The following is a 72089-nucleotide window of genomic DNA, read 5'->3' as shown; positions in this document are numbered from 1 at the left end:
CTAGTTAATATATCAAAAATCCGCAAAAAAATGTTGGAAACAGTTATTTTTCAAAATTTTTGATGATGATATTATTTGAACTAACAATCCGATTGCAATAATTCATATAGTGATCATCAAACACTGTGTAGTTAAAGGACCGGTATAAGTTTTGGAACATATGGGGGATTTTACGCATCACCCGAAAAAAATGAAGTAAATTGTTATTTTTTAAATTTTTCATCGCCGATATTCTTCGAACCAATTAACCGCTTTGATATTTGAAGCGGCATTTGACGCAGTTTTTCAGCCTTCAATGCTAAAACATTATAAAAATCAATCAATTTTCTGATTTTTTAATTCACTGGAAACAAAAAAACACATTTTTCAAATTCTTTCGCCAACGATAGCTCTTAAAAAATTAATTTGATTTTGATGGTTAAAGTGGCATCTAACGGGGCTTATAGAGCTTTAGAGGTAGATCGATTTTTAAATCAATCCATCAAATACACTGTTAGTTATCCAAGAAAAACACTTCAAAAATTTTTATTTTCAGAATACTCCGAAACGTACTATACCGATTAAGCTCAATTTCTCTCAGCGCCTAGATATTAATAAGCCGCTCCGAATGCTACCTTAAAGATCAAAATTTGTTCATCCGTTTATAAGTTATAGAACATTTACATACAAACGTATATATATATATATACACATACATACAATCGAGTATTCTCTTGAAAATAGTCAGGATAGCTTCCTTGGATCTTGAAACGTCATGATCTGTTCAAAACTCGATTTTCAAAAATCGTACCGAAACCAATAGTTTCCCACTTTTTTACAAATTCACAATTTCCTTAGCGGGAAGTTGAAAAAGAAAATACTAAAGTTAATAATCTACTCAATGATTTATAGAATAAATTATAATAATTTTAAGTTAAATATTGAAATTTAAAGTTTATACGTAAATATGTCTTGTTACAAGTAACAGAAATTACTGTTTAGTAGATAAAAAAATGAAATTATAATAATTTAACGTTTCAGCTTCAACATTCGATGTTTGGAACATTAAAGTTTATAGTGAAATAGTAAAAAAACATTCAGTATGGTAAATAAAATCTTCAATGTCGAACAATTGATTTTAGATACAACGTTATTTAATTATTACTTTCTTCGAATTGTCAAAAAGTATGTCTTAAGCGTATCAGTTTTTATAGTTTGAAACAATAAAATTTTACTTGTGTTTGTGGACTTCCAATGTTTGTAAAAGAATTTCCTAAAGTGGTACTGATGCGACTATATCTATATGGCAAGATGACGTATTTTATTATTTCAAACAATAAAATTTAAAGACCAAGAGTGTCTAATTTTTTTTTCATATCAATATATTTTAGAGAATACTCTTATATTTTTTCGCTTTTATTATTGTATTATTTATGAATTTCCTTCTTAGATGTAGGTTTATTGTTCAAACAACAAAAATGAATGAAAATCCGAATAAAATTAAATATTTATTTTGTTGCGTGCAATAAAAGAAATACTACCAATTTTTAACCACCAAAATAAAAAACAAATTTTAAGTACTGATAAAGTTTAAAGACGCCAGCTTGAGTGTGACCTGAATTATTCAACGAATACAAGTGAAGCGACTGAATTTCGGGAAGCGATTGGCACGATGATATAAAAAAATAAATAAAACTTTTTCTTATCCCTATACCAGACAAAAAAAAAATTCTACGACGAGATGATCCCGAGTGGATAAAATGACGATACCATATTCTATAGAGACTTATGCCCTGATCTAGATTCTGGTTTTACATCAGAACTGGATATGACATTGATATAACGTAAAATAAGCAAGTCATCGGGATCAAACGGAATGAAAAATGAGTTTTTCAAAGCACTACTTCAAAGTTAGAGGTTTTTCTTTCTTTATTTGCTTAACAAAGCATCAGAACGGACAGTTATGCCAGCAGATTGGTTTAATCCGATAATCTGTTTAATGCGTAAAAAAGAAAGCAAAGATGACCCACTGAATTATAGAGGGAGTGCCGTTGTGAATCACAAAGTAAAACTATTGACAAATGTAATATATAGACTACTGAAGAAGTGGGTTAAGGCTGCTAAAATTGTTACTGATGAATTAGATTTACGCAAATGATGGAATAGTCCTGATGGCCAATTCACCGTCAGACCTACTAAAAAATCTCAAAGCTACTTTATCAATACCGTTTTTTATAATAATAACAAAACTGTTACGTTTTGAATAATTCCCAATATTAATTTTTAATTATTTATCAATTATTTGTATTGTCTATAAACAATGGTCACTGATCCTGGTCACAGCACCATTGTTACGTTTTGAGAATTACCCCAAACTAATTAAAAATAAAAATAATTTTTAATTATTAAATTTTATTCAGGTTTGGCCTCATCGGAGTATCGATAGACCCCCGGTGGGCCCTGGTCGTCGATTATTTTATTGTAATTATTTATTTATTTAATTCTCGTGATTTAAAATGTATTTTCCGACCCGGTCTCCATTTTATTTATTATAGCAGCAGGTGAATGGATAGGTCATAGTGTAGGTGAAAATATTGGGGTGCCAATTGGCACCCCAAAATAAGGTTGATTTAATTTACGATAAATTGTAATTTATTAATTACATGGAGAACAGAGATTCGAGCTCTAAGAGCTCGCTCGTAAGACTAACTATTTAGTCATTATAAAAATATAATAAAGCCAACAGAGTTGACAAAATGTTGACGCTGCATCCCAGGTTCCCTGTGAGAGAATCGTCGTGGCCCGGGTCTCATGCATCGTCATCTGTTTTGACTACCCGCGAGCCACGGCGACTCTCTTATCGTAACCGATTTCCGTTACATTGCATAAAATTAATTTATCAAAAATAATTAATTTAATTTAATCAATAAAATATTACGGGAACGTAACATAAGCCGATAATTAACATAACAACGCCTGAGGATTTTATTATTGTGAACCAGAGGTACAGAGTACGTTAGAACATTACTACAGTGGTTTGATCGTCTCTTAGGGGTTTTATGGTATTACCAAACTTGATGCGATGAATAAAGCGTCAACTATGGTAGCTTCATTCGATTAATCTTACTTATTGCTAAATCAGATTGTCTTAGTTCCATTTCCAAATCATTCGATAGCATGTCAACGGCAGTTCTACTGAATAGTAGCTCCCATCTGAACAATTTACTTTCTAGACGAAATGGAAAAAGCTTATACTGATTTCTTAAGATGGTAGTCGGCTTACCGATATTAAACGCCGATGGATTCATTAGAAATGAGGTTAGAAGGCAACCCCTGCTCTACTGAGTGATGACCCTTTCAAAAAATCTCTATGGAAATCCAGCCAAGATTCCTGTGTGGGTTCCCACATGGCGTTTTCGGATGGATTACACATGGTTTCCTACATAGATTCCCATATGGAAACCCAGGTATCTAACAATTTCCTACTTGGATTTCCCATATGAGAATTCAGGTACTCGTGGTTTCCTACACGGAGAAATTATTCTTGTTTAGAATGCTACGGTATCATAGTAGTGCCGGACCACGTTAGCCACCTGTCGGAAATTGTAATAAACATATGCAGAAGTTGCTATGACCATAGTAATTTTTGCATGTGTTTATTTTAATATTCGACAGGTGGCTAACGTGGCCCGGCACTACTATGATACCGTAGCATTCCAAGCAAGAATAATTTCTCCGTGTAAATGGATTCTTATGTAAATCGATGCACTCCTTCATTCATTCACATCGATTCTTACATAAGTCCATACTTTTCTATACGCATTCCTATGTGTTCTCATGCAGTCTTACATGGATTTTATTGATAGGGGATAGCAGCTGGGTTAGGGAACATAAAAATCTTTTCGAATAACGAATGTATATTTTCGAATAATCGCTGAAGTCGAACATCTTGAAACGGGAACAGACAGACTGATGTTACATAAAAACTGGTTGCTGTATTCACTGAGTATAGTCCGAAAAATAGTACAGAATTATTAACTTCCCTGTAACACTCGATTTAAATTAATGTAACAGAGTCGACGGTTTTGAAGCGGGTTCTTTTCAATGCTGACGTCTTGTAGAGCGGTTTTCTCACCCACTTCGGGGATACACGCGACGCCCAATTTAAATACGTGAAAAGTCTACCGACCACACTTTCTACCGAAGTACAAAGCGGTCTTAATAAAGTAGGATCTCAAAAAAGCTTTTAACGTAGGCCATTTGTATCTTTAACTACCTAAGCCTGGCAGTAGTTCAAGAAACCTCTACTTGAACAAACGCGTCGACTTTGATGCAATAAAAGTTTTAAATAATTCAGACTCGCGAATAAATTTTACTTCTGTATACTAGTGAGTGGTGTAAATTCAAATTTAATCACGTCAACAAATTCTCTGACTGTAAAACCAATAAAAGCGATGCAGTTGTCCCACTGCTCGTGGAGTGTCCTGCATGTAATCATTTACATGATCACTATCTAGCGTCAGTGTTCAACCGACCATTATCACTATAGGATTTAATTAATTTTTCTAACCGAAAGTTGATTACAAATATATTTGACGTGCCTATAGAAACAATTTGAGGCATGCGCGCATTTAAAAAAAAACTTTTATAATTAATTTAGTAGCATTGTATGGAAAATTTATCGTCAGTGAGCGTCCTCAGCTTGTCATGACGTTTCGTTCCGTCGGATGGCAGAAGCTACAAAGATTTATATATTTAATATACTTCATAGTTTCATTTCTGTACAGTACCAAATTGCTGAAATCTCTGATTAAGACTCGACGATTGCACTCCCGGCACGAATTATAACCGTTACAAAGTGTCTGTAGAACTCGAGAGTTTTTAATCTACTGCATCTGGGAAAAAATAATTGAGATCTGTGAAGATCTACTACTCAAAATTAAGGTAGATCTAAAATCTAAGATAGATCTCAGAAGATCTTGGATAATTCTGGCGGATCGTCAATGATTTTAGACTTATGGTGATTTTTAAAGATCTCCAATAATCTCGTATCTTGGGAGATTTTAGATTTATGGTGTTCTCAACAGATTTTTACTGAGCTCAGCAGATCAACGAAGATTGGATAATAATGTTAATACTTATCTATTTAGATAAATTCAGATCACAGATTTAGGAACATCAATTTTTCTTATTAGGGCTGCTATTAAGAAATTTACGGTAATAAACAATATCCGTGAATTTCCACAAAGCTTTGCACATTTCCAGAAAAAAGCACTGACAACTAAGAGATCTACTTTAATCTCTGTAGTTTTCTAGATATCTTTCATACATCTCCGTAGATCGTTGATCTACTATCGATTTGTGTCGATTTCTCCAGGTTTACTAAATATGTTCCTAGATCTACTGTGAATTACCGTAGGTCTATTGTAGATCACCACAGATCTAAATTTGGGGTAGATCTCAGAAAATCGTTGATGTTTTTATCAGATCATTAATGATTTTATACTTATGGTGATCTCTACAGGTATATAATGATCTTGACTTTTGATGATTTTAGATCTATCATAATCTCAAAAAATTTTTTCTCATCTTAGCAGATTTTCGATAATTTCACGATGATATTAATGAAGATCTATTAAGATCTATGTAGATCTACGTAGACTGACAATTTACAATAATCAATTTTCCTTATCAGGGTTACAGCGGTCACCGGAGATCCCCAATGATTTCCGTGAATTTCCACAAATCTTCGCAGATCTCTTGATGTAAGAATTCCTGGAAACTATAAGATCTACCTTGATCTCCGCAGATCTGTTTAATGTATTGTAAATCTAATTTTCAGAAAATCTGATCTCTGTAGCCCTACCGTAGATCTGAATTATTCTTTCCCTGGCAGTAATAAATCAATCAATATTTGAACTTTAAATTTGTCTGTGGTCTTCAGGACCTCGTGAGATCATTGGTGGTTAAAATTTCCGGTTGAATAGCAAAGTGAACTATTCGCTGGGTGCGTGACCCCAGCGCCACCTAACGATACAACTTACGGTGGCTCTTTTGACAAAATTAACACGTATTAGATGCTAAGTAGTAATTGAAAAAATTAAATAAACTTAAAAAAAATATTTTTTCAATTTAAAATGTGACATATTACACAAAGTGTACATTAAATTAAATATTTTTCCTTGGGTCAGCTAAAAACAGTAAGTAAAATAAACACAATAACTAAAATAAGTTCCAAGTGAATTAGAGGTTAAGCAGTGTTAAAATCTGTCAAGATGTTTATTGTTAAATTAATATTAAATGAAAAATCAGTATTAATATTAAATATATCATAATCTAAAATTAGATAAAAAATAAGAAGTAGCTCTATTTAACATAATTATATATTTATGAATGTATCTTAAATTTGTAAATTCTTTATTCAATTTTTTAGATAAAAAATGGAATTCGTCTTAAGAACTGGCTTTCAATCGATTACTCATAATATAAATTTTCAACCACAAACATTAATAAAGGGTAAAAATTTAGTCGCTGCTGAACATGTGAGAGATGTTGAAGAACACCGAAAATTAAATCTAAGTAATTAATTAAATCGCGCGTCATTCGACAAGCATCGGTCAATTCAACGCCTTACACAACATCATTGAATGTAATAACAATTTTTATAATATTTACATACAACAATTATCATTGCTTATATTTTTATAAACTTTATTTTAATTGTTTTAAAATTTCAGATTAATGAGACACGACTTGTGACAGATGTCAAGTGTGATTGTGTTTACAATCAGAGCAAGAAATGTAAACACATCGCAGCATTAATTTATTACATTAATAATGAGGAGAGTGCATCAAAAACAAGTCATGAACAAAATTTATACTTGCTATTTCTACTGGTATTTTTGCAATTGACTACACAACAACTTTGATGACCCATTTTATTTTATTTATTTAATTAAACTGACACACGTGTTATTTTAATAGCTTTAAGTAATAAAGAGCCACCCTTAGTTCTGTATTGTCCGCAGTGCGCGCTGACATCAGTTTTATGTCCCCCACTATGCCTTACGCTCCCAGCGAATAGATTCGAAACAAATATTAGTAAGTCCTTTTAATTCTACTGTTCTCTACATGATTCAATTGTTCACTCTAATAACAAGTGTGCTCTTCAAAATACCAACTGTTATTTAAATTCCATGGGTTAAATGATTATGACTTGGCTTATTCGGAGCCAGAATTTAAACCTATACATTATGAAAAGTATTAACACGCTAATTTTTCCCAACAATACTTTCGAACCAAAGATATCTATGACCTTACCATAATTATACTCGGATTATTAACTTCCCGCTAAGAAAATTGCAAATTTTCAAAAAAGGGAAGTTATTGGTTTCGGTCCGATTTTCGAAAATCGAGTTTTCATCAGATGTCGACGTTTCGAGGTCCTAGGAAGCTATCCTGACTATTCCCGGGTGGACGTCCGTGTGTGTGTGTGTGTGTGTGAACTTTTTTTTGTCCGACGATATCTTTGGAACGGATGAACCGATTTGAACGTACTTGGTGGCGATCGAAAGAGCTCACCAAAACTTAGTCTTGATTAGATTTTGGGGTAAATCGGTCATGTAGTTTACAAGTTATACAAAGAATAAGAATTAAAAATTTTTTTTTATTTTAGTTTTTTATTGATTTCTCAGAAACGACTTATACGATCAGCTTCAAAATCTAATCAGCTCTAGAACTCAATAAAACACGTCGATTGCCGCCTCAATCATCAAAATCAGATAATTCGTTCGAGAGTTATCGCGGGAGAAAGAAATGGTAAAAAACAATTTTTTGCGAATATCTTCAAAACAACTGAACCAAACAATTTCAAAATTTTATCAGCTCTAGAATTCAATAAAATACGCCGATTGCCGCCGCAACCCTTAAAATCGGTCAATTCATTCCTGAGATATCGTGGGAGAAAGAAATGCTAAAATCGGTTTTTTTTTAAAACAATGGCACACTAATGTATTTTCAAGCTCGAAGAGCTCGAAAATGTATCCACAACAATGTTTTCGAGCTCGAGGAGCTCGAAAACAGCGGGAAGTTTTGGGGCTGGCCCGCAGGGTCAACCGATAGACAGATTTTTTTTTATTGCAACTCGTTAAAAACGCAATATATGAAGTTGTCTACAGACATATATCTGGACATTTTCAGCGAAACCGTATTTTTACAGGCTTAAATAGATATAGAGCCCCCGCTATGCGCTCTAACAAAACGTGAATACACAGACGAAGATTGTAAAATAAGCATTCATCTTTTATATAAATGTACAAAATTGCGAACAAAGGGTGAAATGAAAGACAAAGAATAATAAGAAACGGAGAGGATGTAAAACTAGTGGATGCAATTTAAACACCATGGTGATAAATGCATTCATTAAAATACTGAAATTGAGTCAACATACAGTAGAAATGTATATATAACAGTAAAGAGAGAAGATGGCATTGTCAGTCATCAGTCTACTGCATTATGCATCTACTGTGCAAAGAGCTAGTAACATTTAACCATCAGGAATATTCACAGAACTTACTTTGTTTCCTTTTTTCTGAACCCTTATTTGATTTACTTCCACCACAAACTTTTTATTATTGTTATTATTATTATTTTCTTTTGATTAACTCAGTATTTTTGATTGTAATTTGCGGCAATGATAATTCAAAAAGACGTGGAAAATGTATGCATAAAAGGAAAATAATAGTTTTCAAAAAACATGAAAAGAATCAACATTTGTTACAAAGGACGTGAGATAAAATACAAGTACACGTGAAAGAGCGTAAAAGTGCACGTAATACAAGGTTTGATACGATATTCTACGGTCCGCATATGAAAGTATGTATGTAAATAGATAGTACAGTGTGTGTATATGGGTGTATGCGCCTGTGGAATGTAACTACTGTTGTGTTATCCTTGATATTATTCTACCATCAGAGAGGATTTACGAGAAAACTTTGTGGTATCTGCATGACTGTCTCAATACTTTCTGGAAATATAAATATATATATATATATATAAATATTATCTTTCTATTCGGTTTTGCAACTCAGCTAATGTACCTCATACGTGATCACCCACAATACACGTTCTATGCCACGCATTTATTTACGTCAATATTTTTAAAATTAATATCTTGAAGCATAATGAAAAATAGTACCTATAATATATGACTACAAAAATATAAACGGTGGGGGAAATCAATAAGCACTAAGACTATCAGATAAGCCAGATGAGACTCGATCAGAGCTTTTAGGAAAAATCCATTGGAATCCATAAGAACATATCGAAACTCTTAGGGATCCATAGAAATCCATAGGAGTTTATAGAAATCCATGAAGATATTTTCCATAAGGTGGACAAAGACCACAAATTTATATGGACTTTTTAATGAATGGGACCCCATAGGAGTTTTTAGAAAAAATTCATTAGAATCGATAAAAATATTGGAAAATTTTGGAATCCATAGAAATCCGTAGGAGTCTATAGAAAATGATGAAGATATTTCCCATAAGGTGGGCAAACACTAGTATTTTTTATCTCAAGAACCTTTTTGAAACTTACTACTGAAACCCTGTTTGTTTATTTGTAATCAATAAAACACTTAAAACTGGGGGTGTGCGGATACTTGAAATTTCGAATTATGCGAGGCGAATCGAATCGAACAATTTGATTCGAGATTCACCTCAAAGATTCGGGAGATCCGAATCTCTGATTGAACAACTGAATTCGACCGAATTAAAAATTTTAATTCTGTTATATTCTGTCGAATTCTGCAAAACAGAATTCAACTGAATTGAAAATTTGAATTTGAACTAAACAGAATAAAACCGATTTAAAAATTTCAAATTCGTTTTAATTCAGTTCAATTCGGATTCAGAACCACAAATTGGAGAATTATTTTCGAATTAATCAGAATAGAATTATTTAAATTCGTTTTAATTTGGACAAATTCTTGTTTTCCTGCTGAATTAGACAGAATTCATTTTTAAGTTAGGTACCGAGTTAACAAAATTTATCTGAATTAAATAGAATTAAAAATTTAATTCTGTTTAATTCGATCGAATTCAGTTGTTTAATCAGGGATAGTTCAGACTACTTGAATATTTTGAACTTTTTTAAATCTTTATTCATTGAGTCTATGATCATATGGGCTATTTCCAGGTACAAATTGAATAAACTATCTGAGTGGTAGTGTTTACCATCTATATGGTAAAGTTTACAATTATTTATGATAACCAGAAATTATAACTGTTATTATCTTAAATAATTCCTACTATTATAAAAAATCGTAATTCTTAATAACCTGGTGGTAATGGTTACCATCAGCCAAAATAATAATGACCATCTAAGCTAATAAAAAATTAAAATATAAACGTTATAGTCAGACGCTTGTCTATGTGTAATTTGATTAACTGGGGAAGTGATTAATTTCGAACACACACACACACACACACACACACACACACACACACACACACACACACACACACACACTCACACACACACACACACACACACACACACACACACACACACACACACACACACACGCACACACACACACACACACACACACACACACACACACACACACACACACACACACACACACACATGCATATATATATCTACGCACGTGCACATGCACGCACACACATGCACACACACGCGCAAGCGCACTCATGCACACACTCACGCGAGCGCACACACATTTTTATTTAAGAATTTTTACAACTTTAAATGGTAAGAGTCACCATCTTCTATTGTTACAATTAGCATCTTCGATAGTAACCGTTACCATCATTAATTGTAACTGTTATCATTTTCAATTGTAATACTGAACATTATAACCACTGAAAAATTTTAATAACATTTTAGATGGTTAAAACTACAATTTTTGTATAGTAGAAACAATAATTAATTTCCCTCCGTGCAGTAAATATATACTCCAAACTAGTAATATTTTCTTGATTTTAGAATTTCTATACGTATTTTAATAAAATATACTTGGTTAAAGTATATTTGACTAACATTAAACAAACAGTTTTCTTAGGGGGAGGGGCTACACAAAATAAAAAAATTCTCGACTGAAGGTAAATATTCTTGATTCAAGAAAATTTTTTTGGAGACCTAAATTTTCTCAGATAAAGTAGAAATCTTCTCCAACCAAGACGAATTCTCTTAGCTCAAGAAAATCTTGACTTGGTTCCCGAAAACGTTTGTCTTCAAAAATATTTTCTTGACTCAAGATATCTGTTTTTTCTGTGTACAAACACGCAGATAGTTAAAAAGTTTTTTTTTTCAGTGTGTGTGTTAGCAACACTCAGGTACAATATCGATTCCGATTGATGTATAAGATACTATTAAACTCATAATATAAGAAATCTATTTGACTGAGGTTCAAATTGTTCCTAAAGAATTATCTACATGCTAGTTTACATTTTTACCTATTTTATTATAATTAAGACAGTGTAGAAGTATTTTTTTAGGAATCAAACAGTCGAAAAAAAACCGTTTATAAAGCACCCTCAGTGCTCTTGCGCTTAAAGTGTGAAAAAATTACAAAATTAGTGTTTCCACGATGTTTTATTTTCATTTTGAATAGTTAACATTACAATAATGATTAACTATTAAAGTTGATGAGTCTCATCTGTACACTCAGTTGAATCCTTTTCAATGTTCCATTTTAGATGAACCCTCAGTACAGGTTTATCCTCCGGTGACTTTAAAAGAAGATCAAACAAATATTTACCGCACGGTATTGGTTCATTGAACGAAAGTTCTACTGATGACATCTTAATAGGAAGAGTATAATTTGTCCCCTAAAGAATACATGGAAATTATTGACTACCTATAGTTTTAATGTTCCGCAAAAAAGTATTGCTCATAATCATTTAAATACTTCTGGTATTGGGCAGTCTTGGCCGTCCATAACAAGCAAATTTATAATTTTCCAAATATTGGCTTCAGGAGTTTCCTCAGGATATGAATGATCGCACGCAGGTTTCATTTTATCACCATTCGTTGATTCGTAAACAATATCATCATTCACGAATATCTTGGCAAAGTTCTATTGTTTACAGATAAATAGTTATAATAACGGTCACAACATGCTATCTTGGTGTTAAGGTTATCGGTGTCAAAATTCCTTCCGGTGTTAATTAGTGTTGAAAAAATTAGCTTTATTTCGAAGTATCAAAAGTCGAATTGTGTTTCAAAGAATAATCGACCACACTGAAACGTTAATGTTATAGAGGGGGCAACAGGATTTGCTAATATAACACCGGTTGAAAAACACCACTACACCATTTTGTATATTTTAACACCGCAACGGTATTAAAATAGGTCGATTTTGATACCGTTGATTTTTACAGTAGAAAGTTATTTAAACAAAATTATTACTATTTTAAGGTCATTTCCTGTCTCCATCGTATCCCAATATTTACCATATGAATCGTTATCTTTATTATAATGCGTGTATAAATAGATGTTAGCAGGCGTGACTAAAGCAGTTCGGTCAATGTCTACAATATATTTATATCCTTTGTCTGTTCCATCTTCGGAAGTCTCTGTTTCCATGCAGTTAACCCCGGGGATCTAAAAAAATTATTCGCTGTGAATTGAACTTTGAATTAGCCGCCTATATTTAAAGAACTCATCATGACAACACCGACAGAAAACATCAACAGGAAAGAAAAAATAAGATATATATCCCAGGAATGAAAAGTTTATGTGATCATATATAATGTTACATGGTTACATACACTGTAAAAAATCCGGAGTGAATTGGGAGTGAAATAAAATCCGAATTCACTCCGCCACTCGGAGTTCCGGAGTTTTAAAAAAATCACTCCGCATGCGGAGTGAATTAGGAGTTTTTTTTTAGCGGAGTGATCTCGGAGTGACGCGGATTTTATTTCACTCCCAATTCACTCCGGTCCAGAGTTTTAATACTTAAATAAATTTATATTAATTTATATGAAACTGCTAAACAATGTGTGTGTGTGTGTGTGCGAGTGTGTGTTTGCGTGCATGTGTGTGTTTGGGTGTGTGCAGGTGTTTGTATGAGTGTGTGCAAATGTGAGCATAAGTGAAAATTTGTGCGTGTGTGCAAATGTGTATGTTTGTTCGAATGTGTGCGTGTGTGCAAATGTATGCGTGCGTGTATGTGCGAGTGCGCGTGTGTGCCTAAATATGTATGTGTGTATGTGTGTGCATGTCAGCTGATCAATAATGTAATACGCCAATTTTTACTTCGATTTTATTATGTGGAGTTATATTTTATTAATAATATATTCAAAACTCCGCTCCGGAGTGAATTTCACTCCGGAGGGATTAAATTGATAAAAAATTATCTACTTCGCGAAAACTCCCCTGTGGAGTGAATTTCACTCCGAGGGGAGTGAATAATTTAAAATTCATTCACTCCGCATTCACTCTGGATTTAATCCGCATTCACTCTGTGAATTTTTTACAGTGTATATACTAGGATTACCCAAAAAATCGATGATTTTTTTTGAGCCTCTAATACACATTTGTTGGTTTAAGATCCCGCATGGAGAAGCTATATATTATTACAAATATATATGGTGGATATGTGATAAATATATGGCCGCAAGAATATATAGTTACGAATATAAGTTTTTTACATATAGATGATTATATATTTTTAATAATACATTTCTTTTTATATAATGTTTTATATTTTTCTATCTATTTTATCTCATATAATGCTCGATATATATTTTTCTTATATATGGATGGTATGTATGTAATTTATAAAGTATAATATAATAAAATTTACATATATTTTGACTCATATAATAAGTTAAATTACTTACGTACGGATGTAAATAGCTGTAACTTTTGAACGGATAAACCGATTTCGATCGTCAAGGTAGCATTCGACGCGGCTTGTTAAATGCTACCATCTGAGAAAATTTAAGCTTAATCAGTGAGGTGCGTTCGGAGATATTTCAAGAATAATATTTTTTCAAAAATGTTTTTTTTGGATAACTTTTAATTTGCTCAATGGATTTACTTCAAAATCTAGTCAGCTCTAAAACTTCAGAAGCCGCGTCGAATGCCACCAAAAAAATAAAAATCGGTTCATTCGTTAAAGAGAAACCGTTAACGAAAGAATTGAAAAAAAATAATTTTTTTTAGTTTTTTTGAAATTTCTCAAAAACGACTCGGTAAATCAATTTAAAAATTTGATCAGCTTTAGAACGCAATAAATCACGTCGATTACCACGACAACCGTGTCAATCAGTGAATCCGTTTCAGGGATATTGTTGGAGAAAACATAGTAAAAAACGTTTTTTGTTTCGAAAATAACGGCATACAAAAGTATTTTCGAGCTCGAGGAGCTCGAAAATGCATTCTCAACAATATTTTCGAGCTCAAGGAGCTCGAAAACAGCGAGAAGATTTGGGGCTGGCCCGCAGGGTCAACCGATAGACCGATTTTTTTCTAAATATTTACACCATACATTATTTCATGAAGTCATAAAAATTATACGTAACAATATCGTGCGAAAACCGGCGATTGATTATCGATAACTATTTAGGTAGAATTAGACGTGATGATATTTTTTTTTTTTTTTCGGGTAAGTGCAGCATAATAGTTATAAAAGTGTGCAAAACAATGAGATTTATTGCTAAATTGACAATCAAGTATTTATTGACTTACAATAACCGAACCAGATTGAGAGACGCCCCCCTTTGCATTTATACCGTTTGTAGAAACGCTAACAGAGCCTTGGATATCTAGACGCTTCAGACATTCGCATGAAGGTAAATTTGCCTGTCCTTCAACTTCTACATTCGCTCCCTCATTAGATGCACTTGCCCCCATAGAGGCTGCTGTCTGAAGGTCGCAATCCTCATTTAGATTGAGTTGAGTACTCAATTGTGCACTCAATAGACAAATCTAATCCGCACGTAAATAGAAAAAATCATTTATAGATAATGTATTTTAATATTAAAAAATTTTGTTACCTCTAAATTTACTATTGTGATTATTGTTAAAGTTTTCATTTTTTTATTTATTGTCAGAAGTAATGATAAGAAATATTGACACAAAAAAATTATTTTATACTTTGATAGTACTGAAACTCACTTCCTTATTTATTGGTATTATTCGCGATAAACTACAATAATTATCTATAAATAACAGTAATTATCTTTATCGATAATTGATCTTAGCGAGGTTAACGCATACTGATATATTATCCAAGGATAAGCATAAAGAAAATTGATATTTTAAAAATATTTAAACTTCTCGAGCTACTTTTGATCTCGCATAGTTCCAAAACATCATTATTCGTTTTTGAGCCCTTTAAAATCCGATGGAATCTCGACTCTCTTAAATTGTTTCCAAATCAATAACTTCTCTTTTTTTTTATAACTATAGAAGGCTTTTGCGCGCTAAACGCGCACATATTTTTTTACCTCTAGTAATGTTTTGATAACTACTTTCCGAGAGTTATTAATTAATGATAATTTTCTCTGTAAAATGAATTGCTGAATCATGGATCGTATTGAATATTGTACAATATTTGTCTGACAAGTGACATATTTGGCATGGGTCCTTCCTAGAATTCGCCTCAGGTGCTAAGATTCTCACTCGTTCTCTTGTGACATAGCGCAACCTGTTGGCTCATTCTAAAACTACCCATGCTATAATCTGTTACTTATCTGTCATCATTCCTGCCCGACTAATTTTTTCACATAATGATTCCAAATATGCTAAAAGTACAAAAACCGAAAAAATCCAACAAAAAAGTTTATTGCAAATATATTCCTTAATAAAATTGAAAGAAAAAAAAAATAATGAACAAAATGAACCTATATTTGAGTTCCTCCGAGCTCTTATTTGTAAATTATTTAAATGTTAATTAATTTTCGCGTCACTTCAATGTTATTTTTTATACATCAACTGTTCCGACGCCGAAACTGGCCGAAGCATGACGAAGCTGCGCACGCGCTCGTTCGGGAAATTCAAAATTTAAAAAATTATTTTTTATTTTCTTGCTGAAAGATATTTATATTTTATTTAACGAAAAAATTAAATAGTATTTTAATTTTTATACCTATAAAAAATAATTAAATGGATCAATTCTTACCTTAATTATTTTTTAACAATATTAACAATTAAACAAATGTTCTTTTCCGTAATTTATTTTATTTTTTATTAAAATTGACTGTCTAGTTATTTTAATATTTTAAAATTGAAAAGAAAAGTTAATTGATAATTAAATATATACTAGGGTGTTAAAAAATAAAACAAATCTTGTTTTATGGTTTTAAAAAATTAAATGTAAACTTGTAAATAAAAATTTTGGTACCAATTTGAGCTCTTAATAATAATATTAAGGTTTGCCTCAATCCTCTTTTCTATTTCCCATTTAAATAACACGGGAAAAATTTTGCACGACTCGTTCGTGCTTTACGATCAAAAAATTTTTTTTTGCCTCACTTCGGTAACTAATCAATTATTGTACCCTTGTTAGTTTACGGAATTAAGATGGTTTGCATACTATTTTGAAGAAAATTTAATGGAGATTAATTCCATACTTTTCAAAAATTTATTTAGTTGAATAAAAACGGAAAAAACATCAAAAATAGTTTTAAAAAATTTCCTGTCCGTCAAGTACGAATCCCGTATACACGATAACTTGCGAAAAAATGCAGTAATTGAATCAAATTTTTTTTAAAAAAATTCTTTGAAATAATTGTAGGTCTCCTATTGCAAATGGCTAGGTAACTCAGTGTCGTTTAATTACAATTAATACAAGAATAAAAAAAGCTGTATAACTATATATCTATATATCTATGTAAAATTAACATGGATGGTGATATATCTATACATTGTACGTACATTTGTTCCACCAGGGGCGCTTGCGCATTACCGTCCTAAAACAGCTGTTTTTTTTTGCTAATTGGTAGGCCTGAATTTTTTCAATTCAATTTTTTTTTATTTTTTTATTTTTATTTACATATATTTTTTTTTTTATATTAATCGAGATATTTTGAATAAGTTATTTTATAATTATAAAAAAATACTAATATAATGAAAAAAAAAAAAAAAAAACATAACAAGTTTTAATGAAAGAGAATTGTATACATTTTAAATTTATTTGCACTTCCCGCCATTTTTTTTTATTGTTATTTATTATTTCATAATAAATAAGCATTACGAGTCGTGCACTTTTGGATTTGCCAAATTTTTTTTTTTTTTTAATTCTTGCTCACAAACCAATCAACGGATATCTATGCACGATGATCGTTTTTGTAAGAATTTGAACGCTCTACAAAAGAAGTTTTTTATCATTTTTTGATAAATTTAACTGTTCAAAAGTTATTTCAGCTTAAAGTCTAATTTATACCCGGGAAAAACGGATTAGATCTGACCAGATATAATTATATCTGGTCAGATTTCATTATATCTGATCAGATCTATTTATATCTGGTTAGATATGGGATTTGAGATATAATCAGATCTAGTTATATCTAATCAGACCTAAACAGATATAACTATATCTGAATTGAAAAATACATCAGACCTGATCAGATCTAGTCATATCTGATCAGATCTAAACAGATATAACTATATCTGGGTTGAAAAATTCATCAGACATGAACAGATCTAGTCATATCTGATCAGATCTAAACAGATACAACTATATCTGGATTGCAAAATATATTAGACATGAAAAGGTCTTATCATATCTGGCCAGATCTAAACAGATATAATTATATCTGGATTGCAAAATACATTAGAATTGTTTTTTTAAATATAGTGGAAACCTAAACATGCAAACCTCTCAATAAGACAATTTATAGATAAATTGAGAAAAATATAGATAGCTCGAACTGGGAATCGAACCCAGACCAATTCGGTATTGCGCCGAGTGCTCTACCAGTTGAGCTATCCGGCACTATACTAAATTCCGTTCAATTTGATCTATAACTTATTGAGCCACCCGTCCATCGTACGGTAATACACCATTTAAATATAGTGGAAACCTAAACATGCAAACCTTCTCAATAAGACTCGTTTTAAACTTTGAAAATTTGTAGATTGAGTACTGACTCGAACATTTTGTACCAGTCAAATTTGATGACGTGCAAACAAATTTAGCTTTTATTATTTTCATTAATACGTTTTAAGTTTAGCAAATTTTGTGATTGAGTACTGACTCAACGATCTAGTACTGGGCAAGTTTGTTTACGCATAAAGAATTTTTTTTTATTATTTTTATTTAAACATTCTGAGATTAAAAAGTTTCTAAACTGAGTAGTGACTCAAAGTCTCGCACTGGTCAAATTTGTTGACGCGTAAACAATTTTTTTTACTACCTTTATTCATATGTTTAAAACAGTTATTTTGAACGTAATTATTAAATTTACTTAAATTATTAAATTGAAGCCTAAAAACATTGCTGACTAATTATTGTCTATTACTACAATACAAATTATATTTTAATATATATGTTAATTTTTATATTGACCTATGATAAATGTGTAAAATGTTTAATGATTGAATTAAATAATTTAAGTAAATTTAATAATAAAGTTATTTATTTAAGTTTAAAATATTTTGAGATTGAGCTATTACTCAAAGATCTCACATTGGTCAAATTTATTGACGTGTAAACAAGTTTAGCTCGTATTACTTTCATTAATACAATTTAAGTTTAGGAATTTTTAATATAAGTGTATGTTTAAAAATGTTATCTCAAGCGTAGAATGAGAATAAAAGACATATCTAATTATCAATAATTATCTTTCCTATTCCATAATAGCATCTGGATTTTATACATAAACATTTAAAATTTATCTAGGATAATAATAAAAAAAATAGCAACTGAAAGATCTAGGTAGAGAGATCTGTTTGAATACATCTGTTCAGATCTAGTTATATCTGGCCATGTCTTGCCAGATAGAAACAATTTAAAAATATAACCAGATCTGGTCAGATCTAATAAGATTGTTTTTTAGTTATATCTGGTCAGATCTGATTATATTTGGCCAGATCTCGTCAGATAGAGACAATTTAAAGATCTGGCCAGATCTAATCCGCTTTTCCCGGGTAGTAAATATTGAAATCTTTTTACTTTTCCAGCAAAACTATCAGTCTTATCACAAAATGTCATAGGTTTTTTTTTGTTGACAATTTTGTTCTCTACTAATTATTATCAGAAAAATTTATTTCAAATTCCGCATTGTTTTCTAGTTCTTTTCATTTCAATGTCAAGCTTTTAGAATCAATCAGAAAACTATTTTTTTGAAAACTTGACATTAAAATCCGAATCCCAAAAAATCCGTTAATAAAGCACCCTCAGTGCTCTTGCGCTTAAGGTATGAAAAAAATTACGAAATTAGTGTTTCCACGATGTTTTATTTTCATTGTGAATAGTAAACATTACAATAATGAATAATTATTAAAGTTGATGAGCCTCATCTGTGCACTCAGTTGAACCCTTTTCAATGTTCCATTTTAGATGAACTCCCAGTACAAACTTATCCTTCGGCGAGTCTAAATAGAGATTTAACAAATATTCACCGCATGGTATTGGTTCATTGAACGAAAGTTCTACTGATGACATCTTAATAGGAAGAGTATAATTTGTCCCCTAAAGAATAAATGGAAATTATAGATTACCTATAGTTTTAATGTTACGCAAAAAAGTATTGCTCATAATTGTTTAAATACTTCTGGTATTGGGCATTCTTGGCCGTCCATAACAAGCAAATTTATAATTTTCCAAACATTGGCTTCAGGAGTTTTCTCAGGATATGAATGATCGCACGCAGGTTTCATTTTATCACCATCCGTTGATTCGTAAACAACATCATCATTCGCGGTTATCTTGGCTAAGTACTATTGTTTACAAATAAATAGTTTTAATAACGGTCACAATATGTTATCTTGGTGTTAAGGTTATCGGTGTTAAAATAACACCGGTAGTGGTGTTAAAATTTTTCCCGATGTTAGGCAGTGTTGAAAAAATTAGCTTTATTTCGAAGTATTACCCGGGAAAAACGGATTAGATCTGGCCATATATAAAAAGATCTGGCCAGATCTGCCTTAGCAGATCTGGCCAGATTTTTAAATTGTCTCTATCTGACGAGATCTGGCCAGATATAACTAAAAAATAATCTTTTCAGATCTGACCAGATCTGACCAGATATAACGAAAAATTAATCTTATTAGATCTGGTCATATCTGGTCAGATCTGGTCATATTTTTGAATGAGTTTGAGATACAAACTTTCCTGACTATGGGTCTTGATCATAAAACCGTATCAATTTACACAAAAGCGAACATAAATAAAACAGTTTTTACCTCTCAAATTTTTCAAAAAACTAAAAATGACAGTTCTAATGTTATTATTACTACCAGTAATAATAAAGTGAAATATGGTTCTATACGATTTTTTTTGTTATTGACAACAACTTATATTTATCTTTACAGTATTATCGCGTTATGCATGTAAAAATATTTTTTAATCACAATTGTAGAGAAAAAATAAATCATATAATACCAGTTGAGCTACAAAACGAATTCTGTTTGATTAAATTCAAAGATTTTAAATCGATGAATACTCTTATAAAAGTTGAAAATTATTTATGTCATGCTCCAAATAACTTACACAAAATTTATTAAGGAATAAAAAATAATAGATAAATAATCACATCAATAAAAATTACATTTTTATGGAACAATATTCAGTCAATACTATTTTTTTTTTACTTTTTGCGTATCTGTCTTGATCAATTACTAAAAAAAAAAATTATTAAATAGAAGCTAGTTGAAAATATCTACATGTATCAATTATAATCTTTAACAAATATGTGATGGAATATATTTGTCAATAAATAAAATGGTAAAAGAATTAAAGACCCATTGTTATTCATCCTTTATATGATTTACTATAATATATGCATAACTACTTAATCAGATCTGATCGAATCTGATGCTGTTGACAACTTCGATATAGTTATATCTGGCCAGATATAATAAGACCTTTTCATGTCTAATGTATTTTGCAATCCAGATATAGTTATATCTGTTTAGATCTGGCCAGATATGATAAGACCTTTTCATGTCTAATGCATTTTGCAATCCAGATATAGTTATAACTGTTTAGATCTGATCAGATATGACTAGATCTGATCATGTCTGATGAATTTTTTAACTCAGATATAGTTATATCTCTTTAGATCTGATCAGATATGACTAGATCTGGTCATGTCTGATGTATTTTTCAACTCAGATATAGTTATATCTGTTTAGATCTGATCAGATATGACTATATCTGATCAGGTCTGATGTATTTTTCAATTCAGATATAGTTATATCTGTTTAGATCTGATCAGATATAACTAGATCTGATTATATCTCAAATCCCATATCTAACCAGATATAAATAGATCTGATCAGATATAATTAGATCTGACCAGATATAATTATATCTGGTCAGATCTAATCCGTTTTTCCCGGGTAAAAGTCGAATTGTGTTTCAAGTACAAAAAAAATTTATTATTGTTTCAAAAATTAATGACACAACAGATTCACCAATTTATGAAGAACTTTAAAGAATAATCGCCCACACGGACGTTGATATTATCGTATAAAACACCCGGGAAAAAATGATCAGACCTGATCAGACATGAACAGACATGAGTCTTCAGGCCTCATTAGACATGAAAAATGACCGGGTATGATCATACCTGACCAGGCCAGTTCATCTCTGATCAGGTATGTTTATGCCTGCTTATGCCCATCCGAATAAAAAAATTATAGATAAATAATGTCCCTATACGGAAAAAAATTAATCGTGAATGCAACATGATGCAGTCTTGGTAAATAAACATGATGAAATCATGTGGCATTCACATGATAATCATGTTTCGGCTACATGATAATCATGTTGCGGTAACATGAGAAAATCATGTTGCATTCACATGATCTGTCATGTTTTGGCTACATGATAATCATGTTGCTGCCACATATTGTCATGTAGCCGAAACATGACAAATCATGTTGCATTCACATGATTTTCTCATGTTACCGCAACATGATTATCATGTAGCCGAAACATGACAAATCATGTGAATGCAACATGATTTTTCTCATGTTACCGCAACATGATTATCATGTAGCCGAAACATGATTATCATGTGAATGCCACATGATTTTCTCATGTTACCGTAACATGATTATCATGTAGCCGAAACATGACAAATCATGTGAATGCAACATGATTTTCTCATGTTACCGCAACATGACTATCATGTAACCGAAACATGACACATAATGTGAATGCAACATGATTTCATCATGTTTATTTACCAAGACTGCATCATGTTGCATTCACGATTAATTTTTTTCCGTGTATATAATTATGTATAGTTGTATATAATTATTATGTATAATTATATAGAATTCTTTCTACAAAAATAAGAAAATAAAGATTCGGGTGGGTGCAGGATTTGAACCGCGGACCTCACGCTTGAAAGCTTAACCCGCTACCCGTTGACCTGAGAGACTGACTTGAAAAGTAAGTTTCGTATGAACTTCAAGTAATAAAAAATCTTATACGTAATAGATTCTTAGTCAACAAAATTCTATTTATTATACATGATAGATTTTTAGTCAACAAAGTTTTATATCTAATTTATGAATTGCATGCCTAGAGCTCGAAGCGCCAAAATTATTGGTTTCGGTCCGATTTTTAAAAACCGGGTTTTCAACAGACATAGACGTATTGAGGTCGTAGGAATCTATTCTGATTATTTTCGAGAAGAAGTCCGAGCGTATGTACAGACTTCGCCAGAAGTATTAGGCACCCTAATAGACATAATTTGTAATTAGCTCACTAGATGTTTTATGGCCTATGGAAATAAGTTATGTATTGTTTTAATTATCGTTTGTCGGAACTGGCTTGGCTTTTGTTAGAGTAGAATCTCCCCATTGTAACTCTTCGTAGTGTTATACTCTCACACAATTTAACAAGCTTCTCTCCCTAATGTTAACGATCCTGTCTTCCACTCCGTTTTTTCGCGCAACCAATCAAAAAAGAAGCTTAGTGGCGGGCAATTCAAATCTTCCCACCTGCACCTATACCATTGTAAAACAATTATATTCTACTTGAAAAATGTTTTTTTTCGTACATTCCGAGTTTGACCGCGCAGACTTGCGCACAGAAGACACAAACATTGGTATAGAGAGGACAATAGGATTCGTTAATATAACACCGGTTGAATAACACCACTCCACCTTTTTGTTCATTTTAACACCGCAACAATATTAAAATAGGTCGATTTTGATACCGTTGATTTTTACAATAGAAAGTTATTTAAACAAAATTATTACTATTTTGAGGTCATTTCCTGTCTCCATAGTTTCATAATATTCACCATATGAATCGTTATCTTTATCGTAATGTGTATATAAATAGATGTTACCAGGCGTGATTAAATCAGTTCGTTCAATGTCTACAATATACTTATATCCTTGGTCTGTTCCATCTTTGGAAGTCTCTGTTTCCATGCAGTTAACCCCGGGGATCTAAAAAAATTATTGGCTGTGAATTGAATTTTAAATTAGCCGCCTATATTTAAAGAACTCATCACAACAACACTGACAGAAAACATCAACAGAAAAATTAGATATATATCACAGGAATGAAAAATTTATGTGATCATATATAATTTTACATGGTTACATATATACTAGGGTGACCTAAAAAACCGACGATTTTTTTTTTTGAGCCTCTTATAAACATTTGTTGGCTTAAGATCCCGCTCGGAAGAGCTATATATTATTAAAAATATATAAAATATATGTGGTGGATATGTGATGAATATATGGCGGCAAAAATATATACGAATATATATTTTTTTACATATATTAGATTATATATTTCTTTTTATATAATATTTTATATTTTTCTATATATATTGTCTCATATAATGCTCAATATATTTGAGTCATATATGGATGGTATGTAGCTAATTTATAAAGTATAATATAATAAAATATATATATGTTTTGATTCATATAATGAGTGAAATTACGTACATAATTATGTAAATATCGAATTTCCATCAGATGTCGACGTTTTGAGGTCCTAGAAAGCTATTCTGACTATTCCCGGATGGACGTCCGTGTGTATGTATGTGTGTATGTGTGTGTGTGATCTTTTTTTTGTCCAACGATATCTTTGAAACGAATCAACCGATTTGAATGTTCTTGGTGGCAATCGAAAGAGTTCACCAAAACTTAGAATTGAATAGATTTTGGGGTAGATCGCTCATGTAGTTTACAAGTTATACGAAGAATAAAAATAAAAATTTTTTTTTGATTATGGTTTTTTGCGTATAACTTATAAACCACTTGCCCGATTCACCTCAAAATGTAGTCAGTTTTAAGTCTTGTTGAGCTCTTTCAATTACAACCAAGAACGTTCAAATTGGTTCATTCGTTCCAAAGATATCGTCGGACAAAAATTATAATATTTCAGTGAAGGTATGGTTTACCGGCCTAACAAATTTTTGAGCTCGACCAGCTCAAAAATTTACAAGTAATTCCTGAGCTCGAAAACAGCGGGAAGTTTTGGGGCTGGCCCACAGGGTCAGGCGGTTTTCAGATTTTTTAAAAATATTTACAGCATGCATTATTTCATGAAGTAATATTAAATTATACGTAACAATATCGTGCGAAAACCGGCGATTGATTATCGATAACTATTTAGGTAGAATTAGATGTGATTAAATTTTTTTTTTCGAGTAAGTACAGCATATAAGTTATAAAAGTGTTGAAAACAATGAGATTTGTTGCTAAATTAATAATCAAGTATTTATTGACTTACAATAACCGAACCAGATTGAGAGACGCCCCCCTTTGCATTTATACCGTTTGTAGAAACGCTAACAGAGCCTTGGATATCTTTACGCCTCAGACATTCGCATGAAGGTAAATTTGCCTGTCCTTCAACTTCTACATTTGCTCCCTCACTAGATGCACTTGCCCCCATAGAGGCTGCTGTCTGAAGATCGCAATCCTCATTTTGATTGACTTGAGTACCCAATTGTGCACTCAATAGATAAATCTAATCCGCACGTAAATAGAAAAAATCATTTTAGATAATGTATTTTAATATTAAAAAATTTTGTTACCTCTAAATTTACTATTGCGATTATTGTTAAAGTTTTCATTTTTTTATATATTAATATATAAACAAATGAAAACTGACAATTGTCAGGAGTAATGATGAGAAATATTGTCACAAAAAAATTATTTTATACTTTGTTAGTACTGAAACTCACTTGCTCATTTATTGGTATTATTCGCAATAAACTACAATTACAGTAATTATCTTTATCGATAATTGATGTTTGCAAGTTAAACGCATGATTATATTGTATCCAAGGATAAGCATAAAGAAAATTGATATTTTAAAAATATTTAAACTCTTCGAGCTATTTTTGATATCGCATAGTTCCAAAACATCATTATTCGTTTTTGAGCCCTTTAAAATCCGATGGAAACTCGACTCTCTTAAGATAGTTCCAGCATGAAACCACTTTTCGACAGATTCGGCTGAAATTTTTTTCACACGTTTAGAATAGCTTTATTTATGAATTCCTGAAATTTCATAATTTTTGACCGTTTAGATCGCGAGATATTTGAAGGCGAAATTCACGATTTTGAGGGTCATGTCCCATTTAAAGTATGTAAAATGTTCGGTCTCTCTAACTATTTTTTATTATATTAAAAAATTCTCTCAACAGAATTGGAAAAAAAGTAGTAGAGTGTTAAAAAATGTTTTTAGAATAAGTTAAAAATATAAAAGTAGCACCTCACCGTTTTGTTATCGAGCTATAATAATTAAAAGAAATAATTTTCGATCTATTTCTAAGCTGCTCACTTTACAAATTACAGTCAAACTCCAATAACTCGACTTCCATTAACTCGAAACTTCTCCTCAATTTTGACCCCCACTACGAGCTACGCGGTCCCCCACCCGATACCATACATTTGTATGTGTAGGTGCATCATTCATGTGACTCTCCTCACATAACCTGTCTAATTTTTTAAAACGACAAAGTAAAATAATTTTTTTTTTTTTTTATTTATTGAAATTATATGAATTTAGTTTTAACTTTACATTTAAGAATTCACAGCTCAATTAATGGCTTTATACTACGTATCACATATTATTGGTACATAAATGAGATCATATTAAAAATATAATTAAACATAAAAAAAAATATAAAGTTTAGGAAAAACATTACTTGGAATTTAATACCATCCAAGACATAATGTCAGTTTTTAATTGATGTAGATGAACTAACGTGTTGGGAGAAATTTTAAAATCATTTGAAAATTCTATGAGTTTGTCAACGGCGTTTAAAGCTTCTGACCCAGATACTGTTTTTTTTTGTACCAATTCACTTTTACTCGCGTTATCCAAATTCTCACTATCCTCATCTCTTCTATTACAGTGGTTCTTCGCAAGATTTATGATTTCTTGGTCAGTAAGGGATCTTTCAAATTCTTAAAAGAAAAAAAGAAAAAGAAAGAAAAGATAAAAATGAAAATAAAAATAAAAGCAAAAGATACAAATTTTTATGTAATTATCAGTCAGTAATTAATCGCCGTTAGGTTAAATTATTAAATCATCAGGACAAATAGACGCTAAATCAAAATAAAAAATTAAATTAATATCACATCAATATCCCATTCTTCATCATTTTGTTTCATCCAGTCCTTCACAAACTCTAGATCAATATTTTCATAACCCTAGATTTTTTTCAAAACTTCTAACACATCTTCACACGTTAGTTTTTCATCGCTCATATTTTTTTCAACTGGACAAATAACTCTATCAGTATTTATAGTTTCTGAGCCATCAACTTCAGGAGATTTTAATATATTTTCTGTTTGAAGATCAGCAGGCCATAATTTATTTCAGCATTTGTGAATTGTTTCACGTTTCTCAGCTTCCCAAGATTGGCTCACCCAATAAATGACCTCTTTGATTGTAACATCTTTCAATAGAGGAGGTAGTTTAACATTATCTTGTTGTTTACTCGCTAATGCCACAGTGAGAATATACTTGTATCGTCGTTTGATTGCTTCAAGTATTCCTTGATCTAGAGGCTGTATTAATGCCGTAACATTTGGTAGCAAGAAAACAGTCTCAATATTATTGACTCTCAAATAAGGATGAGCTTTACAGTTATCAACTAGAAGGACAGCTTTCACGGGCAGTTTTTCGTTTATTAAATATTCAGTAACTTTTGGCACGAATTCTTTTCTAAACCATTCTTCAAATATTTGAGTGCTCATCCATGCGTTTTGTTGATGTCTGTAGTACACGGGTAATTGATCTTTTGAAATACCTTTTAAAGCCCTCGGGTTCTTGGCTTTACTAATTACAATTAATGGTAATTTAAATGTACCATCTGCATTACAGCAAGCAGTAATTGTTAAGCGATCTTTGTTTTTTTTAAAGCCACTTACTTCAGATTCTTCTTTTGTACTGAATGTCACAGTAGAAAGTGATTTAAAATTTAACGGACTTTCATCAAAATTAAAAACTTGTTTTCTTGACATCCCTTTAGATTCAACGTCATCTTTAAACTTGGTTACAAATTTTTTGGCAGCTTCTTCATCTCCTGACAACTTTTCACCACCAATAGTACGTCGTTTTATATTATATCTCTTTTTAAAGTTTCGTAACCAACCTTCACTAGCTGTAAACTTGGTTTCACAATTCATATTTTGATGTAAGTCGAGAGCTCGTTGCTTCAAGATGACTCCTGATACAGGGACACCTGTTTTTCTTAATTGTGATAGCCAAATGTACACTGCTTCATCAAGCACTGCATTTTTTGGATCACGTCTACGTTTATGCCGAATTATATTTCCTTCCAAAGCTTCTTCAAGTTGTTTACGATTTTGTTCCCAGGATTTTACGGTTTTAGGTTTAACATCAACATCTTTTAAAACCTCAGAAAGAGGTTCACGTTTTAAACGGTTGATTATTTCCAACTTATATTTAATCGGAAAATTTTTGCAAACTTTATTGGATTTATTTTTCTTTTTTACATCTGTATCAGATTGAGTAATAGTAGGCTTCCCCATTTTTTTTTACACTCTAAAATTATTAAATTTTTTATTATTATTGGAACATAATCACAAACAATATCAATGCTTAACCTCAAAATTAGTATAAATATAAATAAGTAAACTTTTTAATACTTACTGTTACACTAATAATCGATATCACTAAAAATAATAATAACAATGAAATAACTAAAATGTATTTTTAATGTATATTTTTATAATCGTAATTATAAAAAATATGCGTACAAATATCTAACCGCTTTGATTACACACATGGATATCACGAATACGTACATGTGTGTTAGTGATCATCATAAACGGTTTTGTTGCGCATGCGTCATAGTTTACTTTTTAAGGGAGAAGGAGCTTCTTTTAACTCGGAAATTCCAAGAAATTTCCGCTCCTCCGTAGACTAGCTGTCCGAGTTAATGGAGTTTGACTGTACTTCTACAATCATATGTTTAACTTGTAAGCAGCAATTATCGATAACGATAATTGATGTAATTTTAGTATATCGCGAATGTTACCGATAATTAAGCAAGCGGGTTTCAATACTAACGAAGTCTAAATAATTTTTTTAGTATCAATAGTTCTTATCATTACTTCTGACAATAACTAGAACAATGAAAACTTTGACAAAAATCGCAATAGTAAAGGTAACAAAATATTTAAATATTAAAATACATTATCAATTAATGATTTCTTCTATTTACATGTGGATTAGATTTATCTATTGAGTGCACAACTGAGTACTCTCATTTCTACAGATGGTCGTAATGCAAAGGGTGGCCAATCTAGTTCGGGTATTGTAAGTCAACAAATACTTAATCGTTAATTTAGCAATAAATCTATTTGTATTGCACACTGCTATTATTTTTATACTGCAGTTACCCGATAAAAAAGTTATATTATGATGTATAATAATATCTCAATAGTTATCCAAGGCAACATGGACTAGGCGAAAATTCTAAAAAAATAATTTTTTCATATTTTTATCGGCAAATTATGAAAAATTCGATTTACTTGTTGCACCAGAGGACGTGCCGAAAACGGTGATCATTACGCCTTTCGAATTATTTGAGTTTCGGTTCATGACGTTTCCCGGGAAATAATGTTCAGATATGATCATATATGATCATGTATGAATACTCAGATCTGATCAGATCCGAAAAATGGCCCTGTATGATCATGTATGTTAACTTAAAATTTTATTCACTGCCATTAATGTGTTTTAGATCTCAGGGGTTAATGGCATGGAAACAGAGACTTCCAAAGATCAAACAGACCAAGGATACAAGTATATTGTAGACATTGATCGAACTGATTTATCCACGCCTGGTAACACTTATTTATATGCACATTACAATAAAGATAACGATTCATATTTGTTATATCGTAAAACAATGGAGACAGGAAATGACCTCCAAATAGTAATTATTTTGTTTGAATAACTGTGTACTGTAAAAAAAAAAAACGGTATCAAAATGGACTCACTTTAATACCGTTACGATGTTAAAATGATCACAGCGGTGTAGCGGTGTTATTCAACCGGTGTTAAAACGGTGCACATGTGGGGTAAATCAATTCCGATCGGAGTATGAGGGTCTAAGTATAAACGTTTCAAAATCTACAAATAAAAAATCGGTCTATCGGTTGACACTTCGGGCCAGCCCCAAAACTTCTCGCTGTATTCGAGCTCAAAGAGCTCGAAAACATCATTGTGAATACATTTTCGAGCTCGAAAATACTTTTGTATGCCGTTGTTTTCGAAAAAAAAAACGTTTTTTACCATTTTTTCTCCAACGATATCTCTCGAACGAATTGACCGATTGAGACGGTTGAGGTGGCAATCGACGCGTTTCATTGAGTACTAGAGCTGATTAGATTTTATAATTGTTGATTTTTCGACTAAATAAGAATACTTTTGTACTCATAGAACGATTCAAGTACTAAGTACATTTGTACTGAGATTAAAAGTTGCATTTAAGTACTAGATCATTGGTGTTTCTAACAAAAAATAATTAAAAACTCCGAGAGTATTTTTTAGATTGACTATAGAAGTTAAGCCAATAATAAATTAAAACGATTCAACTTTTTAACTCTAAAAGAACTTTTTATTTAAAATTTTATGTCAATAGAAAGAAGTTTTTTTTTTTTTAAGAACCCGTAAAGAAATGATGTTATAAAATTTCATATAATCATTTTTGCACGGGTATATAAAAATGATTGATTAGACTACTGCTTGAAGCTGAAACATAAACTGTACACAGAAAAAAAAAAATTCTCGACTGAAGGTAAATATTCTTGATTTAAGAAAATTTTTTTGGAGACCTAAATCCTCTCAGATAAAGTAGAAATCTTCTGCGACCAAGACGAATTTTTTTTAACCAAGACAAATTCTCTTGGCTCAAGAAAATCTTGACTTGGTTCCCGAAAACGTTTGTCTTCAAAAATATTTTCTTGACTCAAGATAACTTTTTTTTCTGTGTACGCGTGTACTTATTTGAACTAAACAGTATAAATTTGACAATAATATATTAATATCATCTAATGAATAAATTTGACTATTAAAATCTTAGGAGTGCAATAGTATATTCAAAAATTATAATTTTAAGTCTCAATCGTCGTATGTAAAGTTCTGGCAGTGATAGAATAAGTATTAAAATTTTTTTTTTAATAGATACTGTGGCAATTATAAGTTCTAATTACAATTATGCTTAGTACTTATATCAAATTTAAGTAAAAAGTACAATAGTCTTTAGTACTTACTACAACTTTCAAGTACCAAGTACAATGTATTTAGTATAGATAAATCATCAAAAATACTAAGTTACAAACTATTTAGTACTTTTTCTGTTTCTAAGGATAAGTGTTTTTTAGACACGTACCAATAATTAATTTGGGTTTCAAGTCAAATTTTACTTAAATACTCAGTATTTATTAAATCCTATTTTGCCCATCCCTGATTAAAACAATAGATCACCTATTTCTTTGGGCCATAAAACATCTGGTGAGCTAACCACAAATTATGTGGATTAGGGTGCCTAATACTTTTGGGCCAACGCTGTACATACACTCGGACATCATCTTAAAATTAGTCAGAATAGATTCCTAGGACCTCAAAACGTCTAGGCCTGTTGAAACCTCGGTTTTCTAAAATTGGACCAAAACCAATAACTTCCCTTATTTTATGATAATTTTCAATTTTATTGGCGCGAAGTTAAATATTTATTGCCTATAAAATTGAAAAAAATGACTTGAATAATCTGAAAAAAATTGCATCAATTTTTGATCACTTATCAAATTAAATATTTAGAAAAAATATTATAATTTTTTAAATTATAGCTCTGATGTTTTTTATGAGGTAATACCTGATTTAATGATATGAAATTAATCATTGATAGTTTTATTTCATTTTTCTTGGTGATTTAGTTTGCAAAGAGACTTCAATCATAAAAATCTGTGTTCCGTTCCATATATTATACAATAACATTGACGTCTCATTGTGGTCGATTATTCTTTGAATTTCTCCATAAATTGGTAAATCTGTCTTATCATTAATTTTTGAAACAATAAAAAATTGTTTTTTTATTCGAAACACAATGAGACTTCTGATACTTCAAAATAAAGCTTATTTTTTTAACACTGCTTAACACCGGGAAAAATTTTAACACCGCTGCCGACGTTATTTTAACACCGATAATCTTAACACCTGGATATTAAATTGTGGCCGTTATTATAACTGTTTATTTGTAAACAATAGTCCGCAGCCTTGATCTTCGTGAATAATAAGCTTGTTTACAAATCAATATTCGGTGTGAAAATGAATCCTGTGTGCGATCATTCATATCCCGAGGGGTCTACTGAAGCCAATGTTTGGAAAATTATAAATTTGCTTGTTATGAACGGCCAAGAATGCCCAATACCAAAAGTATTTAAATAATTATGAGCAATACTTTTTTGCAGAACATTAAAACTATAGGTAGTCAATCATTTCCATTTATTTTTTAGGAGACAAATTATACTCTTCCTATTAAGATGTCATCAGTAGAACTCACGTTCAATGAAGCAATACCATGTGGTGATTATTCGTTAAATCTCGCTTTCGATACACCGCAGGATAAATTTGCAGTGGGGGCTGATCTTGCATTCAAAATTGAAAAAGGCTCAACTGAGTGTACAGATAAGACTCGTAAACTTTAGTAATTATTCATTATTGTAATGTTTACTATTCAAAATGAAAATAAAACATTGTGAAAACACTAATTTTGTAATTTTTTTCACATCTTGTAACGGGGTAGAATTGTTTTATTTTATTTTCGGAATTTAAATCGGCTCGCGCCAAAAACGAAAGTGACCTCCTCCTACAACAACGGCTGACACAAGACACACCTACTCATCATTGGGGTCGCTAACGTCGAGTTTCGACGAAGTTGTTTTAGAAGTTGGTAGACTTGGGACCGAGAGATTCGTGAGCCAGAGACGACGAGCTGTCGTTCTCTTGGCTACTGGCTCGCATCGTGGACGGACGCTTTTCCTGGCCACTGCAACCAGTTCAATTCTCGACCAACGGCACGCAACGGTGACGGACGTTTTTCCCGGATACCTACGGATTACTACTACTACGCATTACTACTAACTTGTAACAACGTACGCCGAAAGTCTAGCCAAGACCTGATAAGTCCACCTGGGGTGGAAGCTTATCTGAGTAAATTACAATAAATTGGAGTAATCGAGTAATTGGAGTTATTACATAAATTTGGACTATTGGAAGATAATTGTTGGAGAAGTTAAAGTGGATTTTGGACCTAAAGGAAATTGTTGGTTTGGATTGGAGGATTGGACGAGTGGAGGACTCGAGACAGGTCATCTGGAGATCATACAATTTTTACATAGATACGACATAAAAATGACTTTATTGATGACTTTGAGATGATGTCATATAGTGTGACATAATTATGACATGGAACTGACCTAAAATTTGACTTTTATATAACATCATAATGGTGACTTAAATATTATGTCCTATCCCTATTATACTATGACGTCATATTAAAGTCATAAATTTATGTATTATTTACGTAAGAAATAAATCATAAAATTACATAAATTACAAGTCATATTCTGACGTAAAAGTGATATAATAATACCGTCATATGCTTACATAAGTAACAGCTCATATTTTCACGTAAAATTGATGTACGATGAACGTCATACTTAAGCATTAACTCCAGGTCATCCTCTTACATACCACTGAGGTAATATTAATGTCATGACTGCATGAAAATAAACGGTATTCTTATGTTAATAAACTATATTTTAAACTATGTATTATACTACTTCGTATTATGTATCGATTTAATAATCGATAGTGTAATTTCATGTAAAATTTCTTAATTTTTATTTTTATTTGTAGTGTCCAAATTTTAGTTACCATAAATTATCTTTAAATGCAAACATTAAATATACTTTTAACGTTATTGAAAGGATTAGGATTATCATATAAATAAAATGTATAAACTAATTTCAAAGTCAATTGTTATATTGTAATATAGGTACAGTAACAAAATAATCACTATTAACATATGGAAAATATAATTATTTCGACTTTACAACGTCCGTTGTAACAGTTATCAATTCTGGATTAATACGCTTTTTTAACGAGGAGCTCGAAAATAAATTCACAGTGATGTTTTCAAGCTCCTTGAACTCGAAAACAGCGGGTAGTTTTTGGGGCTGGCCCGCAGGGCCAACCGACGCCCAGATTTTTTTCTTTCAACCATTTTGTTATAAAAAAACATATTTGCAATGCACTTTTTTTTCTAATTGTTTTAAATCGTTTCTTTTAATAAGGGTTAGTATTAATTACTACTATGAAAGATGGCTGATAAAAATCCATGTATAATCATAAATAGAGCCACGGATTGTTCATATTCATAAGTGTACAGTAGACTAACAGTGCAGATTACAATTCATCAGTAGTAAATGTTAAGCAGCGTTGACGTGAGACGTTAGTTGGTAGGGTGACCCCTCCCAGGAAAAAAAATAAAAAACTTTATAAAATTTTATACAATGTATTAAAGTTTAGTAAAAGTTAAAAAAAAAATTTTTTTCCTGGTATTGAAAATTCTAATTTCCTTAGGCTTATAGATACTTCTACAATCATATGATAAACTTGTAAGCAGCAATTATCGATAACGATAATTGATGTAATTTTAGTATATCGCGAATGTTACCGATAATTAAGCAAGCGGGTTTCAGTACTAATAGTCAAAATTAATTTTTTAGTGTCAATAGTTCTTATCGTTACTTCTGACAATAACTAGAACAATGAAAACTTTGACAAAAATCGCAATAGTAGAGGTAACAAAACATTTAAATATTAAAATACATTATCAATTAATGATTTCTTCTATTTACATGTGGATTAGATTTATCTATTGAGTGCACAACTGAGTACTCTCATTTCTACAGATGGTCGTAATGCAAAGGGTGGCCAATCTAGTTCGGGTATTGTAAGTCAACAAATACTTAATCGTTAATTTAGCAATAAATCCATTTGGATTGCACACTTTTATAATTTTTATACTGCAGTTACCCGCACAGAAAAAAAGGAAATCTTAACAGGGGTTATCAGATATTTTCGGCTGGGTTTTTTTCAGAAACAAAATCTCTCAATACAAAACACAGACCGCACTTTGATGCATTACTATCTAATCTAGCGAAGAACGCTTTAATTGATTCATAATATTCGTTTGTTTAAGAGAAAAACTCGGCCGAAGTTTCCATTTACTGTACAAGTGCAACAAAGATAGTACTGTTCATAGACTTGAGTGTAATAGAGAGAAAAGTGCGAACCCCTGTTAAACCAAGAAATAAAACGTCTTCGAAATTTTTTTCTTGAACCAAGCGAAATTTCTTACTTTATTGAAGTAAAAAAATTATTTAGATCAAAAAATTATTTCCTTCGCGGAAGACATAATTTTCTTAGTCTGAAACATAAATTCTTTAAACCAAGAAAAATCTTTCTTGGTCCCAAAATTTTTTTTTTTGGTTCGAGAAGATTTTTTTTTCATTTCAACAATTTTTTTTTTGGCTGAAAATTGTTATGTTTTTAAGTCAAGAAAAAATGTCTTGAGCTGAAACGAAAAAGTTTTTAAACCATGAAAAATAATGTTTTAAACCAAGAACAAACTTTCTTGGCCCAAGAAAGTTTGTTCTTGGTTTAAAGCATTATTTTTTTCGGGCCAAGATATTGTTCTTAACTCGAGAAATTTTTTTCTTGTCCGAAGACTGTTACCTTATCGAGTCAGGAAACAATGTCTTGAGCTAAAAAAAAAGTTTTTGTACTAAGGAAAAAAATTTTTTAAACCAAGAAGAAGTTCTCTTGGGCCAAAAAATTTTTTTTTGTCGCAGACGAAAAAAAATTTTTCAGCCAAGAAATTAATTTCTTTGATTAAGCAAATAAATTTATCGAGCTAAAAAATTTTATTCTTTTTAACTTCCCGCTAAAAAAATCGACGATTTTCGAAAAATTCGGGAAGTTATTGTTTTCACCCCGATTAGCGAAAATCGAAATTTCATCAGATGTTGACGTTTTGAGGTCCTATGAAGCTATTCTGACTATACTCAAACCAAGAGTTTAAATTATTTAAACCAACTCCCTTTATTTTTAGTTCGAGTTTGTACCGTTTATTGTTTCAAAACCTCATAGTTCTTTAATTAAGTGTATAATTTTCTCAAACTAAATATTTTTATTTTTTGGTTTAAGTAAGTAACATACTCAGGTTATGAAAAATGTTTATTATACTAAAAAATGCAAGTTTTTGAAACAAGTAAATCTATTATTGGACCAAGTATGAAATATGTATTGGCTTAAGAATTTTTTTTCTTAATTGAAGATTTAAAATTCAAGAAATTATTCCACTTTGTTCAAAAAATTTCCGGTTTTCATTCCACTCGCTGAAAAATTTCTTGGTTGAAGAAAAATTTTCTTGAGTCAAGATTTTTTTTTCTGTGCGGAAAAAAGTTACATTATGATGTATAATAATATCTCAACAGTTATCCATGCCCGATAAAAAATGTTTAGATCCAATCATATATGATTGGATCCGAACAGTCAGATATGCTTGGATCCAAATTTTGACGCGATCCAAGCGGATCCAAACAGATCTCAAAATATCCAAAGAGATCCAAACAGATCTCACTATATCCACGAATATATAAGTGTATCCAAGCAGATCTGCGTAAATGTCGATCTTTAAAGAAATCTACATAGATTTAAGCCCATATATCTTAAGAAGTTTCACTACATTCTAATGAATGTATGCATTTTTGCACGACTCATGATGTGAAGCATCAGAGTGTGCTTTAAGATCGAAAAATTTTTGTCTTATTGTCTTATTGACAATTTATAAATATAGTGAAACCTAAACTTATAATTAACCTTCTTAATAAGACAATTTATAGATAAATTGAGAAAAATATAGATAGCCCGAACTGGGAATCGAACCCAGACCATGTCGGTATCGCGCAGAGTGCTCTACTAGTTGAGCTATCCGGTCCTATACGATATTCCGTTCAATTTGATCTATAACTCATTGAGCTCTACAGCTCGACGATTCAGGAGCCTTACCTGTATTTAAATATTATTGGATTTGACCAAATATGACTACATATAGACACACATTTTTGGACATAGTCATAAATTCTTGGATATACGTATATCTGCTTAGATATTAATTATTTTTGCATCTATATACCCACATACATGCAGATGGGTCTGAGCAGATATAACTACATGTACTTATATATGCTTGGATATAAGTATATCTACTTGGGTATAAATCTATATATCTGCTTATATATGATTAGATCTGAGCAGATATAATTATATATGCTTATATCTAACATGTATTTGGATATTGTGAGCTAGCCGGAATATTTTAAATTGTCTCTATCCTGTGCTTTTACCACTTACAACTTTTTGTTACATAGAAAAGTGCGAGAGAATAAGTATATTTACGGGTGTTCGAACGGTAAAGACTAGGATATTGATATCAATAATAATTAAAACAAAATATAGTGTAACGTGGTGGAATGCTTTAGCATTCCGTTTGTTTGGGCAAGAACTAAAAATAATTGTTTTATAAATTTATTCGAGTTTAATAATAAATTGTATTGTTGCTTGATTATAATGAATGCGGAGTGAACTCAGATTTGTAGCTTTTCAATGTGGACTGTATGCGTGACTGGTGTTGATGAATACTCAGCGTGATGATAAGCACAGCGACGGATCTGATGATGCAGAGCGATGGCTTGTAGTCTCGTACAAGCTCCTTTAAATCTCGTACTTTCTCGTTCAAACTCGTACTAACTCGTTCAATTCTCGTAATTTCTCGTTCGCAGTGATGAAGCAGCAGCTTTTGGGAATAATACGTCGTTAATGGCTTACTCGGATATTAGAAAATTAGCTACAGATCAGCTTAGGAGTCAGAAAGTAATGTTAGAGTTCTCGCGAGCCACGAACTGGTGTTACGAGCCGCTCAAGCTGAATGTTATTAGACTGAAGATGGAGTGAACAGATACGTAATCGTAAGAATGTCTCGAGACGTAGGTCTCGATCAGACAGATCCACCATGATAGCTGACGACTCACCAGGCAATGTCCTGGTCGCGTGGGACCAGAGACTTTCTGATTAAGATCATGGTAACAGATAGTGGACAGGTCGGCCATCATGGTGTGATCGAGTAAGAGCATGTGCTGATGCTGTCTGCTAGGGCATCTGACGGATCACAAGGTGGAGCCCCGGTCGCAAATGAACCCGGACCAGGAAGACCTTGTGACAGACTGAGAGAGGTCAGATGCGGACTAGCCAGACGAGAATCCAGTAGGTATCTCTCGAAATGTCCGATCTAGCCGATTCACCATAACCGCTGACGGATCACCAGGCAGTGTCCCAGTTGCCGAGAACCAGGGACGGTTCTGAGTGAGGCCTTGGTGAGAACTGGGGGTAGGTCAGCCATTATGATGCAATCGGTAAGGAGAGAATACCCGAAAGGACTCTCCTGATTAGATATGGTCCGCTATAACCACTGACGAATCACAAGGCGGTATCCCGGTCGCCGAGAACCAGGGATCATGCCAAGAAGGCCTTGTGAGAACAGTTGAAGGTCAATCGTTATAGCGTGACCCCATAAGAATATCAGAGTAATGTCAATATGCCAAAGAGACTGGTAATTGAATCTGTGTACATACCGAAAGGCAACCCAGGTTATGATTTAGTTAAACCTGAATCGAGTGATTGAGATCTGGTAGACTGCGATGAGCCGATCTGGATACCAAGCTCAGACCAGAGCGGACTTGTGTGATGCGGCTCACTGATGATCGAGACCTACTGCTTGCTCCGGATGCTGTACACTTGCTCGTTGATGATCGTTGATGGCTGAGCAGAAGTATTACACAAAGAGGATTGATCACTTCTAACGTAACTGCCGTTGCGCAGGAGGCCAGTGACAGCAGATAACCACTGATAAAATTCTCGAGAGACTGAAATCAATTAGAACTGAAACAGTGCCGATTCACTGTATGAAGTAAAGAATTAATTGAACTGGTAGCTGATAATTTGTATGAAGCTAGTCAGACAAACTGGTAAGAATGGAGATACTCGATGTGCTCGGTACCAGAAGTTCAGAGAGACTGCTGGTGAAAACGGCAACGACTAGATCCATACCGCGAGTATGCTGAAAAAAAAGGTTCAAGAACTGGTTTCGAAGTTTCTCGATTTTCCGTTTTCCTGTGAGCGTAAGAAAGTCCTGTAAACTTATTTATAATAAAAAATGCTATGTATAAAAAAAAAGGAATGAAATCTGGCGACCAAATGTTCGCGTAGACGAGCTGCGTATGCGGGCGAAAGGCTCGCGCTGTGTACAGAAAGAATCAACTTTTAAGGCCCCGAACCCGGGACAGTCATAAAAGTAGGTACACGGGCGATGTTGCGAGCAGCGCAGAGCTAAAATATTTAGTTTGAACAGAAAGAATTATATTTTCGAATATTCTATTTTATTCTGGAAATTCACATTTGTGAATTTTTTTGTAACAACTATTAAGTTTATTTTTTCATGTAGCAATTTTCAACACCGTTTAAATTTAATTTCGACTCGCACCAAAATATCCGGCCACCTTCTTCAACAACTGCCAATATGAAAGAAAATATAGCCACTTATGCGCTGGGGTCACTGTGGTCGAGTTCCTCGAAATTTGGTTTTAAGGGTTGGTCAGCCTGAATCGAGAGAGGTACAATGCCCAGAGAAGACGAGTGGTCGGTCTCTTGGTTACTGGCTCTCGTCGTGGACGGACGCATTTCCTGACCAATACAGCCACTACGTACTATATTCCTGCTTTTACTATCTACTTACTACTACTGACGCTATAATTGTAGTTAAGAGCCTATAAGCCCACGCCGTGGAAGCTTATTTGAATTGATTTAAACTATTATTTGAAGTTAATTGAAGTCTATCTTATTGGGATTGGATACGGAGATTTAATTTGCTGAGGATTTTTGGAGGATATTGGACCGAGGAAAGGATTGTTGGAGAGGAGATCTAGGAGTTGTTGGTGTTGAAGGAGGTTAAGAGTAAAGTGAGTGGCGTAAATTGTCGATTATCATATTTGTTGTAATTTAATCAGTCAGTAGGGTCTTTTGTAAATTAATCAGTAGAGTCATTTGTCTTAAATTAATTCAGTCGAAGTTTGTAAATAATTTAGCCAGTCGAGTCAGTATTATCATCCATCTTTTGGTTATTGTTCACATTTCATCATACTTTGTAAAACGACTTCGTTTTAATAAATGTCATAGTTATCAGTCTTATTGAAATATATTAATTAATTATCAAACCGTGTCAACCTTCCTGATAAGTTAACATAAGAATTCTCTCTATTTAATTTTTTTACTAAGTAGTCCAGTACGGGGTTATCCTCGTCCTGAGGTTCACTGAGCATAGCTAGATAGGTACGTAGAACACCTCAAGTTTTACACATGTGTGGGTCCTTATGTTATCAAGACCGTATTATATTAATAACGTAAGTGGGACCTATTACAATACAGTCATCTAACATTACAAAATGCCCACCGATGCTGTGCCCAGTAAACACATCAACGTAAATTTGACGTCAGAGTGACCTCACGCTAAGTCATCATTTACGTAAGATATGAGTCATGAATGAGTCAGGTTTGACTCATTATTTCGCACTTCTTTACGTAAGACGATGTAAAACTAATGACGTAAACACGACGTAAATGTGATGTTTTTGTGACATTCTACGACTCCTTGAGCTCCTTGAGCTCGAAAACATTGTTGTGGATACATTTTCGGGCTCGAAAAGACTTTTGTATGTCATTGTTTTCAAAAAAAATCGACCGATCTTAATGGTTGAGGCAACAATCGACGCGTTTTATTGAATTCTAAAGCTGCCTAGATTTAGGAATTGATCGAATAAGTCACTTCAAAGATAAATGAAAAAAACCGTTTTCCTCCATTTCTTTCGCCAACAATATCTCTTGAACGCATTAACCGATTGAGATGGTTGAGGTAATCGACCCGCTTTTTTGCAGTTCATCAGTCGTTATTCACACACTTTTGAAAATTCATTCTATGATTGTTTTATTTTAATAAATCAATGATAAAAAACAATGACTTGAAAACTACATCAGTATCACGTAAACAACTGACTTGCCACTGATGTGAAGCGATGCTTCCAGAGTAACATCCATACTACGTATGACCGTAACTTTACTACAGACATTAATGTATGACTTCAAAATTACGTCATTAGGATGTACAATAATGACTTTATTTCTACGTAACAGTGTGATTTAGATCTTATGTCAAGCGTACGTAATATATAAGTCATGGCTGTGATGTCATACAAGAGTCATGCTTTACATCAATATTATGCCATACGTTTTGACATCATACTAAAGTCATATAGAACGTAAGGTTGACGACCAATTTACATAAGATGCCGTGAAATTTCTATGACTTACGTATTACGTCAAACTAAGGTCATGTGTTCACTGGGTGGGTAACAGCTAGTTATGTATAATTTCAGATAATTTTGTGTGAATTTTTATAGTCTCATATAATAATGTATGACTTTTTATATAAAATGATGTTTTCTGCCCGTGGCGATGTGACAAGTTCTTTAAATATAAGTTGTTAACTTAAAATTTAATTCACTGCCATTAATGTGTTTTAGATCCCAGGGGTTAATGGCATGGAAACAGATACTTCCAAAGATGAAACAGACCAAGGATACAAGTATATTGTAGACATTGAACGAACTGATATAACCACGCCGGCTAACCCTTATTTATATGCACATTACAATAAAGATAACGATTCATATTTGTTATATCGTAAAACAATGGAGACAGGAAATGATCTCCAAATAGTAATTATTTTGTTTAAATAACTGTGTACTGTAAAAAAAACGGTATCAAAATGGACTCACTTTAATACCGTTAAGATGTTGAAATGATCAAAGAGGTGTAGCGGTGTTATTCAACCGGTGTTAAAACGGTTTACATATGGGGTAAATCAATTCCAATCGAATTCTTGAAAATACTTTTGTATGCCATTGTTTTCGAAAATAAAACGTTTTTTACCATTTTTTCCCCAACGATAACTCTCGAACGAATTGACCGATTGAGACGGTTGAGGTGGCAATCGACGCGTTTCGTTGGGTTCTGGAGCTGATTAGATTTTAGAATTGATCAGATGAGTCACTTCAAGGATAATCGAAAGAAACTGCTTTTTACCATTTCTTTCTCCAACGATATCTCTCGAAGAAACTAACCGATTGAGATGGTTAAGGTGGTAATCGATGCGTTTATTAAATTCGAGAGCTGAATAGATTTTGGAGTCGATCGTTTGAGTTGTTTCCGAGAAATCAATAAAACACTAGAAAAAAAAATTTTTTTTTTCGTAATTCACCAATATTATCGAGTCTACTTGATCAAATGATCTGAAATTTTCAAAAAAGTTGATGGCCATCAAGCTCTTTCGATTGCCGCCTTAACCATTCCAATCGGTTCATTAGTTAAAACGTTACAAAGAGTTTACATACATACATACACACCATTTAAATATAGTAAAAACCTAAACATGTAAATCTTCTTAATAAGACAATTTATAGATAAATTGAGGAAAATATAGAGAGCCCGAACCGGGAATCGAACCCAGACCAATTCGGTATCGCGCCGAGTGCTCTACCAGATATTCATGTACGAAATTAACTTCTTCGATCGATTGAGTAAAAAATCTACCTTCCATTTCGGCTGCCGAATGGTCTTTTTTTTAAAACTTTCAGTTTTATTAGCGGGAAGTTAAATATTCATTGCCTATAAAAAAAAAATAACTTGAATAATCTGAAGACATTGCATAAATTTTTGATCACTTATCAAATTAAATATTTAGAAATAATATTATAATTTTTTAAATTATAGTTCTGATGTTTTTTATGAGGTAATACCTGATTTAAACCCTGATTAAATAACTTAATTCGATCGAATTAAACAGAATTAAATTTTTAATTCTATTTAATTCAGATAAATTCTGTTAATTCGGTACCTAACTTAAAAATGAATTCTGTCTAATTCGGCAGGAAAACCAGAATTTGTCCAAATTAAAACGAATTCAAATAAGTCTATTTGGTTCCATTCTGATTAATTCGAAAATAATTCTCCAATTTCTGGTTCTGAATCCGAATTGAACTGAATTAAAACGAATTTGAAATTTTGAAATCGGTTTTATTTTTTATAATTCAAATTCAAATTTTCAATCCAGTTAAATTCTGTTTTGCAGAATTCAATAGAATATAATAGAATTAAAATTTTTAATACGGTCGAATTCAGTTGTTTACTCAGGGAAGGTAATAAATTAATCATTGATAGTTTTATTTCATTTTTCTTGCTGATTTAGTTTGCAAAGCGACTTCAATCATAAAAATCTGTGTTCCATATATTATACAATAACATTAACGTCTCATTGTGGTCGATTATTCTTTGAATTTCTCCATAAATTGGCAAATTTGTCGTATCATTAATTTTTGAAATAATAAAAAATTGTTTTCGTATTCGAAACATAATGAAACTTTAAAATAAAGCTCATTTTTTTAACACTGCTTAACACCGGGAAAAATTTTAACACCGCTGCCGATGTTATTTTAACACCGATAATCTTAACACCTGGATAGCATATTGTGGCCGTTATTATAACTGATTATTTGTAAACAATAGTACTCAGCCTTGATCTACACGAATGGTAAGCTTGTTTACCAATCAAGATTCGGTGTGAAAATGAATCCTGTGTGCGATCATTCATATCCCGAGGGGTCTACTGAAGCCAATGTTTGGAAAGTTATAAATTTGCTTATTATGGACGGTCAAGACTGCCCAATACCAGAAGTATTTAAATAATTATGAGCAATACTTTTTTGCGGAACATTAAAACTGTAGGTAGTCAATAATTTCCATTTATTCTTTAGGGGATAAATTATACTCTTCCTATTAAGATGTCATCAGTAGAACTCACGTTCAATGAAGCAATACCATGTGGTGATTATTCGTTAAATCTCGCTTTCGATACACCGCAGGATAAATTTGCAGTGGGGGCTGATCTTGCATTCAAAATTGAAAAAGGCTCAACTGAGTGTACAGATGAGACTCATAAACTTTAATAATTATTCATTATTGTAATGTTTACTATTCAAAATTAAAATAAAACATTGTTCAAATACTAATTTTGTAATTTTTTTGCACACCTCAAGTGCGAAAGCACTGAGGGTGTTTTATAAATGGATAGACCCTTGTTATTTAGGAAGTGTGTTAATTTTGACTACACACTTGGTTTTAGAGTGCATCATTAAATGTTTATAGCATAATTCCTCATAAATACTCAAACTATCAGCTGATGTTACATATTTAGGCAGCGAATTCCAAAATTTAATGCCTGCTATCAGAAATGACTTCTGATAACAATAACTATGACACGGTGACTAGACTAGGCCAAAAAAATCGACTATTTTTTTTTTTTCGATACTGTGAAAATATTATTTCTAATGAGAGAAAAAAATTATTGTGCAAGTTTGATATTAAGAAGTGTATCGTTACGACTTTCAGTTTTTTTACAGAAATTTCATTTTTTACCCAAAACTCGTAAATCATCTATCTGAAAAATTTGAGCAATGTTTATTGTTAAAGGAAATTGAATTCCCTACAAAAAATATCTCTTAGTAAATTGACGTAAAACGAGCTGTTTACTTGTAACCGTGCCTTAAACATTGATTCGTTTTTTAAATTCTTTGTTTCTATTTTGGATTTTGTAACTACTAGAAATATTAAAATTTTTTTTAGTCAAGATACAGATTCTTGAAGGAAATTTAATGCTCTACAAAAAAGGTCTCCTAACATTTTTTGCTAAATTCACTCCTTCGAAAGTTATTCAAGGATGAATTTGAGTCAAAACGATTTCAATAACCTGAATAACTTTTGAAGGATTAGCAGATATATTTTTAACACTTGATTTGCGCTTGTCAAATTTATTTTCAAGAACTTTATTACATTTAGAAAGCTTACTTAATTCACTATTTATTCTGTCTAAAGTATCTAATTTTTTATTGACCGAATCAATTACTTGAAAATACTCTGAATTACCTGCATTATTATTGCTGTTGACAGAACAAACAATACAGTTTTGACGTATCAATGATTTAACATCTTTATTTGATTGACTATCTCATTAGTGCTGATTATTTTTTTTCGTAAAGGATGCGCCTTACTTTTTAATTTATCGGATTTTCAAAGTTCAACACAAAATGTAACTTCTTTCGAGGTTGAAAAACTCAAAAAGATAATTCGAATAATGTTTTTTAACTTAAGGAACTCAAAAAGAGTGGAAAGTTTCGGGGCTGACCCGCAGGATCAACCGTTTTCCAGATTCCCCTTATGATTTGTCTTTATAAGTAAAATTTCATTTAATCGCTCTAGTTTCCATTGACATAAAATTCAAGGAATTTTTTATAATACATTAACTTTTTCAAAGTGAGGTTAAAAAGTTGTTATAAATAGTTTAATGAAACCTTCGGATAAAAAAGTCTTTAAAACTTTTTTCTCCTACTGTTAATAATTTTTAACTTGATTGTATATTTTTTTTTTTTTTATCGCGGAAATCCGATTGCATGGAAAGAACTTAATTAGTGACAAAGACGACAGCGAATTTGCGAGTGGTTAGAACAATAAAAAATATATACATTGAGTCAATGAATAAATGTAGGTGGTGAATTAAATAGAAGTCTATCGTTGTATTCTGACTTGGGTTAGTCCGTCGAGGCGAGCAATGAAACTTTTTCAATGTTCCGTTAATAGAGTTATATTGTAAGTTTTTAGTTTAGCAGTGGGGTGGTCTATGGATTTTTTAATGATCCTAAAACGCGTTCGTTTTTTGTTGTCACTTTATTATATTCTTTTTTTCTTAATCAAATTTTAATGCCTTTAATCACATAATACACTCACTGCTATTCATAATCCGCAAGAAACTTGAACGTTGTGTTATAAACGTGACCCTAGATAATGTTTTTTAAGTTAAATTTTAAAACTAATTTATCAGTTTTTAAATTATGCCCAAGTATTCATCAAATCCATTATCACCTTTTCTCAAGTCTAAGCTTTTAATGTAAAGTGTTTTTTCCGTTTTTGCAATAGAAAAAAACAAGGCAACACGCTCAAGATTTTACACATGAGTCGAAAAATTTGTTCTGATTTTAGTCTAACTGGACTACATTTGAACTAATTGGTCTGTATTTGAACGAGTTGAGCAAGGCGCGGTCAATGCGTTAAATGCGTGCCGAGCGTTGGTCTAACCTATATGTTTGTATACATGCAATTGTGATAGTGACAAAAATGATTTAATAATTTGGGATAGTTAATCATTTAGCAATATTTTTTGTCTTATAATTAATACTTTAATTTGATCACTACCCGAGTAAAAATTAAAAAGGTGATTTGAGCCTCCAAATCCTACACGAGGGTAAGGAGGTTCAAATCATCTTTTTAGAAAATGAAAATCCATGCATTGAAAAGGTGATTTGAACCTAAATGTGGTAACTTTGTCCGCTTTTACCAAGTTTAGGTTCGAATCATCTTTTTAAGAAGGTAACATAAGCCTCCAGAGCCTAAATTTATAGATCGAGAAAGACTCTCATCGGATCGCGTACGATTGGTAAAGAAATAGAAGGGAAAAGGGGGCCACTAATTAGAAATGGCCACCATGATCGGAAAAAATTTGAAATTTAAAAATTCCAAAAATAATTTTTTAGTAATAAATGTTTCGTTGTAAGTTAAAAAATAATAAAATTTAAAATATTAATAATAATAGCTAAAGTTATACGAGTAGGCGTTCGAATAGAATAGTACTAAGTCATTCGAAATTCGAATTGAATAATTACAGCCTCTGACTTATTAGTATATGATTAATTAATTATTTTATGTGAACAATAAATACAAGCGATGTATTGGATAACGGAAACTGCCAAAGAAATTGAAAAAAAACTGCTGAAAAATAATCTGCTGCCGCCGGGATTTGAAACCAAGACCTACACTGAGAAAAAAAAATACTTTTATCAAGAACATTTACTTGAGACAAAAACATATATTCTTGATAATTTTCAAGAATATATAATTTTATCTCAAGAATTTGTAGAATTGGAGGAAATAATTTTTATTTAATTCAAGTAAAGCTATTCTTTTGTTTACTCATAATATAATATAAAATTCATATAATAACAAAAATAAATTTGATGCTCTTTTCTCAAGAAATTGATAATTTATAATAATAAAATAAATATTTTGAACGGATTTCTTGAACCAAGCAATTCTTGTTTGGAAAATAGTATTTTTTTTTCTCAGTGTAACGACTATGAAGCACAACCACTGCCGCATTGCTACTCGGACGCTCACGATCAGTTGGTAATATCTTTATGTATTTAGAACGCAGATATTATTATAACAATAATATCATGCAAAAGACTTGAGCTCATTCGAAGTTACATATTAAAAGTATGGTAGGCCATGGAGGGTTAAAATACCATTTTAAAAAGGTGATTTACTCCTCCATACGCTACTTTTAGGACATCGAGGACTTAAATAACACATTACATTTAGCGACAAGTCCAACATCAAAAGAACTGAGGCTTTGAAGGCTCAAACTACTGTTTTAATTTTGACTCGGGGAGTTTAACTTGATATTAATTTACTTGATAATTATTCTTAAATATATAATTATAAATACAAGACGTGTAATAATAATTCAACAATTGGGAAGTTTTAATTTTGTTTGATTTTATTTTAAATATCAGTTATAATAATAATCTAAGTATGCAATAATGATAATAAATAAATATTTGCATGTAAATCAGAATTTTATGTTGTATACATATCATTCTATAGAGTCATTCCGTTTATTTTAGCCATTGCACAACCAGCCCCATACCATGCCCAACTAGCCCCACTAGTGGGGCACGTTGAGCAATTTGGAGCGCTCACGCATTTCCAGGAATAACTTGTAAATTTACACTCGGATCGTTTTTGTGTCGCTAGACCTTTTGAAGAAGACTAAATTACGAACCTAACAGCACATGAATTGATTAAATCCGATGCATCGTCTTAAAGTTATGGAAGGTCAAACTAAAAAGTGATCGACTAGCCCCTCTACCCTATATATTACGTACATATGAAAGAAGATCTGCATCAAATTGTGACGTAGTAATCAAGTCATTGTTGTACACCATAATGACGTAATTTTAAAGTCATACATCTACGTCAGTAGCAAAGTCACGGTTATACCTGATATGGATGGCACTCTTAAATCATCTCTTTACATTAGTGGCAAGGCAGTATTTTACGTGATACTGATGTAGTTTTTAAGTTATTGTTTTTTATCATCTATTTATTAAAATAAAACAATCATAGAATGAATTTTCAAAATTGTGTACATAGCAACTGAACGACAAACATTTTTGGGGCCAAAGTAATCGATAGACTCGATAATAGATTATTCAGACGTTTTAGATTAAATCATTCACGTAAGCAAAAAAATTTAACTTTATTTTTTTTAATGATATACCAAAAATATCATTTAGGATGACAAAGAAAATTTTGCGAAAGTTTGTACTCTTTTAATTATGACGGGGAACCTCTCTTACTGGAGCTGAACCTGTCACTCTAGCAACCTTGTGAAAGGGCACCACTGGAAGTGTCTAGCTCGGTCTTCCAGTATCGGTTTTACTTAGTCTCTCGTTTATAAGGAAAAGTGGATAGAGAAATTACTACAAAATTATTCGTATGATTGATATTTTATTTATTCACAATCTCTACACTGCATTCACAAGTCTCCAAACACACAAGTTTTCTGGACTAACACACACACACGTGATTCCCCTGGACTAGTTTCGACTGGACAATTGTACAAGTAGGTAGTTGTGGCTTAAATCGGAGTCGGGCGACCTGCCACGACTTCCGTTTATTTTACCTTGGGTTTTCGCACCACCGGCTGAAGGTCCTGCCTGCCTGGTCGATCCTCCGCGACCCCGGGTTGGACAGGCGTTACTTCTGGCCGTTGCTTAGGGAGCGAGTGACCTGCCACGCTTCCTTGAGGACAAAACTTTCAGCAGTTAGAAAGACTGGAAGTGCTGGTGACCCGACAAGCAATTTTAGTCTGATGATACGAGCGACCTCCCACGTTATCACTGCTCTTTCTTAGGTTAGTTAGCACTAGGGAAAGCTGCTGCTGACTGTCTGTTTTGGGCTAAAACAGTCCCTTTTATATCCACCTTGGGCCTACCCCTTCTTACGGAGGTCACCTGATCATTGACACCAATCGGTGATTCTCTTTTACACCTGTCCGTAATTTTTAAAGGGCCCTTCTGGACTGATGAACTTACAATCTAACTGTGGCTAAATTGGCTAGTGTATAATTTGGTAAGTAACAATACTTAGTTACCAACGACCGTCGATCTTCTGAAATTATTTGTAATACTGGATTGTTAATTAACTTTTTGGGATTTTACCCTATCACATAATTTTTGATTAGAAAATATGATTTGTGATGATTAAAAATGATTAAAAATTTTATCATTATTAATTGTCTTTTATATTCATAACCGTCATGGTTTTTCACATTTAATCATCTCTAATCGTAAAATAATATTACAATTTCTTTCCCCGCGAGAGGATTAATAACGATTGAAATTGCAATCGTTTTTGATACTTTTAAATCATCATTTGATTTTTCATGACGATTTGAAACGATTAAAACATTTTTAATCGTCATTAGTCGTATTTTCTAATCAGGTATATATTAAGATTATGAAGTTTAGTATCGCAATTTGTCAATCGATGAAATTCCGTACGATTTTGTGGAATTATTTAATGTTTCGCAAAATTTTGTAAATTTCACATTACAGCAAAAAAAGAAAATTACAAATAATTTTATATAGTATCACACAATTTGGGAAAATCTCTAAAAGACGAATTTTTTTTGTTTTCGAGTTAAATTTGATAAAATTTTATCGAATTTTTGAGAATTTTATGGGAATTCTTATAAAATGTCAAAGAATTTTATAGGAATTCATAAGATTCTATAAAATTATCATCCAATACCAAGAGTGTTGATTCTAAAAAATGACATACAATATAGAGTTTTTATAAAATTTTATGAGACTTTATAAAATTTTATGAGACTTTATAAAATTTTATATAATTATTACCGAGTCCGACTAATATTGTTTTTATAAATTTTTCTATAAGTTCATAGAATTTTTCAAAACTTTGTAAAAATCAACCACAAAAAATTATGAACTCCGTCTTCTTTGGCATTTAACATTCTAAATATAGAACGGAAACAAGTCTGATATTGGTCTGGATAGGAATTAGTGCCGACAAAAACTGATTAAACTCCCCTTTAAAATAAATACAATACATAAAACCAAATTCAAAAAAAAATATTCGAAGTTGTCATTTATTTTAAAACATATTCAATTATTCGACCCCGGGTGCGTGTGCACACGACTCGTGTAGCCAACTCGCTGTGCAATGCACTATTACTACATCCCATATAAATATTCCGACTTAACAAAAAACATATTACTTTATTGCACGACTCATAATGCGAAGCATTAGGGAGTGCTTTACGATCGAAAATTTTTTTTTGCCTCCTTTCTACAACTATTTCTGTTATTATCGTCTTATTAGTGAACAGAAACATCTCAAATGATGCACCAATTTACAGACAATGTAATAAAGTTTATTTCTGCAATTTTCAAAAACAAATTCAGCACTATAGAAACGAGAAAATCATTAAAATAAACTAAAAAATTTTCCCGTCAAGCAGTAAAAAAATTTTGTAGCTTGAAAACACAATATCTTGAAAAAGAATCCATAATTTAACTCCATTTTTTTTTTAAATGACTCGTTTTACCCTAGAAGGATTTGCTTTCGAAAATGGCTATCTAACTTTGTGTTATACAGTTATCATTAATAAAAAATTAAATCGCATTTGTCTTTAATTTTAGCCTAAATCTGTGTGGACGTTCGTCTTAACAAGTGCGCATGCGTGGTATTTTTTTTTTCTCGTACTATCACCCAGTGTGCCTGCGCCATACTTCTAACCAATTCATTTGGCGCGGGTATTTCGACAATAAAAATATAAAAAATTGAGATTAGACGAATAAATAAATAAATAAAAATAATAAATAAAAAAATAGAAATAGAAAAAAAAACGTAAAATTTTTCACAGATCGTACGGCGAAAGATTTCGGAATTTTTTACGTTTGAAATTTATTATTTTTTTTTTTTTATTATTTTTATATAAATAAATAACATTTGTACTTCAAATTTTACTTATTTTATTTTGCCTGCGACATTACCCTTACGGAATATTTTAATGTTTACGATCAAATAAGCATTATGAGTCGTGCACTTTTGGATTTTCCAAACATTTTTTTTTATATTTACGAACAAAATAACCAAGTATGTTTAGTACAACATAAGATTTACAAATCCATAATCTGAAATGCTTTAAAAAGTGGATATACTCATAATCTATTTTGCTCTGTATTTCGTATTTCACTCAAAGAAAACGTCTTACTCAGAGGATTTTCATTTTATCATTAACTGACGTAAAAAAAAATGCATTCCACATTTTCCTTTCACCAAAAAAATTAGCTAACATCTCTGTAGTAAAATTGTTATCTTACAAACCTTCGCTTCCCTTTGCATACCAAATGGTGATGTTGGTTACTGATGTAATAAGCGGAAGCTTGAAATTTCTAAGTTACACGATTGCCGTACGGAGAACAAGACCGAGTTCCTTCTAGTAAGGTTAGTTGAACTTTGATCGTAGATTGAAAGAGCTGAGTGGATTGTAAGTTGGTGTATGGTTTAGTTGAAGTTTCTTAGCCTTTCTGCTCGGCTTCGCGTTCACCTCCAACAAGATATTTCCTCAGCATACATAACCTTATTCGATACATCGTCCTATTCTACATTATAGTATCTTCTTTTATGCCGAAGATAATACGGAAGTCGATAGCAAAAAAAAGGAAGGTTGTTTGGCATCGAAACTTTTGGAAACTTCTTAGTAGTTACTAAGGTGTCTAAAAAAAAAAACATTTGTCTTTCTCGGATGGAAGTACAAAAGTTTCATTTGGATATAAAAATATGCCTGTGAAAATTAGGGCTCTTAATATTGACATTAAGAGGTTCCGCATCGCTCTTTTCTAGTTTTCATAAGAATAACATGAAAATTTTTTTTGCGTCTTCTGATTTTTATAACTAGATAACGATGTTTCGTAGGAAAAATCTGTAGACATATTTGTGTAGGAAATTGAATGTCTTACGAAAAAAAGTCTCTTATCATTTTTAGGTAGATTTTTTCTAAAATCTAGTTATTGTATTTGTCCTAATGGTCAATTTTTGTCGGAATTTTGTCATAACCTAGCGTAATTGTTTGAGTAGGGTTCAAAAATACCTTTAATGAAAAAATTTATGTATGTGTACAGATAAGATACCGGCGGGTAATAAGGCCTAGCTAAGGGAGATTTTGAATAGAATCGAAAATATTGCATTTATTTATCGAAATGTATCATTAATCTTCATTTCAATACATTAGCCATAAAATATAATGAAGTAATGGTAATTTATACCACAAACAAAAAAAACATTAAACTTTTACAAAAATTATACGAATAGGCCTTATTTTACTACGGTAGGGTAATAAGGCCAACGGGTTAAACAAACTGGAATAGTTTAATTATACTTAATAAAATTGGTATAAGAAATGAATCATCACTTAAATTTAGCAACAATACTTTTTTAAAGACAGAAGACTAGATTGCTTTGCTCAACAGCACTTAAAACTATCAGTATCCTTTTTAAGAGTTAGAAGACTAGATTGTTTTTTATGACTTCTTCTGCGCTACGACATCATATGACGGATGATGAAATATAGAGGGCAGGGAACGTGGTATCGGGACTCTATAAACTTGTCGTAACATCTCTATGCAAGACCCTTCTACTAGAGCAGCCTTTAGCGGAGGCGGATATTTTAAATATCATTTCTTTCACTTAGGCCTTATTACCCGACAGGCCTTATTACCCGCGGGTACCTTATGTAATATAACAGTTTTGAAGACACGATTGCGCTTACAATTCTTATCGGATCCTAATGACATTTTCCACACTCATTCTATGGGTAATTATCACGGTTAAGTTCGACGATGGTCTCAACTGGTCGATTAGTTTAGAAGTTATGGCTGTTTGAAATTTCTACGATTTTTCGGAAATTGTGTAAAATGCACCGTTTCTTCAGGTGAATTATTTACAAAAAAATTTAATTTTATCAAATTTATTTAGTATCCAGAAATTTTTTTTTTTTCGTACTTTAGGGGGTATCTCATTTTGCCAGCCAAAATGAACATTTTTTTTTGTTTAATGGCAACTGAAAATCTTTTTTAGTTACTTTGAATATCATTAAAAAAAAAAGATTTAGCGTATTTGAGTCCTCGAAAACTTAGCATTTCTTTAAGTACTCCGTTTCACCCCCTTCCCCTATATTATTTCTCGAAAGTCGGCAAACAAAATCAATGGTCTCCTAGTTAAATTAAGTACCTCGTGCGAAGTCATTAACTCTTAGTTTTTAGGGTCTTTCGAGTCGGTACAAAATAAGCTTGGTTTGTCCGGAGGGTGGTCTTAGCGTTTGATCAAACTAAAGTGTCAGGCGTAGAAGTTAATACAATAAACGAGTTACGAAATTCACTTAACATTATCCGATTTCCGAGGATACTATGATGCTAGCCAATTAGCAAATGGATAGAACTTGCACATCTCCAAAAGCTATTTACTCTTTCACTGTATCTCTCTCTCCCTTACTTTCTCTAGCTCACTCTTTATATCACATTAACAAAGGCGTATTTATCGCCAGTGGATAGAAACTAACTCACCGTATAACAAGCTAGCTGTTTAAGTCCACATAAAATACAGTATGTTAAATATGTGCCTGCAAGCAATGAAAATGCTAAGCATAATCATCGCTTGGCCATTTAAGGTTTCTTTTTATTCTTGCGAATAAAGATAAAAAATAATATTTTCTCATTTTCATTCGTGTAAAATTATTTAAAATTAGACATTTGTAGGAGACTATGGCAATTATCTGATGACGATAAAATGATGGTGAAAAAATTTAATACTAAATGTAGGTTATAGACAATGAGCTGACGTCATGCGACAGTAGAATTTATTGTTGGAGAGGAAATAAAAGTAAATTATAGAGAACAAAGCTGGATAAAATGAACATACGGAAAAATTTATATAAATTTTTTTATTCACATCGTCAATTTTTAAAATCATTTGTGAGCTTTTACTCTAGTTGGAATTATTGTAATGAGATAAAAAAATACTATGGCTTCGTCCATAATTTACTAAAATTTTTTTTTTTATATTTATTTTTAATTGATAAAAAATTTTTGGCCGCTATAATAAAAGGAAAATTTTTTAAAATCAAATAAGTTGGTCTAATAAATGTAGTTACTTATTTTAAGAATATTTTAATGGTTTCCATATGAGTTCACTAATGATCCATTACACGGAACGACTCGAGCGTGAACGCGCTTAGGGCGTTTTATTGTCGTGGCAAAACGATTAGTGATTTCCGATTGTTTCGCTCACATTAAATCGTGCCTATATTTCGTATCATAAATTTGAATCGTATTCCGTATGACAAAACCATATATGGTGAAACTATAGATAAAAATGTTAAGGTACCAGATAATATATATGAGGTTAATTTGGCTACACGGAAAGAATTTTTTGATAAAAATTACTCTGTAATTTCGAGTAATTCTAGGCCGTTGCAAAAAATTGGTATTTTTTGTTTTAAATTTAATATTTTTTGTTTAAATATTAACGTTGCTAGACCATGTTTTACTCTACTACTGAGTAATTTTTTAAAAATCTTATATTTAATCGATTATTGTGAATATCTCATCTTAATCTATTAATTTTTACACCATGCAATTAATTTTTACTCCCCAATACACCATTTTTTTAAACCCATTAACTTTTTGATGAAAAACTGCTTATAACTCAAATAAATTTTCTTATCTATGGAAGTAAGTTTTACTCTAAACTGCAGAGTAATATTTCAGTAGTCTCCGTTAATCTTCGGTTAATATCGGCTTCAATCAAATGTCTTTTATTTTGCTCGCGAAAACTTACATATGTTACGCACCCAAACGTAGGCTTGAAAAAAAAGACGATCTTTGTATCTCTCTATAACTTAATATTTATTTTAAAATTAAAAAAAAAAATTGTATCTTTTCTTTTTCAACACAATAAGAGTCATTTTTTTTTTTAATATCTTTCAAAATATTTATTCTAAGTCATTTTCTAAAGCAATTAGATGATTTTCAGATTCTTTATGAAAATTTCAGCCTATCAATTGTAATTTTTATTGTAATTCAATATAAATTTTATAAATTGAATCATCGACTTTTTATCATAATCTACGAGTAAAAATTGAATTAGAGAGAATTTATTTAGACAGCCGCTAGGTATAATTTTTACTCGTAATTGTGAGTAAAAATTAATCTGATTGATTTTTACTCACTGAAAGAGTAAGATTTCGTAATTCGAAAGTAAAAAGTTGTAATGGCCCAAGATTACTCGATTTAGAGTAATTTTTAGAATAAATAACATGGCAATATTCATACGAAAAGTTTTTCCGTGTATCTTTCGAAATATATGATTATCCATTTATTGAACTTTGTTTTTTATAAATCTGTATTATTATATTTTTATAAATATTTCTTATATATATGAATAATTTCTAACAGTGAAACTACATATTTGTTGACTCAAAAATTACATTGAGACAGTAAAACTATGTCATTGTTTAGAAATGATCAAATAAGCAAAAATAAATTTATATTTATTTCGAAATTTATATATTTTTGTAATAACATTGGTAGAGTAATGATAAAGATTGAGAGGTTTTTTATGAATAATGCTTAATGATGATCGAAGTAGTTAATTTGTTCCGTTAAGGGGTAATGGTAACCGATTATCAATTCAATTTAATTTACGGACAAACACTAGAAACCTAAAATAGAGAGTCTTTAGCGTTTTTTAAAACTTTAACAGAGGGCTAGAAATTTCGTATTTTCAAAAATTCTAATTCGTCTCCGAGAAAAATTGTTTTAAAATTCTCATTTACTTAACGAGTGCAACAAAGATAGTCCCGTTTATTTTTCTGAGTGTGAGAAAGAAGTCCGGTAGCGTATCCTCTTAAGTGGAAAAAATTGAGTTAAGAACAAAAAACTTGAGATTTTAATTTTTTCTTCGATTTTAATCGTTAATAACTTTTGAAAAAGTGAATTTAGGGTAAAATGTTAAGAAAACTTTTTTGTAGAGCATTAAATTTCGTTTAAAAATCTGTCATTGTCTTTTTTAGATTTTATTATTTCGCCAGTTACAAAATTCAAAAGTAAAAATGTTAAATCGAAAAAATATATCAATTTATTAAGCTTAATTAATCGGAATCGGCTTGACGGCGAAAGTTTTCAATCAGACCTTTTTTGTAGAGAATTTAATTTTACATAAGAATAAGTAGAAATGAATTTTTTTTACTCCAAAATTTCAGCAGTTCTGACGTAAAACATCAAATTATAAATTAAAATTAAGAATAGCGATGACAGACCTCTTAAAATTAATACGAAGGACTCAAACTTTCATGAAATTTTTTTTTGACTAATTATATATTTTTTCATATATTTATATGTCGTAAAAATATATTATATACCATATATTTTTTTCTCATACGGTATAATTATATTATTTTTTAAAAATGTGGAAAATTGATTGATAAGTTTGAAAATTGTAGATATTTCAAATTTGTTTGAATTTTTATAAAAATAAACTTTCATTGAATTACCTCAGAATAACTTCTTAACGAAAAATAATAGCCTGATTGTGTTAAATGCATCTTACAGTTTCTGCAATAAGTTTTAATTTTAGGTTTTCAACTTGTTTGTACAATTGTTTTTGATGGCCTTCAAAATTAAAAAAGTATTGATAAAATTTATTTTACGGTTTTCTCTCTTAATAACTTCTGTGAAAAGAGAAGTGAAAACATTATAACTCAATTTCATGTAACGTATATTCTAACTCACAAAAGAAATTCCAATTTACACTACTTCAACTCCATTTCACGATGTAACTTTAATATTTACTAAGGTTTCGAAGGCACTTGAATAATTTACATAAGACCGTAATTATTTGAATGATAATATTCACACCCGAGAAAAAATGATCATATGTAATTATATTTCAATTTCTATATAAGTATATATTATCATATCTTCTCATGCGTAGTCATAGATAATTATATTTCACTACATTTAAAAAAACATGACACTTGATGTCCACTTGTTCCTTTAAAGCCAAAAAGATATAATTATATATATATTAGGGTGGGTTGAAAAAAAACTTTTTTTTTTATTTTCTTAGCATGGGGGTAGAATTTGTGCCTTATAAAAAAAAAAAAATTTTTCAAGAAAACAAAAATTTTTTTACTCAACATTTTGAGGTGGCCCACTCGTTTTTTAAATAAATAATCAAATAAACGGGGTAGTTCCAACGAAAAAAATTTTTTTTTGTCCAAAATCGTGGAAAACATCTAATAATTGTCGATTGTGATTTTTTTTTTACTTCACTACCATTTTAATTCAAAAGAAAATGCTTTTCATTTTTGGATTTTTTACTTAAATTACAAAAATAATAGGAAAAAAATTTTTTCAACTTCTGACTTTCAATTAGCTTTCAAGGGGACACCCTACAGATTCTAGAACACCATGTAATTTTTTTCGTTGGGACTACCCCGTTTGATCAATTATTTATTTTAAAAACGAGTGGGCTACCTCAAAACAATGAGTAAAAAAATTTTTTTTTTCTTGAAAAATTTTTTTTTTTTATAAGGTACAAATTCTACCCCCATGCTAAGAAAAACAAAAAAAAAGTTTTTTTTCAACCCACCCTAATACATATATATATAGTTGCAACTATATTTAATTAGATACGATCATATATATAATTATATCTAATTATATATAACCATTTTTAATTATATAATAATATATCACTACCCCCATGGAAATAAAATATATAAAAAATATATTTCATGATGTATGTGAAATATATGTGGCATATAAATAAAGTATATAAAATTTATAATTAAAATACATGTGAAATATACGCACATATATTTCACATATATTTTACATATAAAATAAATATATTTCAAATACATAACTTTTGGCCGTTTTTCGTATATAAAAAATATATTTTTTATATAGTCAAAATGTATATCACATATATTTTATTTGTATATAATGTAGAATATATATTAAATATATTTTCGTTATTTAGGCAGATTTTTGGTGTTCGGGTGGGGGGGGGGATTGGAGCAACAAATAATGACTAAAAAATCCAAATGGTTCAGGCTGGAGTACCGAGGGATCTAGATGTCAGATTGTCCGATGATAGAATAGCTCAGATGGACCAGTTGGATTTTTTAGTTATTATTTTTCTGCTTCCCCCACCCCCTACAAAAAGATCTGAGCCATTCTATCATCGGACAATCTGACATCTAGATCCCTCGGTACTCCAGCCTGAACCATTTGGATTTTTTAGTCATTATTTGTTGCTCCAATCCCCCCCCCACCCGAACACCAAAGATCTGCCTAAATAACGAAAATATATTTAATATATATTCTACATTATATACAAATAAAATATATGTGATATACATTTTGACTATATAAAAAATATATTTTTTATATACGAAAAACGGCCAAAAGTTATGTATTTGAAATATATTTATTTTATATGTAAAATATATGTGAAATATATGTGCGTATATTTCACATGTATTTTAATTATAAATTTTATATACTTTATTTATATGCCACATATATTTCACATACATCATGAAATATATTTTTTATATATTTTATTTCCATGGGGGTATGCATGCCAACATAACTCAGCAAAAAATGCTCATATCTATCTGTATATAATTGGATATGGCCAGATATAGTCATATAAAATTATACCCTAATTTCCGAGTTATTATATATAATTATATCATCTCATGCATAGTTATAGGTAATTATACCTAGTTACATATAGCCAGATATAGCACTTGAAGCCAAAAGGAAATTAATATATATAACCATTTATAATCAGATAAGATTATATATAATTATACTGAGTTTATAAACATTTTTAATAATAGATAATCTTGCATAAATATTCGTGACAATATAACCCAGTAAAAAAATTCTCACATCCGTCTGTATATAATCGGATATGACTATATATAGTCATATATATATAGTCATAATTATATCTAATTATATTAATAAGTATTTTATTACAAATACGTGTGTACAATACATCACATTATAATATTCATACATTCTATCATATATGTTTTTACATATAAAGTTTTTTCATGCGGGCATATATGTTCTAAAAACTCTAAATATTAAGTATGTGAATTGCCGGTGTGACACGAGTTTCGACTGATACGCAAATCGACCCGGATTTAGGTCCCAGTGAAAAAAGTAATTAAATTTTCATCGACAAAAGAAGTCAATTGTTAAGAATTATTGTAATTATTGACCATTACGATATAACTGCCATAATATAAATTAATTTCAAAATTAAATAAATTTTATTGTTCAAATAAATCTAGAGAAAGATGATTAGATCTCATCAAATATAATTATGCAAGATTCTATATAATTATACCTGATCATATAATTATATGTAATCTGATTCGACCATCGTTCCTCGGGTAATAATCAACGAGAGTCCAAAATTTTTCTACATTTAATTTTCGAATAAAAATATGAAATTAACTTTTTAATTCCGGATACGGCGATGAGGCATTTTTTCATAAAGATTTATTCTGACATATTTCCGGTTAACAAAACAATGTTGATTGCATTATTGGTACCTAGATTCCTTTTTATATAGAGTGCATTCTACCTCAGTCTATCCATTATACTGGATGTCCTCAATAAAAAGTATATAAGAAATAATAGTATTTTGCTGAAGTGACAAATAAAAAAGAGTATAAAGCAGAAGAGAATAATGGACAATAGGTGTGGGAGTGTACATAGCACAGGCTTCATCGACAAATGAAACTAAAAAAGTCCCAAGGTAAGCTTGACGTGAATGTAGATCCAATTGGTCGAATCGATAGTACTTGAAACATACGAGTGAACTCTCTATAGCTGCAATGATAACAGGTTACTGTATTGCGTTGTCTCTTCCACGTAATTAATTGGCGCCATGTCCGAGAATAAAAGCTCACTCACGCGTAACGTCAGCAACTGTATCACGTTTACTGATGCATAAAGCAACCTCGTGGCACTTGATTCTGCTGATAAATCTTATGGCGTTTTATTGATAAAGCTATTGAACCAGAGTATTGGTTTGAATGAGTGTTCATGTGAGTTCTATGGGCCGTTACAGCTCACATAAAAGCAACCTCATTGTGTCCTGACGCGAGAAAGCTCTCGCCAATCTATTTATGTGGTAAGCTGTCTCTCGCGTCACGAGACACGGGTTCACGTCAACTGTCGCTTCTCTCATATTCTATCCATATATCTCCAACAATTCATATTCCGAGGAGAGTCATCATCACTCTTGGTAAAATAAAAATTATCATAGTAATGTTTATAGTCAACTCCGTCCTCAGCGTTATGGCACATCATTTTTTTTGGAATGTTTTGAATGCTAGACATCTGATTGTTTTAAGGAGGTTCGACCGAAACTAGTGAGTCAAAGTAGTGTTTGAATTTTTTCGTTTGCTAAATTCTCCTAATAGTTATAAAAATTTTTTATTTTAATTTATAATAACATAATGAATTTATAAATTAGGGGAGGGTGGGGAAGAGCGGCCCCCCTAAGTCAATTATTACTTTTTGTGGCTTTCAACCGTCAGATCACTTTACTTTTGTCTTATTTTGAACAAATTTATGGACATTTTGCCGAAATTCTGGAAAAAAAATTTCTTTTTGTGGGGCAGAGAGGCCCTCCTCCAAAAAATGATAAAAATTTTGTTTTTCTTTTTTTTTTTTTTTTAAATTGTTTTTATGATTAAGAATGTATTTCTTTTTCTTGACAACTATTTTTGGTGTTATATTACTCAAAAAAAATTTTTTAAGATGTACTAAATCGTTCCTCCTCGATTAGCTTAATTCCTAATTGTCATTTAATAATAAAAAAAACAATTCTGCATTTCTTATTTGTCATTATTTTGAACCCAAAAAACGTGTTTATTAATTTTTTAGATTATGGGTAGTTTTACTTTATTTAAAAGATGGATCAACTAAAAAAAAAAATTTTTTTTTTAATATTTTCAGTGACCAAATTTGCCTCAGACATAAAGAATCAGCCGAAAAATATGAAAACATCATTTTATCAGAAGTTACGCTGGTTCATTTTGCCCCAGGTGTTATGCGTAGGTTCTAGAAATGTGGAAATATAATAATTTTTTTTTAATTTGACGATAAAAATATGAAAAAATCACTTTTTCAAAATTTTCAGCTTGTCCATTATGCCCCAGGTGTCATGCGTAGGGCTAAAAATGCGCAAACGCATCGGATTTATAGTAATTAAACGAAAAAAGAAAAAAAAATTTTTTTTGATCGAAATTTCAGGGGGGCCGCTCTGCCCCACTTTCCCCTAATATTTATTACTTATTTAATTAAAGAAAGTAATGAAATTACTTGATTATTTTTGACTCATATGATTTAATAAAAAGATTTGGCAACAGCGCGTTCTAACTTCTTACACATCGATATTCAAATTAAAGCGGGAAAAATTTATTTCTAATCTCGTCTCTCTTATTAATGTATTTCTATCTTCGTTTTTACTCTCAGTTGCTTCCGCGACGTTGCCAAACCCTCAATAAAATGTATCTCTGTCGATGAACGAGATTAAATAATAAAGTTTAACTTCAATTATTTAAATAATTACAACGGTAACACTATATTATTAAAATCTTATCATATTCTAAAAATATTAAAGTCTATGGCATGTGGTTTTTTATTTCTTAAACTTGGGAAATTAATAATGAAAAAAATCGAATAGTCATGACGGAAGCTTGTCCGCCATAAGTCTGTGTATAAGAACTTTAAAAACGTCATTTTTTAATCTTTTTTTCTAAAAAGCTAGACGGTGGATCACATTCAAATTTCGAGATTACATAGATGAAGTACTTCTTTACATGTATACTAAGTTTCAAATCTAAAAGTTGGAAAATCCTTTTTACATTAGATTCGGTCGAATCTCCTTAAACTCGACAGGGTTTTATATTTTTGACCATTAAAATCGATGAAAAAGATTTAATACTATTCTGAGAACATTTCTAGGTATTTTGTATAGAGATGGGGGGGGGGGGGATTGAGCTTTTAAGAAAAATGGCTTACATGGAATATAAATGTAAGCCCCCCCTCCCCCGACCCTAATAAGAATTCATAGAAAAATTACTCTCGCAATAGCAACACAAGGGCAGTATTGAATTCTAGCATAAATTACTAATAATGTAAAAGTTTTTCAAATACAGTGATCAGAATATAAAATGTGCATAGTAATATTGACAAAGCAACAGATTATATTTTACATTAAAATTTTTATAAGCTGCATCGTAATTAATTAGGCTAATTATAATATTTTGTACAATATTCGTAAAAATTATAATAAATGCAACAAATTTGAAAAAATTATAAATTAAAGAAAGCTGGGGAAAATAGGCTGGTTGCATTCATAGCTCAAGATACATTCAATCACTTGGTAACAACAAAATATAAGCATATTAATTTTGTTAAGTAAATTATAATTTATTTCTTTAAATAATCTATGGTAATAATAATTTAAAATAAAAAGTGAAGTCAATGTCATAAACAGTGAAATAAAAATATTGTAACTAATGATTAGTACCAATTTTTCACTGCATTTCAATATACATATAACATGATCCATCGTTTAAGAGAACATTATAAGTAAGTGTAAAATTATCCTGTTGTGTAGTGCGAAGTTTCATAATTTTTTAATTTTCAAATTTAAGTTGCTAAACTTTTCATCGCACCTACTTTTTTAACTCTCCGCTATAAAAATTTAAAATGTGGAAAAATGGGAAATTATTGTTATCACCCCGACTTTCGAAAACCGAGTTTTCATCAGATGTCGACGTTTTGCGGTCCGAGAAAGCTATTTCGACTACTTTTATAAGGGAGTCCGTATATGTGTGTGTGTGTATGTGTGTGTGTATGTGTGTGTGTGTGTGCTTTGCAGCAATTGAAAGGGTGCATCAGCACTTTAAGATAATTAGATTTTAAGTCCGATCGGTCGCGTAGTTTGTAATTAATTTGAAAAATCAAAAAAAATTTTTTGTTTCAGACGGTATACAAAGCTATGTCTAAAAACTTCTTTCTATTGCCGCAAAGCACGTGAAAATCGGTTGATTTGTTTCAAAGATATAGTTGAACAAAAATTACTTTTTTTCAGCGAAATATAAGTTAATTTGGTCAATACGTTTTTTGAGCACGAAGAGCTCAAATGTTTACAAATTATAACTTTTTCGAGCTCTCCGAGTTAAAAAAAAGCAGTTTTCGGGTTCGTCTACAGGGTCAGCCGTTTTTCGGATTTTTTAGTTATTTATTATTGTAAATGTTCGAATAAAGTAATGAATTTTTTGATAAATCAAAAATTTTACTCTGTTGTATAGTAAAAGTACTAACTGTCAAAATATATTTTAATCGAATTTTACTAAAAACTACTCAAACAAATAGTATAATTCTTACGAATATTTAATTCCCCCACCGTTACCTAAAATTTTTGAACAATTTCTTCTGTTTAATTTTCTGCATGCATAGACCATTCAATTTATATTCGTCTTCAATCTTAAATATCGCTATTGCACAATCGAAAGTACTATTTCCCATGTTGAAATCATAAAAATTATGGAAAATACATGAAAATTTATTTCTTTCTCCTAAATTTTAACACTTGATAATTTTAGAAATAAATCAATGACTAAACGAAGTAAATTATTTTTTTTTGAAAATACTAAAAAATCATTGAAGAAATTATTTATATTTTATTCCTCAAATAATTCAAAATTTACTTTAACGATTGATACTAAATTTTTATCACATCGAACTCGCAGTTCACTTTTTTGTTGGAATTATTGAATAGTCACTCAGACACAAACAAACAAACACACGCACGCACACACACCCCACATATACTCACATACACACGCATCAGTACATCCACCCGAAAGTCAGAAACAATTCATTAAACCTTGAAAAGCCGACAGCTGTTGAAAACTTGAGTTCCAATTCCCAAAATTCGACCGTAATCAATAACTTTTTTTCCGTAGTAAATATCAAACTTTCACTAGTAAGTTACTGAAATAATTTAAAATTGTCACTATATCAGCTAATAGATTTAAATATATGAACAAATAACCAGACCAAGAGCATTTGTTTTGTAAATATAGTGATATTTGTACCTTACCCGAAAAGTTTTAAAGCGTAACGGTAACCGATTTTCAATTTGAGGACAAACATTTGAAACCTACAATAGAGAATCTAGTGTTTTCTAGAACGTTAACAAAGAGCGGGAAATTTCGTACTCGAAAATTCTCATTCGTCTCGAGGCAAATTGTTTCGCACTCTCATTTATTTCTCTAAGTGTGAGAAAGAAGCCTGGTCCCGATTCACTTCAAGTTAAAAACTATTTAACTCAAAATATTTGTTCATTATAATTTTCTGGCACTATAACTTCCGCTTCTTCCGGTCGAATTGCAAACACTAAACTTTTTTTTTTTTAATATTCAGATAATCCAAGTTTTGCTGCATCTAAATTGGTAGTCATCTAATAGCTTTGATATTCATCCGAGCGTTGTCACATTCCCCCGCATCGGAATCGTAGAAGATGAAAAATTTCATTAGAAATTCTGAGTTGGATTTAAAAAAATAAATTTAAAGCTTGTCAATCTTATAAATTTCTTATGTACGCGCTAGAAAATGTATAAAAATTAACGAAACTTTATTATATAATACTAAGTTACGGTAGACATATAAGAGCACCTAGAGGTAAGGATACAATTACCGTGGGTCAAATAACATCTAAGATAGGAAGGACGTGATGAGCAACTTGGACTGATGAGAAGACAACGGCACCCAACTGAGTGGAAAGTTTATACACTATAACTTTTTTTTTTTCATTTACTTTTTATTTCTTCCCTTTCTTTTTTCTTCAACAGCCAAATTTAATTTAATTAAAACGACTGAATTTACTTTCGCAGGCTTCTGATATTTTTTTTTTAATTATTGTTGTACAACGAAGTTGCTTTGTTTTTTTTCATTCGCTGAATTTATAACACTAAATCTTAGGGGAGATTAATTTCCGGTGTGATTTAACAAATTATGTTTAAATGAGCTGATAATAAAGTATTTACGCGCATAAGTGCTTGTTAAACTTTTACACCAATTCAAAGGTTGAGCGAAAGCTACTACATATGTGATGCAAAAGTATATGCACATATATATATATAAACATATATGTGATGAAAGGAAAGGGAAGTTAAAAGAAACAAAGAGCAAACTTACAGAGTTTGTTTCTCAGTGCATAAACATCTCGGAAAGAAAATGTTGTCTTTATGATGATGTCACTGTTCACTTAATTTTTAAAAGTTTTTGTTTGTTTGTTTTTTAGAAAATGTTTTTTTTTGTAAAAAAAAAAAAAAGTCTGTAAGGAACGATCGAGATTCGGTTAGCGGCAATAAAAAATAAAGAATATATTTTTTAAACAATCAAGAAAATAAAAAATAAATATCGACGTCAAAGATTCATGATAATAATTTAGAACGATATGCGTATCGAGAGACGCTGACTGAGCGACTGGGTTAGATACTCTTTGGGTTTTCCACCCTCTAGTTGTTCTCCCGCGTGCTCCCACTTTTACCACTACTACTACCACCTCAAAAAACACCCACGATGTATGGTGGTGGTCCGTCATCAGCAGCGCCAACGCCCTTGCGCACTCGCATATCCTAATGTTATATCCTCGTCGTTGTCTTGTACGCATCCTTGACGCCAAGGAATTTCATACTTTTAAGGCATCTCATCACCGGTATCCCCATCAGAGACTATTCTTCGTGTTCCTTCTCACTTGCTTCACATTACTTTAACCTTCACTACCACATTTCAATATTTTTCAGTGAAACATATATTTAAAATAATTCAAAAAAATATTTTTTCTACAGGAAGATAACTTGACTGTAAAAATTACTGTAATATTTTTGGTTGCGGTGTGACAGCTCGATATTTTTGAGAATTATACTATTTGTTTCAGTAATTTTTGATAAAATTTTATTAAATTAAACTTGGAAAGATAACTATTTTTACGATACCACATAGTGATATTTCTGCACGGAAAAAAATAAATAGTAAATGCAACATGATGCAGTCTTGGTAAATGAACATAATGAAATCATGTTGCATCCACATGATTTTCATGTAGCCTTAATAGCATAAAATTAAGCTGCAACAACTAAATATTTATGCTTCAGAAAAATTATTTATTATCAAGCAACTAGATTTTTTCGGATTTATGATATTGCAGATGAAAATTAGAGTAAATTATAAAATTAAATCATGTGTAAATGATATTTTTGCTTAAGGGGTTAGGGGTAGTCAGGATTTTCGAAAAATCGATTTTTTGCTTGATTGTTGCTTGGTAATAAATAATTTTTCTGAAGTATAAATATTGAGTTGTTGCAGCTTAATTTTATGCTATTAAGGCTACATGAAAATCATGTTGCTGCGACATGATTTTTCTTATGCTACCGCAACATGATTGTCATGTAGCCGAAACATGATTGTCATGCAGCCGAAACATGACAAATCATGTGGATGCAACATGATTTCATCATGTTTATTTACCAAGACTGCATCATGTTGCATTTACTATTTATTTTTTTCCGTGTGACTGATCATTAAATCTATTACTTTATTTTAATATTTACAATAAAAGTTAGCCTCGGCCAACAATTACATGTGGTCTGAGACATTTCTTACTTTCCTGCCTTAGCTGTGTAATATACTATTTAAAAATGTTTTTAATGTTTGATCGTGCATCATCCACGCTTCGTCTTGTCTGAATCATGCATGGTTATGCTTGATTATGCATGCTGATTTTTTTTCCGGGCCTATCAAAAAAATCCATACGGAAATCCGGCCTACTGAGTTCCCACATGGCGTTTCCGGATGGATTTCCAGATGATTTCATATATAGTATTCCAGCATAGATCCCGATATAGACTTTTACATGGGTTCTATGGGAATCCACACCATACCAAATCCATATGGGAATCGTATGGATTCTCATGTGGATTTTTACCTCAATTTCCCATGGGAATCTACACTATGTCAAAATGGGAATCCAGGTACCCATAGTTTCCCATGTGGATTTCCCATATGGGAATCCAGACATATCGATGGTTTCCTACATGAATTCTCATATAAATCCATATACTCTTATCTTAATTCCTATGGATTCTTACATTAAATCCATACTTTTCTACATGGATTTCTATGGGTTCCCATATAATTCCACATGTATTTTTTGATTATAGGGCAGTGATGCATGACGAAGCATGACCTTACATGAGTCATGCACGATCATGTATGCTCATGCCAAGTCACTTCCAGTTATGCATGACCATTCTGTCCATATTACACATTCTCGTCCATGATCATACATTATTGAGTAGGACTTTATATAAATCGAGCATGGTCATGTATGTTCATGTAAAGTCATACTCATTTATATGATCCAATGCATGATTAATCATTTCCCGTTATACATACTCATGCATGATTGGGCATGACTTAATATGACTCATAAGTGATCAAGCATGACTTGACATGCATGATTAAGCTCGGTCATGCATGATCATGCATAAATAATGCGTGACTAACTTTTCCTCGGCATGCCTGGATCATGCACGATCATGTCTTAATCATGTACGATCAAGCATAAGTATGATTAATCATGCACGAATCATGCGTGATCAAGCATGATCGCGCAAGTCAATTTTTTTCCGGGGAGTTTAACAATATTCTTATTAATCAATTAAATTATCGGTAATTGTAACGGTGGGAGGAAAATTGTGTAATTTTTAAGTAAATTACGTAGAAAATAATTAATTATTTAAATAAGTACACAGCAAAATTAAATTTCCCCCAGATAATATTCATTCAATTTTTATACTTTTTATGTACGTGAAATATTTTTTTACACCAATTCAATACCGATATTCTAACGAGGCCGGGTAACACCGTTTACACCGGCATTATTCCATTTTAACACCACACGGTGTTGAATTGAGTCCATTTTTAACACCGCTCTTTTTACAGTGTATCAATTTTTTATGTAAAAAATATCGTGAAAATTCTTTGAGTGTACGTATTCAAGTATATTTATTATAGAAATATAGCTATTGTAGAAGTTCTCATGTTACAATTTTCAAGAAATTTTGTAATTTTATGTTTTATTTTGTTGAGTAATGTCAAAAAATTCCACTGATTCAAAAGTTTATATTCATATGATATAACGCGCCATTTTTGAGAAATTGTGGCTATGATTTATATTGAGTAATTATGAAATTTAGCACACTGTTTTTTTGGGGAATTAACTTTCACAAATTTATCCGTTATCCTTTAATTACTTCTAGATGATGACATAACTCAAATGTCGTAAAATTTATTTTGTAGTTCATGAAATGAGAATTAATGAACTTTCGGTACTTATTTTTTAAATGATATTGTAAAACAAATTTGAATTCAATTTCTGTATTAGAATAAGAAGTATAACATTTAGATTTCTTTACGAAATCTACGAAAAAATTAAATTTTCAATTCGATCAAAATAAGAAATATACTTCTCTATTCCGGGTATGGCTAAATGGCAATTTTTTTTATTTGAACTAATTTAAAACTTATTTTTACAACTGTCAAACCTATTTTTTTGAATTACCTACAGAAAAAAAAAGAAAAATAAGGAATGTAAGGAATCAAGAAGCTTGATTTCCATGGATCTAATTAAAAGTTTTAATTAAAGATTTATTTTAATGCTCGGTATGGACTTGACATTGATTATTTTTTTAAATGTATTACTAGACTTACTAGTGGATTAATTTTTTATTTTTGCTATCTGATTAATTTATTTTATTATTCTCTCACAGCTATCTTAGCCAAGATCTTGAAACCACAGTATATAAAGATATAATATTTTGCTGCATTCTCCTTGGCTTGCTCAAGATGTGCTCCAGAATTGATCAATATTGCCACTAGGGTTAGAGAGCTTGGGATTAGTATAACATATTTAGTCTTCGTGAATTTTTGAATTGAATTATTATAACAATTTAGTGCAATAAAAACATTAAGGTACGAAGCTTCATTTTATTTTTTTGATTCATCTTTTTTTCTGAGATTGACTCAACCGATTTCACTGAAAAGTAAATATTTTTTCGTGCACGAGATAACCCACGTGGGCACAAGATGACCCTCTGAAAAAAAGGTTGTTTGTATGCTGATGTAAATATGTTTGGGTAAAGGTCAATTTTCATTAAAGTCTGAACGAAAATAGTTATGAAGATCTGATATTCAATAGGGGAGCGCAGGGTCGCCCCGGTCAGCGGATCGCCCCGGTCACCCAAATTTTGAAAAGTCTATCATATAATAGATTTTGAATTTAATTTTATTTTATACTCTCATTGAATTAGAGGTAATTAATGAGCCTTAACGTTAAAAATTAATTACTTATTAATAATAACTAATAAATAAAAAATTGATCGACTTTGGATCTAAAAATCAAGGACATTATCATAAGGTTTTTTTATATATTTTACTAGAAGAAAAGAGCTTATAATTGATATATATAAAATCTACAGATATTTCTTAACCCATTTTAATTTTTATAAAAGTATAATTTTCTAACCTTTTTTTTTTGAATTCAGTTTATTTTCTCAAAAATTAGTTGGGGTCGTACCGATCAAAGAGATGGGGTCACAACGGTGTGAAGAGATTCAAGAATTTATTTTTTTATTATTATTGTAAAATGAGCGAATGTACTTTGGGATTCTGGTGTAGGTGTGGTTAATTCAATAACTAACAATTAACACAAAATTACAGATAATAGAATAGATCTTTATTAAACAATATGTACACTAAAACTATGAGAAAAATAGCGAATGCAACTACAAGATACGCGATAGCGAATGCGACTGTAAAAGAATACGCGTATAAATTCGACACGTGGTCGGTAGCGGTTAATGACGCGATAATTAATTTATAATTAATAAGACGCGAGCAACAATTCAATATATACTCAATAATTAGTAGCCTTGATATACTAGCTAATTATTGAGAATATTTAAGCAGAGATTTAGCGGAGAGACTTATATCACACTAGAGATATACTATTTTGAGCGAAGCGGTTGGATGGATAGCTGTGTTTGTACTGATCGATGTAGATTAGAAATAGAGACATCGTCTTCTTCCTTCGTGGCTGCTCGGTGGTGACGTGGCAGCATGGCTGCAGTAACGAATTTTCCCATTGGCTTAAAAGCGCGCCAACAGGAAATAGTTAGCCGCCAATTTCTCTGATTGGCCGGCTGGTAGCGGGTTCTCATGCCGACGTGGCGAGTTCGGCTGCTCCCGTACGTAGCGAAAGTACACGAAGCTTTTCAAAATGATTAAGCTCGTGACTGAAAATTATTATTATTTAAATGTTTAAAAGTTATAAAATATTCAATAGAAAAGTTTAAAATGAAATTAAATTAGCTAGATTATTTTTAGTTCCCGATCCACCGCTAGAGCGCGAAAAATTCGGTTACGCGTCCGTTCGAAGATAGTTGTTCCAAAGTTGTTAAAAGCAAAATTAAAAACGCTTATGGCAACCTGATTCCGATCAGAGATTTTACCTCTCTTGAGTTTACTAGTCGCTGGATTGTGTTCTCGCCAATCAAGATACCTTGAGTTTGGTCCGCTGGGATAAAATCAAGGTAGGTTGGTTTTACATTAATTAATATTTTAGTTAGTGCGTGTCGCTGGATACACACTTGCTAAAAATTAATTATTACTCTCCCAGTATCTTCGCCTTCTGCCGAGATGCTGTTGGTACACAAACCGAGTAGGTGGTGCAAGAAGGATTTGATCCGCTTATTGTGCCTGGGAATAGAGTCAGAGACTCCTGGACGACGCCGAGTCACCAGGAAGAGGGAGCTAGCGTTGAGTTCACTTAGTTTGCGAGTTGATTTACCGACCGTCCGTTTATTATCGATCGTTTAAGTTTCGTTTAAATTATTTCTTGTAAAGAATTAACTGCATTACTCTGTATTTATTTTATTGTTATTCAATTAGATTATATTTTCTTGATCAATTGTTAAAGGCAATTAAGTTCTTTTAATTTTCCGGCGAGCTTACGAGCTGAGAATTTACCTGTTACAACGGTAAATTCATTCACTTTTTTTTTTTGACTGACAATTCGTGTGTTTGTTTTAAAAAATATCAACCAATATCTTATTTAATAAGCAATTAATTAATTAAGGTAAGCTTTTTTAAAATTTAAGCTAAAATTTTTTTTGTTCATCAGGGGCATTTTTTTCTACAACATCGTAACATTTTTGTTACAATATTAATGAACAAATAAATAAATTATAGATGCCTCGTAAGCGAGTACGGAAAACGAAAAAAAGTTAAATGTTGTTAATTATTAATATTACATTTTTTTCTTTACTTCGTAAGTTTCAGTTGACCAAGTAAAATTTTGATTTGATGAAATTTCAGCAATACGACTGTAGATTCTTAATTTTTTATTTGAAATTAACAGTGACCGGGGTGACCCGACATGTTGGGTCACCCTGGTCAAACTTACAATTTTTTTAATTCATCTAACATTTCTATTTACTTTTATACTTTAATTTTTAAGTAAATGTTTTTGGTTCTCTAGATTCCATAGAATAAGATAACGTCCGTTTTATGATCTAGACAGGATAATTCGAAAAATTTTGAAGATTTATTTCTTAGGTGACCGGGGCGACCCCACGCTCCCCTACTTAATTTTGAATTGAATTCGGCAATTTGAAGTGTCAGAAAGTATTTTACTACACAACAAAACTATATGAACCTGCTAAAGAGTAGGGTTGGGCGAGTTGTGTTCGGATCGAATCAGA

At 31.4% G+C, this 72089-nt stretch overlaps 4 protein-coding genes across 5 annotated transcripts; 2 read left to right on the top strand and 2 right to left on the bottom strand.

The window, feature by feature from the left end:
- Window positions 1-11573: 11573 nt before the first annotated feature.
- LOC130675108 (uncharacterized) lies at window positions 11574-15174 on the bottom strand. Its single transcript, XM_057480603.1, has 5 exons — window positions 15018-15174; window positions 14710-14949; window positions 12421-12615; window positions 11921-12088; window positions 11574-11840 (listed from the first exon to the last, which is right to left on the bottom strand). The coding sequence occupies exons 1-5, from the start codon at window positions 15054-15056 to the stop codon at window positions 11649-11651; spliced, it is 834 nt and encodes a 277-aa protein (XP_057336586.1). The 5' UTR covers window positions 15057-15174; the 3' UTR covers window positions 11574-11648.
- A 4228-nt stretch (window positions 15175-19402) lies between these two features.
- Window positions 19403-28587, bottom strand: LOC130675104 (uncharacterized). 2 transcript variants are annotated; one of them, XR_008991213.1, is made up of 6 exons: window positions 28304-28587; window positions 25209-28195; window positions 24902-25141; window positions 23404-23598; window positions 19738-19905; window positions 19403-19657 (listed from the first exon to the last, which is right to left on the bottom strand). XR_008991213.1 is itself a non-coding variant. In XM_057480596.1 (5 exons), the coding sequence occupies exons 1-5, from the start codon at window positions 25245-25247 to the stop codon at window positions 19466-19468; spliced, it is 834 nt and encodes a 277-aa protein (XP_057336579.1). In that variant the 5' UTR covers window positions 25248-25367; the 3' UTR covers window positions 19403-19465. The 2 variants fall into 2 exon arrangements, 1 of the variants encoding a protein (XP_057336579.1); XM_057480596.1 differs by lacking the exon at window positions 28304-28587 and having other exon boundaries at window positions 25209-25367.
- A 91-nt stretch (window positions 28588-28678) lies between these two features.
- Window positions 28679-32423, top strand: LOC130675109 (uncharacterized). Its single transcript, XM_057480604.1, has 5 exons — window positions 28679-28820; window positions 28889-28972; window positions 29400-29594; window positions 31928-32095; window positions 32176-32423. Exons 1-5 carry the CDS (start codon window positions 28788-28790, stop codon window positions 32365-32367), a joined length of 672 nt encoding a protein of 223 aa, XP_057336587.1. The 5' UTR covers window positions 28679-28787; the 3' UTR covers window positions 32368-32423.
- Window positions 32424-34400: 1977 nt separating this feature from the next.
- On the top strand, window positions 34401-43943 carry LOC130675110 (uncharacterized). The gene is made up of 5 exons (XM_057480605.1): window positions 34401-34527; window positions 34596-34679; window positions 41422-41616; window positions 43463-43630; window positions 43711-43943. The coding sequence occupies exons 1-5, from the start codon at window positions 34495-34497 to the stop codon at window positions 43900-43902; spliced, it is 672 nt and encodes a 223-aa protein (XP_057336588.1). The 5' UTR covers window positions 34401-34494; the 3' UTR covers window positions 43903-43943.
- The last annotated feature ends 28146 nt before the right edge of the window (window positions 43944-72089 follow it).

Source organism: Microplitis mediator, chromosome 9 (genome assembly GCF_029852145.1).
Source record: "Microplitis mediator isolate UGA2020A chromosome 9, iyMicMedi2.1, whole genome shotgun sequence".
Lineage (NCBI taxonomy): Eukaryota > Metazoa > Arthropoda > Insecta > Hymenoptera > Braconidae > Microplitis > Microplitis mediator.
This window is presented reverse-complemented; position numbering and strand designations above follow the sequence as displayed.

Coding starts and splice junctions, on each gene's coding strand:
- LOC130675109 (XM_057480604.1), top strand. CDS start 28,788: ATGAAAACTTTGACAAAAATCGCAATAGTAAAG. Junction 28,821..28,888: donor CAAAAATCGCAATAGTAAAG/GTAACAAAATAT, acceptor CATGTGGATTAG/ATTTATCTATTGAGTGCACA. Junction 32,096..32,175: donor AAGAATGCCCAATACCAAAA/GTATTTAAATAA, acceptor TTTATTTTTTAG/GAGACAAATTATACTCTTCC.
- LOC130675104 (XM_057480596.1), bottom strand. CDS start 25,247: ATGAAAACTTTAACAATAATCGCAATAGTAAATTTAGAG. Junction 23,599..24,901: donor CTCAATCTGGTTCGGTTATT/GTAAGTCAATAA, acceptor TAATTTTTTTAG/ATCCCCGGGGTTAACTGCAT. Junction 19,658..19,737: donor AAGAATGCCCAATACCAGAA/GTATTTAAACAA, acceptor TTTATTCTTTAG/GGGACAAATTATACTCTTCC.
- LOC130675108 (XM_057480603.1), bottom strand. CDS start 15,056: ATGAAAACTTTAACAATAATCACAATAGTAAATTTAGAG. Junction 12,616..14,709: donor CTCAATCTGGTTCGGTTATT/GTAAGTCAATAA, acceptor TAATTTTTTTAG/ATCCCCGGGGTTAACTGCAT. Junction 12,089..12,420: donor CAGGAAATGACCTTAAAATA/GTAATAATTTTG, acceptor TGTAAACAATAG/AACTTTGCCAAGATATTCGT.
- LOC130675110 (XM_057480605.1), top strand. CDS start 34,495: ATGAAAACTTTGACAAAAATCGCAATAGTAGAG. Junction 34,528..34,595: donor CAAAAATCGCAATAGTAGAG/GTAACAAAACAT, acceptor CATGTGGATTAG/ATTTATCTATTGAGTGCACA. Junction 43,631..43,710: donor AAGACTGCCCAATACCAGAA/GTATTTAAATAA, acceptor TTTATTCTTTAG/GGGATAAATTATACTCTTCC.